Genomic DNA, 63,525 nt, shown 5'->3' on the forward strand with positions numbered 1-63,525 from the left:
ACTCATTGGAAAAGACTCTGATGCTGGGAGGGATTGGGGGCAGGAGGAGAAGGGGACGACCGAGGATGAGATGGCTGGATGGCATCACGGACTCGATGGACGTGAGTCTGAGTGAACTCCGGGAGATGGTGATGGACAGGGTGGCCTGGCGTGCTGAGATTTGTGGGGTCGCAACGAGTCGGACATGACTGAGCGACTGAACTGAACTAAACTGAATATTGGAATCAAATAATTTTTCTATATTAGCATTTATACAGTGGTTAATATGGGTTTCCATATTGACACTTATACAATTGCTAATACTTCACAGAACCTGCTGAGCCTGTTTTTCCGGTTATTCCACTTCCATGAACTTTTGTGTTCTAATGACACCGAATTTCTTGGCTTTCCCAAGTCATACATTTTAACACCACTGTGCCTTTGCTCAGGCTGATTGCTTTTCCATCCCTCCGAACATATACTGAATTTATCCAACAAGGTCCAATTCAAATAGCATCTTGTCACAAATCTTCCCTGATATTTCCCCTTTCTTCTACTTCCCCTCTTCCCCAATAAAGTAACTTGAGTCCTCTGCAATATTATCAGCATTAAACAAACAACACTTTCTTATAGCATTTGCTTTCATGGATTAATATGTATCGACATGTTCCTTTTCTAGACCACAAGCACAAAGGACTATTTTTTATTACCAGTGCCCAACCATTTCTGGCACATAGAAAGTGCCCATTATAACTCATGTTGTTTCATAAATTTTAAATCTTATTTCACATACATTATCTCATCTGGTCCTTTCAACAGTTTTTTGAGCTTGACAAAGTTGATTGTAGTCTATTCATTTGGTTGACCAATAAAAAGGATTAAAGATAGGGTCTTAAACGAAGTTAGGTAGAGATAAGTAATGGGCATAAATCCCAGTCTTCTGACTGCCACTCTCTTTATCAAATCCCACTGAAGGTTAAAGGGTATCCAACAAGCAGGACTATTCTGTGTGTCGATAAAAGAAAGGTAATCAATATAACCGAAGAGGAAAAAAAGACAAACAAATAGGCTTTGTGTAAAGCTCAGCTTGTCTTTCCCCATCCTTCAAAACCCACTCCAGATGAGCGCTATTTCATTTCCCCAGTTATAACTCTGGAGAGTAAGAAATGTTGGCTAAACCACTTGACCCGTGATCAAATTGCCGAAACTCCAGTAACTGAACGTTTTATTATTTTTTTCGTATCGTGACTGTCAAGAGATTTTGCTTCAATGTGCTCTTCAAATTTTCAGACAGCCTGTCTTGATGGATTCTTTCTACTTTGTCTTGTCTGGCTTCTAGATGCCAGAAAACGAGCCATCATTGTCCAAAGGGGAGAGGCCTGTATTAGAAGTCTAGCAAGAAAAAAAAAAAAAAAAGAAGTCTAGCAAGAGAAATGGCTGTACTGCAGGTCTGCATTCTGATTCTGGGCTTTTACCTTGACTCATCCCACTAACCTGGGGAATAAGGCCACACCCACCTCACGGGATGCCGTGAGACCCCAAAAGTCAGAGCGACTTTTAATTTAGAACTTAGAGCAACTCCAAACTTTAGTTCGGAGGCCATGACAAATGCTTTCATATTTTATCACTTGTGTTTTCCCAATATAATATGATCTAACTAATTTGGAAAACAATATGACCTTAGTAAAGCAGAGTTCATGTCTTTGCAACCCTGCCCCACCGCACCCTAGCTCCCACCCGCTTTTCTCTCGGGCCGAGGGAGGCTGAAGGGGCGCGCCCGCTCTGACGTGTAATCCTTGGGCGACTGACGTCACTGCCAGGCGCCGGGAGTCACGTCGGCCGGTCCTTCGGCGGGCTTTTCGGGGACAAAGATGGCTATGGCCAGCGATTTCTACCTGCGCTACTACGTAGGGCACAAGGGCAAATTTGGACACGAGTTTCTGGAGTTTGAGTTTCGGCCGGACGGTGAGCGGAAGAGAGGCGACTGCCGCAACTGGGAGTGATGATGAGCAGGGGAGAAGCGAGGCGGAGAGGCCGCGAAGGAGGCAGGGTGGGTGGGTGAGCTTGCTCGGGCTCGCGAGTGTACAGTTGGGTCCAGGAGCTTAAATATGTAGGAAGCTTGCATTGGTTTGAGGGAATAAAAGAGAATTAATCGGTGTCAATTATTTCAGAAAAGCCTATGCTACCTTTGATCCTAAACTTCAAGCTATAGTAATCAGAATTCTAGAATCAGTTCACCGGAAGGGACCTTAACGGCCTTCTAGTTAATTAACCTAATACTTGGACATTTTTTGACATCCCCACCATGCGGTGGACCCATGGACACTTAAAATCTTCCTTTAAATAGTAAATTTCAGACGGCCCATTCATCCTGAATTAATTTACTCGTTCAGGCACTGTATGGAAGGCAGAAAAGCAAAATGCTCTGAAGGTGGGAAGCCCAACGTGTAGAAAAACGAGTGTAACGATGTCTTTCGGGTGCTTAAATACAGTTGTTCGCTATTGGATGCATTAAGACTATAAAAAGGGGGCGTGGTTAGTTCTGCATGAAAGAGTCGGAAATCTTTTTTGAGAAGGCGACCATTGAGATGAGTATTGGAATGAGAGTACGTATTTTCTTGGTCTCTGGGAGAAAAGGCGTCAGACGCCTGAGCGCCCTAAGAGCGGGGAAGGGGGCCCGGGGTGAGGTGAAACTGCCAGTTGCCCAAGAAATATGCGGCAAATTCTACATTTTGACAACTAATTCTCTTTAGATAGTTGTACTGTATATTGAACTGTTACTGTAACAACAGTGGTCCAACTGCATAGACTGTTTTTTTGAATGCATATTATGTGCTGGGCAACACGTAAAAACAAAAATTGAGGGTACAGCAGTGCATAAGACGTTTTCATTCCCCTCAAGGAGTTATATCTTGGTGGATGACAGAAACATAAAACTAAGTGTAAAGCGGTATGCATATTAGGCGCTGTGTTCATGCTTTGGACAAAGTTCTGGGAGGGCATGAAAGAAAAATTAGGGGAGGTTCGCATACTAGGAAAAGGGAAGAATATCAGATACATCAGGTAGAAGCCAGGGTAACTACATTCTGCAATTATTTAGGAACCTTAATCCCTAATCTTCCTGGTTCCCCTCAGGTTGTTTCTAAATTTAGCTCAGGAGCCAAATTTACTTGAATTCTTTTTATCTTTTCTTTCTTTGGACTTCCCTGGTGGCTCAGATGGTAAAGCATCTGCCTACAATGTGGGAGACCTGGGTTCAATCTCTGGGTTTATACTGTCTTCAGGGTCTTGGCTTGTGAACAGCTTTTAGCTGGTCAATTTTAGCCAGTCACATGGATTAAACAGTCTTTTCTTAATCTTCAGTTCAGTTCAGTCACTCCAACTCTGGGCGACCCCATGGACTGCAGCAGATCAGGCTTCCCTGTCCATCACCAACTCCTGGAAGCTAAGTTCAAACTCATGTCCATCGAGACAGTGATGCCATCCAACCATCTCATCCTCTGTTGCTCCCTTCTCCTGCCTTCAGTCTTTCCCAGCATCAGAGTCTCTTCCAATGAATATTCAGGACTGATTTCCTTAAGGATGGACTGGTTGAATCTCCTTGCAGTCCAAGGGACTCTCAAGAGTCTTCTCCCAACACCATAATTCAAAAGCATAAATTCTTCCACACTCAACTTACTTTATAGTGCAACTCTCACATCCATACATGACTCCTGGAAAAACCATAGCTTTGACTAGAGGAATCTTTGTCAGCAAAGTAATGTCTCTGCTTTTTAATGTGCTCTCTAGGTTGGTCAGGACTTTTCTTCCAAGGAGTAAGTGTCTTTTAATTTCATGGCTGCAATCACCATCTGCAGTGATTTTGGAGCCCAGAAAAATAAGTCAGCCACTGTTTCCACTGTTTCCCCATCTATTTGCCATGAAGTGATGGGACCAGGTGCCATGATCTTAGTTTTTGAATGTTGAATTTTAAGCCAACTTTTTCACTCCTCTTTCATCAAAAGTCTCTTTAGTTCTTTGCTTTTCTGCCCTAAGGGTGCCATCACCTGAATATCTAAGGTTATTGATATTTCTTCTGGCAATCTTGATTCCAGTTTGTGCTTTATCCAGGCTGGCATTTCGAATGATGTACTCTACATAGAAGTTAAATAAGCAGGGTGACGATATACAGCCTTGACATACTCCTTTCCCAATTTGGAACCAGTCTGTTGTTCCATGTCTGGTTTTAACTATTGCTTCTTGACCTGCATACAGATTTCTCAGAAGGCAGGTAAGGTGGTCTGGTATTCCCATCTTTTAAGAATTTTCCACAGTTTATTGTGATCCACACCGTCAAAGGCTTTGGCGTAGTCAATAAAACTGAAGTATATGTTTACGTACTGTTGAAGCCTGGCTTAGAGAATTTTGAGCATTACTTTGCTAACATGTGAGATGATTGCACTTGTGCAGTAGTTTGAACATTCTTTGGCATTGCCTTTCCTCGGGATTGGAATGAAAGCTGACCTTTTCCAGTCCTGTGGTCACTGCTGAGTTTTCCCAATTTGCTGGCATATTGAGTGCAGCACTTTCACAGCATCATCTTTTAGGATTTGAAGTAGCTCAGCCGGAATTCCATCACCTCCACTAGCTTTGTTCATAGTGATGCTTCCTAAGGCCCACTTGACTTTGCACTCCAGGATATCTGGCTCTAGGTGAGTAATCACACCATTGTGGTTATCTGGGTCATGAAGAACTTTTTTATATAGTTCTTCTGTGTATTCTTGCCACCTCTTCTTAATATCTTCTGCTTCTGTTAGGTCCATACCATTTCTGTCCTCTATTGTGCCCATCTTTGCATGAAATGTTCCTTTAGTATCTCTAATTTTCTTGAAGAGAATTCTAGTCTTTCCCATTCTATTATTTTCCTCTATTTCTTTGCATTGATCACTGATGAAGGCTTTCTTATCTCTTCTTGCTATGGAAGAACTCTGCATTCAAATGGGTATATCTTTCCTTTTCTCCTCTGCCTTTAGCTTCTCTTCTTTTCACAGCTATTTGTAAGGCCTCCTCAGACAACCATTTTGCCTTTTTTGTATTTCTTTTTCTTGGGGATGGTCTTGATCACTGCCTTCTGTACAGTGTCACAAACCTCTGTCCATAGTTCATCAGGCACTCTGTCTATCAGATCTAATCCCTTGAATTTATTTCTTACTTCCACTGTATAATCATAAGGGATTTGATTTAGGTCATACCTGAATGGTCTAGTAGTTTTCCCTACTCTTTTCAATTTAACTCAGCTCCCAGTCTTGTTTTTGCTGACTATATAGAGCTTCTCTTCTTTGGCTACAAAGAATATAATCAGTCCAGTTTCAGTATTGACCATGTGTAGAGTCTTCTCTTGTGTTGTTGGAAGAGGGTGTTTGCTATGACCAGTGTGTTCTCTTGGCAAAACTCTGTTAGCCTTTGCCCTGCTTTGTTTTGCACTCCAAGGCCAAACTTGCCTGTTACTCCAGGTGTCTCTTGACTTCCTGCTTTTGCATTCTAGACCCCTATGATGAAAGGGATATCTTTTTTGGGTGTTAGTTCTAGAAGGTCTTGTAGGTCTTCATAGAATCATTCAACTTCACGTTCTTCAGCGTTAGTAGTTGGGCCATAGACTTGGATTGCTGTGATATTGAATGATTTGCCTGGAAACAAACAAATCATTTTGTCATTTTTGAGACTGCACCCAAGTACTGCATTTTGGCCTGTTTTCTTGGCTATGGGGCCTACTCCATTTCTTCTGAGCAATTCTTGCCTACAGTAGTACATACAATGGTCATCTGAATTAAATTCACCCATTCCAGTCCATTTTAGTTCACTGATTTCTAAAATGTCAGTGTTCACTCTTGCCATCTCCTGTTGACTACTTTGAATTTACCATGATTTGTGGACCTAACATTCCAGGTTCCTATGCAGTCTTGTTCTTTACAGCATTGAACTTCACTTCCATCACCAGTCACATCCACAACTGGGAGTTGTTTTCTCTTTGGCTCTGTCTCTTCATTCTTTCTGGAGTTATTTCTCCACTCTTCTCCAGTAGCATATTGGGCACCTACCGACATGGGGAGTTCATCTTTCGTGTGTCATATCTTTTTGCCTTTTCATACTGTTCATGGGGTTCTTGAGACAAGAATACTGAAGTGGTTTACCATTCCCTTCTCCAGTGGACCACGTTTTGTCAGAACTCTCCACCATGACCTATATGTTTTGGTGGGCCTACACAGCATGGTTCATAGTTCCGCTGAGTTAGACAAGGCTGTGGTCCATGTGAGCAGTTTGATTAGTTTACTGTGATTATGGTTTTCATTCTATCTGCCTTCTGATGGTTAAGGATAAGAGGCTTCTTAATCTTCGATTGACTATTTTCAGGGAAGTTTCATTTCAGAACAGCAGTTCTCATCTGCCACCACTGTTTCATAACCTTTCTGTCAGTAATAATGAGACCCAAAGACAGCAGTTCCTTAGAGATTCACCTTATTAAGATAACCTCTCATTTTAGAGGATCTGGATCATGTTACAGCTGTACCTAGGCAACTGACCAGCCATGAGGAGAAGCGTACATTCAATGTAAATCAGAAAACAAACTAGCCAGTTTTTATTTGGAAGCAGCATGTAGTTTGTATTGCTTCTTAATTACAGTTCTAAAATAGTAGCATTACCATAATACATTGAAGTGAAGGAAAATAAATGAGAACATTTTGGAGTCGTTAGAAAGGCGTGTATATTGGTACAAAGTAGATTTAAGTCTGAATCTTGTGTGACTCTGGGCAAGTTACTTAACTCTCTGTTTTTCTTAACTGTGTATAGGTGAGAGAATGAAACCTACTTTTTAGGGTTGTTTTACAGATTAGATTAAATGCTCTGGGTAATTCAGCACCAATAAGACATAAATAAGACAATCACAATAAAGTAAGGTAAACTTTAGAAGAAACGTTAGTTCTTTTTTGAGATTCCCTGTTTAAATCATGATGTTGCTTAAGAAAATGGGTTTTGAAAATGACTCTCTTATTATATGAAATTATATTGAAGGCATGGAGTATGAACAGTTGATTGGCTTCAACTTCAGCCAGCATAACAGCAAATGCATATCCAGCATTGATCTTATGCCAGGAGGGAGCAAATATTAATAAAAGTAGTAGTATAATATAGATTTTACCTTCAAAATTGCTTATGATGTCATTTCTTTATTTATTATTATCTTTAGCAGTTTTTGCTGTTATAGGTTGACTTTTTTTGTACTTCCTACAGGAAAACTTAGATATGCCAACAACAGCAATTATAAAAATGATGTCATGATCAGAAAGGAGGTACGTTCTTTTCAGATGTCTAATTTTTTGTGTTAAGCCTGTTTTCCTCATGTCTGTGTTTTTACTTACCTAAAGTACACGTAAGACTTCCTGGTGGCTCAGACGGTAAAGCGTCTGTCTACAATGCGGGAGACCCGGGTTCGATCCCTGGGTTGGGAAGATCCTTTGAAGAAGGAAATGGCAATCCACTCCAGTACTATTGCCTGGAAAATCCCATGGACAGAGGAGCCTGGTAGGCTACACTCCATGGGGTCGCAAAGAGTCGGGCACGACTGAGCGACTTCACATTCACATTCACATTCAAGGCTATAGAGAAGAGGCTGATTTATAGATTGAAAAAGGATTCTTTGTAGCATCTATAACAGCAAAAGAATCAATCTGAATATATTAAGTTGTAGTCCCACATTTGAGCATATAAGTTAATTCATTTTATAATTAATTAACTTGGTCTTTTTACTCTGCTCATTATTTAAAATTAATTGACAATAATGTTTTAAACACAGGATGCATTTTAAATGAAAGCCTCAAAAGTTAGGTGTAAGAAAGAATTCCCCGCACTGTGATGTGTATTTGCATTTGACACCGTTCACCTCATAAATTTTGTGTTAACCACTCAGAGATATTTGATACAAGATTTTAAGGAGGGAATAATGATACAAAGGGGGAAAAATATGTTTTAAAGGAAAGGGCAAGAGAGTGAAGAAAAAGCAATAAGAAGGATGAATGATTCTCTCCTTTTAGAATCAGAATTAAATTTTTCTTTAATATTCTATTTGAATACTCAGGGTTTGTAACTCCGTTTTATTATTTCTGTCTAAGTTGTGTCAAGACATAGACCCTGACATTTTTATTACTTGCTTTCAGGCTTATGTACACAAGAGTGTCATGGAAGAACTGAAGAGAATTATTGATGACAGTGAAATTACAAAAGAAGATGATGCTTTGTGGCCTCCCCCTGACAGGGTTGGCCGGCAGGTTTGTATTTAATAATTCTTTAAATGCATAAATTGTAAACATTATTAATAGAACTGCTGTGGTTCTCCTTATTTATCTAGAATAGATCCTCATTGAATCTTGGATTTTTTTCATCTAGTAGGCACCTGGTAAATGGTTTATAATTGTATTTCACTTTGCATCAATTTGTGAGCTACCTCCTAGTAATAAAGGAGTCAGTTTAGACATCTTTCTGAACAGTCTTCTCTGCAGCCACCGCAGCTAACCTTAGGGTGTTTTCACAGTGTTAGAATTGATTTCCATTATAGGTTAAGTACTTTTATAAGGACTAATGAGTTCTTGCCTGATGAACTGTAATCCACCAGGCTCCTCTGTCCATGGGATTTTCCAGGCAAGAATACTGGAGTGGGTTGCCATTTCCCTCCAGGGAATCTTCCTGACCCAGGGGTCAAAGCCAAAGCTGTGTCTCTTGCATCTCCTGCACTGGCAGGCAGATTCTTTACCACTGGCACCACTTGGGAAGCCCAATGATAATAAATAATAAAAATAGGTAGGAAAAAATGCAAATGTTTGATGAATTTGAGAATTAGGATTCTCACTATGTAAAATTCGCTTTCTCCAGATATATAACTTTGAAAATTCTTATTTGCTTCTTTACACTCCAGAGAGAGATTTGATTGGTTTCTTTGTTCAAACTGACCATTGCCTTTGCCTGTCATATTCCCTTCAGAAAAATTGATATTTCTCAAAGAGCTGCTGAAGAGCTCTGAAGGCCTGATTTCACTCTGTAGAAAGACAGTTTGATTTCTGAATTGGGTCTTTTCAACTGCTGGAAGAATGAGATATGACTGCAGGAGGAAGAAACACTTAATTTCGCTTTTGTGTGTTCCTGAGGATTATACTCTATAACAACTTCTTTGACTAGAAGAAAATGTGGAGAATAGATGCTGATGCTCTGTAGCAGTAACTTAACGCTTCTATTTAAAGAAACATTATTTAGGAAAGCAAAGGTAATAGTTAACAGTATTTATTGTATTCACTGTGAACACTTTTAAGAAGTAAATTTAAATCTCCATTTGTTTTAGACACACACACATATATATATAGGCATTAAAAATCAGAAACAATAGCAGCAAACCTTTTATTTATCTCTTAGACTCAAGGAGAGAGCAGTGTTTTCATCTACCCACTTGATCATGTGTTCATGTGTTTTGGATAATGGGGAGGATTACTTCTGCCCTTGAAGTTGTCTCTTGGATCTGTAGGTCAAAGATTTTGATTGCTTGAGAGTCTTAGTTAATTATCCATTCTGTGTATGTGCCATAAAGGGGCATAATTAGATCTTCTCTGATCAAATACGGATCTGGGAGTGTCTTTAATGGCATCTGTTAATTTAAACTGAAAACTTAATACAGACATAGCCTCTTAATTTTTTCTTTTAGATTTGCAGATAAAATGTGGAGAAAAATTTATACTTAATTTTGTACACAAGTCTTTAAGTTTTACAATCCAAGAGTTAAATATTAGTACCATCACATATTAGTGGTTGTAAATACAAACAGTTTTTTTTTTTTTTCGTCTTGCTTTCGAGTCTTGGGCTTTACATTTGTAAAATCAGGCAATAAAGCTGACCTGAGAAAGACAGGCTTTATTAGCCCAGTTTTGGGGATTACAAAGAACATGTTTTTAAAGTCCCTATCAGTAGGCCTGATACACAGTAGGTGCTAAATAGTGCTATTATTAGCATTATGCAGTTTATTTGTAGAGCCTGGTAGAAAGGATAAATGTATTTTTATTTATTATATTAAAATAGGCTTAAACGCATATGCTTAGTTTTTATTGACATCATAAGAAACATTTCTGTGTGACTCTGAAGTCTATCATTCATTTGATAGCATCTTCTTTATCAGATCTCTGGAAAGCAGTTCTTGATTCATCCTAATACTGGGGAACTCTGAGGAGTTGAGATTTTTACTTTACAGACATAGGTTATAGTTAACAATTTGTTTCTTTTTTATTTCTACCCCCTCCTCTATTATGGCTAGAAAACTTGCAGCTAAAATCAGGACCTCTTGGTTGTAAGAGGTGAATTTTTACACTAACTACATTTCTCTGTTTTATTTTTTCCAGGAGCTTGAAATTGTAATTGGAGATGAACACATTTCTTTTACCACATCAAAAATAGGTTCTCTTATTGATGTCAATCAGTCAAAGTGAGTATTAAAAGCATTAATAAAAGTTAAAGCATTTTGACTAAATTGACATGATTTATTAGAGAGGCTTATTTTAGAACCATAGCCAATTTGATGAGATTAATTGTATCCTGTAGCAATTTATTATGTATATGTAATCCTCATTTTTATATTAGTGAAGACTTGTTACCAAAGAAGTTAACAGTGTATTTTACTGATTGCCAATATTAGTCTGGATGCAGCCCCACAGAGTTTAAAAGAAATCCTTCTTGAATTTCTCAGCCTTATTAGTTCCATATTGCCTCCTTGGGTTTAATACTTGAAAGAAACGGAGAAAAGCCCGATATAGCTTAAGTGTGGCTGTAGCCACATGTGCCTTCCCAAGCTCTGTGTGTGACAGATACCTCTTACTATTATCCGAAAAAGCTCTCTGCCCCCTACTACTGCTTCCCACTCTTAGCCCTCAAAATGTTCTCCTAGTGTTATTTTCTTATCAGCGTAACTTATAATAACTTAACTTGTTTGCTTAACTGGTTTCAGTGTAAAAGAGAGAGAGGAATTTCAGAGAAAAGTTCAGAGAAAAGATAAAGATAGAAATTGTCCAGTACATCAGTTGTATTAATAGTTATCAGAAAATCCTTTCTCCTCAGTTCCTTTAATTTTTTTTGGTTTTTGGTCTCTGTTTTAAGAATTAACTTATATTATTATGTTGTTTCATTCTTGGAATAAAAAACTAACTTTTATCTTTTAAATTTTAGGGATCCTGAAGGCCTTCGAGTATTTTACTATTTGGTACAGGACCTGAAGTGTTTAGTGTTTAGTCTTATTGGATTACATTTCAAGATTAAACCAATCTAAACTATATGTGTTTTGAAACTGGGTTTATATTTAATTAAGGGGTGGGTGAGGGAGGATTTGTTCATTTATAATATTGAGGGTTTTATGAATGTGAAGCAAACTTTTTTGTATGCAAATTGAAAACAAGACAATATCTAAGCAGGCTTAACTGTTATCTTCACTTGAGTCCAAGTGGGTTAAGCAGTCACCGCACACATTAAACTCTGTAAATAAAAGCCACCTTTTGTTGAAATTTTGCTCCAATAAAACATCACAGCCTGGATGGAGAGTGCTTTTGGTCCTTCAGAAGGCCAGATCTCTGATTCATTTTAAAGATGAAAATTGTTCTAGAAGGTGTATCCTATGACAGAAGGTCTTTTATGTAGAAACATGTAGCCAGATTCCCATCTGCTTAAAAGCAGTTGTAGATCTCCCGTTGTTTCTGCCACACCTGACCAAATTTAAGTTTTTGGTGCTCATAAAAGTTGTTTATAGAAGCTTTTGGATTTTTTGTGTTTGTCACAAACTCCTTAGGGGTTATTCACATTTCAGTGTTTTTGTGTAAGCAGTGATTTCCTCAAGGTTACAAAGGTAAAGTCAGTATCCAAAGTTAGACACATCTTTTATTATGTGCCTATTCCCATATTTTGCAATCCACATATTTTGTATATCTGTGGGAAATAAATGAGTTCTCAGCTCTACAAATTGTTTAAGATTTGGACTTCCGTGTGTGTGTGCATTTGTGTGTGTCTGTATTTACATCCTAACTCCTAATGAACACAAGTCCCAGTCATATTTCCCAGTTCCCTTCAACCTCTTTCTGATAGACTTGATTACTTTGCCTGTTAGTAACTCATACCCTGGTATTCTGTTACTTTTCCATCTGTACCTTCACTCTGAAAGTATGCAGTCCTGGCAGTCATCATCCACTTTGCACAAAGATCAGTCAGGTCCCCTCTAGGGACCTTTGGGTGGAAGAACTGGGGTCTGACAGCTAGCCAGGGCTCTGGAGCAGCTAGAATAGAGCAACTCTGGTAAACTTCTGTGCAATAATAGAGATGCTCTCGATATGAGCAGTCCAGTAGGGTAGCCACTGGATACTGCACGTGGCTACTGAGTAGTTGAGATGTGGCTAACATGACTGAATTTAGAGTCATGTTAATTAATGTTTTCCAGTGTTTTATTATGAAAAATTTCAAACATAGAAAACTTAAAAGACCCATATATGCCAATTTAGGTTCTATAACATTTTCCCTTTACTGCAATAAGTCTAAGTCATGTCCCCTTGTTGGATTTTTCATTTACAGATGAAATAACAGGCATAATTGGTGCTATTTAATTTTTAATAGATTGAGATAGGCAAATAAGGCTGGTGGCTACCCTTTGGATAGTATAGCTCTGGAGCACGGCTTGGTAGCTTGTTTACTGTGGAGTGCATTAAAATGCATATCCTCTTCTGGTTTGCCATGGAAAGTCACCTGGTCTCCAAACCACCACTGTGAAAGACTGTGCTGTCATCCCCTTCAGGTTGCTTAGATGAAAACAAGCATTTCTATTCAAGGTGTAGACCCCGATGAATGTGCAGTATAAAACCATGTTACACTGTGTGTCGACCTCAAGGAGGAAAGGAGAAAACTGTGGGCCCAGAATTTTTGGTTGCTCCTCAAAACATTCTGTGGGTCCTGTTGAATAAGGTAATCCACTCAGGACTGAGCAAGACTGGGGAGAATTAGTCCTTGGATGAGAAAGTCTTTAACATGTTAACTCTGTCATCATTCATAACTTCCCCCAGGCTTCCCTGGTTTCTCAGTGGTAAAGAATCTGCCTGTCAATACAAGAGGTGTGGGTTTGACTCCTGGAGAAAGAAATGTCAACCCACTCCAGTATTCTTGCCTGGAAATTCCCATGGACAGAAGAGCCTGGCAGACTACTAGCCATAGGATTGCAAAGAATCGACACAACTGAGGCGACTTGCCACACATGCAGCATTATATGACAATGAGATTAAAAGTCCAAAAAAGAAATTAATAAAAATAAACGAATGACTTGAGGGTGAGCCTATAGTCCAAACCGTGTAATAGAGTAGCAAGAACACTGAAGAATTAAAGTTCTTTATTATGACACTGCTTCATGGAACTATTTTCCCTTTCAATTTGTGAATAGACTTTATCCCTTAGTGGCACAGAATCTGAATAGTTATCCAAAATCCGTTTTTTTTTTTTGGCCATGATTTTTTCATGCTTACTCAATTTCGTGAGGTGTTCCTCTCATTTTGTTAGCAGTTGGAGGAAGGAAAATATCTGTTCAGCTCATGGCTGGAGCCTAGCTGGGACAATAGAAGATTTTAACTCAGAATAGCTTTTACTGTAAGGATAAGATGGACTAATAAAGTAGCTAGTTAGGGAAACAGGAAACTTCAAGATGTTTTGAGTTTTTACTGTAAGAGCCAGGAAATGTCATATGGCTCAGTGGCATAAAGTTTAGGCATTAGGACAAATAACCATGGAAGGGGGAACATGGCCAGGTGAAGTTACTCCTCGCATCAGAGTGATGCAGAACATTTTTCCCTGGGAGCTGGTGGTTATTCCTGAAACCTTCACTTCAGGCTGGGACAGGAAGAAGAGCCTGCTGCTGTGAAAAGATAAGCCATTGAGGTTGGAAGGTGTGACAAGCAGCTGTGTGCTAAGCCTCTAGCTGACGAAATTAATATCGTCAGGAACGGATGGGTAAAATGTGTGGTTTCCTAAATAACACCTTTAAGCAGACAGGAAGTAAATAAATAAACGCTTTATGTATTCATGCTCTGTATGTGTTATGTGTGTTTTGCACAAAAATGAAATCGGAAGACAGTATACAAGAACATTCAAAATGTTCTTTAATTTTTTTTTTTTTATTGTTCTTTTTTCTTAAGGAGTGGGTGTAATGAAGTTTAGTGCATCCATCTTGGGCTTCTTTGATCGAAGGACAATGCTAAGAGTTTCAGTGAGTCCCACCTGAAGTTACTGCTGTTATTTTGTGATGCTGGTTCTCTTCTTCTTTAGGAAGAAGTTTGCCGTTCTCAGAAATCAGAGCTTAGTAATAAAAATAAACTGGGGCTTAGAGGGAACAGCTACACAATTTGTCTTTCTAGTTATTGACCTCATTCTGTCTCTCTACAAAACTATGAAAAATCTAGGTTTTGTAGTCAGTTCCATTTTTCTTTAACCACCTTGTTCATCATTGGCACATGTAGGCATCATATACTGCGTGCTACAGTTACAATAACAAATGGAACCAATGTGGTACTCAAGGTATGGAGTTTATATAGAGGAAATGTAAGTATGGGTATGTAAGTAAAAAGTTCTACCCTCGTCTAGTCTCCATGAGAACTGTCCCCCCTCTTACCAGCTCTAAGCATGTAAAACAAAACAAAACAAAAAAGCTCAACATCACCAATATCTCCATGCGGTGGTAAGATAGAACATAAGTCACAGTGCTTTTTTTCTGGAGGGCAGTGGAATGCTGCCATGTTTCCCAGCTCCTCCACTGTGTTAATATGTACTTGCCCCCCGATCCACATACTTTCTTCTAAGCATCTGCATTCCAAACTTGACATGTTGAAAAACAGAACCTGGCTCAGTGCGTCAGCATTTCTGGATTGCAGTCCTGGCTCTTTCACTATTTATAGACTCCTTGAACAGAGGAAAAAAAGAACATTCACTTATTTTTGAAGCCTAAGAAATCCTACCTATAGAGCTAATCTAACTGAATTTTTCCAGGTCTATGAAGTAAGTGACATTCATGTTGAACCTGTGAGGAAACAGGTTCAAATTTTTACAGCTAGAAAGGATTTGAATCTTGGACTTCAAATGATAACATTTAATATTTAATGTTCATTAGCATTAGATCTGGTTAGCACTTTATATACCCTACAGTCTTGGGAGGCAAATATCACTACTTTTGATGAGTCTGAGGTTTGAAGAAGTGAAGTGACTTGCCTCGGGTCACCCGTGGAAGAGAGGGGCTGATATTTCAAGCCCGATCTACTCAATTCCAGTGGCAAGAGATTTGTTGAAAATCCAGGCCCTTGTGAATTCAAAGTCCATCTGTGATTTTAAACATGGGTCAAGAATTAGCATGGCAAATAGTTGGGGAAACAGTGGGAACAGTGACGGACTTTATTTTCTTGGGCTCCGAAATCACTGAGGATGGTGACTGCAGCCATTAAATTAAAAGATGCTTACTCCTTGGAAGAAAAATTATGACCAACCTAGACAACGTATTAAAAAGCAGAGACATTACTTTGCCAACAAAGGTCCATCTAGTCAAAGCTATGGTTTTTCCAGTAGTCATGTATGGATGTGAGAGTTGGACTATAAAGAAAGCTGAGTCAAAGAATTGATGCTTTTGAACTGTGATGTTGGAGAAGGCTCTTGAGAGTCCCTTGGACTGCAAGGAGATCCAACTAGTCCATCCTAAAGGAAATCAGTCCTGAATATTCATTGGAAGGACTGATGTTGAAGCTGAAACTCCAATACTTTGGCCATCTGATGCAAAGAACTGACTCATTTGAAAAGACCCTGATGCTGGGAAATATTGAAGATGGGAGGAGAAGGGGATGACAGAGGATTAGATGGTTGGATGGCATCACCAACTCAATGGACATGAGTTTGAGTTAACTCCAGGAGTTGGTGATGGACAGGGGGCCTGGCGTGCCACAGTCCATGGGGTCGCAAAGCTACTGAATTGAACTAAACTGCCACGTTTTGGGAAAAGGCAATGGCACCCCACTCTAGTACTCTTGCCTGGAAAATCCCATGGTCGGAGGAGCCTGGTGGGCTGCAGTCCATGGGGTTGCCAAGAGTTGGACACGACTGAGCGACTTCACTTTCACTTTTCACTTTCATGCATTGGAGAAGGAAATGGCAACCCACTCCAGTGTTCTTGCCTGGAGAATCCCAGGGACGGGGGAGCCTGGTGGGCTGCCATCTCTGGGGTCACACAGAGTCGGACACGACTGAAGTGACTTAGCAGCAGCAGCAGCAGCAGCAGCAGCAGCCACATTTTGACAACATTACTATTTCGCCCAGCCTGCTGCCTATGTCCTCTCATCAGACTTCATTCGTTCATTCATTTCTGGCATTGAGATCGAGGGCTCGGAATCTTTCTGTTTTGAGATTGACAGCCAATGCGGGGTGAGGGTAAAGAGAGAAGAAAATGCCTAGCAGTAAATATTCCTGTAGTGTCCAGACTCTACCCATGAAATTTTGCTTGTGTGATCGGATTAAATTAGTTTCTGGGAGGTAATTCTGTTGACCACTTGCCCACGATGATAAATGGCAGACTCAGTGGTGATTCCAAGATTAAGGGAGGACCAGACAACAGGCAGCATAACCTAGGGGGTGGTAGCGGTCAGAACATTCAGTTGACTGTGTTTATCAAGTAGTCTGGGGAAGACCTGGGAGGAGAAGAATGAGGATGCCTTCTAAAGAAAGGGTGATGGTTTGGTTGTGGCTAAAATCGAAGGGTAAGCAAGGAATGTGGCTAGAGCTTGGTGAAGTAGGGCTGGGTTTGTCTCTGCATAATCAATTTCACCTTATGTTTTCCATGTCACTCCTCTTTCCCCACATTCCCTATTCACCATTATCAACTGATTTGGAGAGCAATGTAAATTGATTTCATAGAACTGTACACCTGAAGACTGACAGCATCTGCATCAGATGAAAGTGAACTTCACTGAGAGATTTGGGAGTATTCTGGGAAGATCTGACTCATAGAAACAGACTTACAGAAATTGATTTCTTTTTGCTGAAAGATCATATGCCTTCATGAAGTAAGATTCATAGATGAAACTCAAATAGGAGAAGAGTTCATCAGTATCTTTTAAGAATATCAAAGGTTATCATTTTTATACAATTAGTGTTGTATAAACAGAAATAACTTTTCTGTGGGGCATTTGGTAATATGTATCAAAGCTCTTTAATTAACATACCCCTTGACCCCATATTTTGTTTAAAATGTTTTCCTAAGAAAATATTCAAAAGTACAGGCCAGACATTTTTTATATTCACAAAAAGTTGAAAACAACATAAATGTCTAGCAATACAGGATTTCCTGAATAAATTAGGGTATAATCTATATGGATAATAGCTATACAATTGTTTTTAAGATCACACTTCAGATGAATATTTTTAAGTGAGGAGACAGAGTGGAAAACAAGGGATCAAAAGTACTGTGTGTGGAATGACACCAACTCTGATAGCAAACAAAACACTCAGGTAAAAAACTAGAAGCGTATACACCAGAATTTTATAGTGGAATTATGTTTTAAAATACTTTCTAAAATACGTTTATCTGCAATAAACATAAATGGAAAAAGAAATCTTTTATTGTTTTCTTAAAAAATTATTTATTTTAATTGGAGGATAATTACTTTGCAATACTGTGCTGTACGGCCTCTGCCATACATCGACATGAATCAGACATAGGCCTACTTGTGATGCCTCTCCCCTGAATTCCTCTCCGAATCCCTCCCTAACCCATCCCCCCAGGCTGTCACAGAGCACCAGCTTTGGGTTCCCTGAGTTATACATCAAACTCCCACTGGCTATCTACTTTACATGTAGTAGTGTATATGTTTCAATGCTGAAATCTTTTATTTTCAAATAGCAATCTGTAAGAGAAAGTTCCTAAGAGACAAGTTATTTATTTAGTCATAATATTTCTTGGGTACATGTATCTATATTTATGCATATACATTTTAATCAGTTGCTTTTGCTAGTAGTTTCTAAGGATGCAAGTTTTTGCTAAAAGATTTACTTTTTGTTTCCGCCAAAGCTATGTTCGTTTGTTTTTTCTGTCCTTCAATGTAGATTTTGAATGTTATTTTACATAGCACCGAAGTGGTTGGTTAGTTGAAATGGAAGAAGATATATTCAAGACCATTTTCCTTTCTCATCAACATCAGCATTTGTCATACAATTTCCTTTCATCACTTTGGTCAAGAGGAGGGGCAGAAAATTTTGAGTTAGAGCATGATTCAAAGACAATTCGTGTCTGCCTCCATCTTACAGCCTCTCATGCACCCGAGGGATCAGGGATTGTAAAGGCCAACTTTTCTCACCCTGTTCTGGTCAGTTTTTTCCATCTGCATCACTGAATGGCACAGACACAGGTAACGTTCGCTTTTTATTGTCTCAGATCTTTGTAGCTGAGTATCTATTAGTCCTACTTATTTAAAAAAAAGATTCTAGAGAAAAAAGACTCTCAGAATATGATAGTTTATTATAAATGAGTTGGCATGAATATAGGAGGGATAGGAAAGCATGTTTTAAAAAACTTGATTGGGTTAGAACTGCATTCACTCTATGGAGATGAAAACTGTAGTTCAGCATTTATGGAAAATTATTTTCTTCTTAAAAAATTGGTTATGATTTTTTGCTTTGTGTTATCAAAATAAAGAGGGATTTGGGGGGTCAATAACTTTTTCTTTAGGTCTAATGATTCTAATATTGTCTTATCAATCTTGAAGTGTTCTGTAGTAGAAATAAACCTTTTTCCTTAGGAAAGTGGGAAAATGTGAGTAATCAAGTTTAGATACTAAAGAAAAGAATTAAAGAATATAGTTACATGTGCTATTTTTTCTCCATTTTTACTGTTTATTAGCATCTTTTCACACTGATTAATATAAAAACAAAGTACATCATAAATATCTACAGTTTAAAATTTCTTTTTATATTGATATCAATTGATAGAGTCGTTTATGGGTATTAACTAAAGACTGCCTGTTAACAAATTTTATTTTCACGTAGGCTTCTCTGGCAGGTAGAAGATTATTTCTTTAAGTTTAATATGCACAGAATCTTTTGGGATTGAAAATACAAGTGTCTGGGGTCTAATGTAAGAGATTTTTATTCGGCACTTCTCCCACGAGGCACTGGAATCTGAAATGTTAACCAATGTGCAGTGTTAACCCTCAATAATTTTCTTTTGCAGATGGTATACGGGATATACTTTGGTAGAGTCATGTTATAGTTGAAAAGAACAACACAGTATATTTATCTACTCAGGTCAAGAAATAATTATCACAAACTGATATTCCAAACCTTCTAAGAAACTTTTACTATCAATAACGTAGATCTGAATACATAATATATATGTATATGTATTACATACACTTTTTAAGCCAAGATATTTATGTTTTTCAAAATCTCAAAAAATATAATTTTTGTTTTTTGAATTAATAGTTTTAAAAGTATCTCAGTAATTTGTGATGGCATCACTTTGCCTAACACTTGTATATGTGTGTTGAACATTTTGAGCTAAATGGAATAGGACCCAGCCTATTTAATCTATCAGTAAATTAAAAACAAAAATCTTCCCATATTTTCTGATAATATGGCTATAGTTACTAGGAGTATAAATGACTTTAGCAAAAATATTGAAAGTTTCTCATTTCTTCTATAAATCAGCCTCAGTCTACATACTTTAGGCCCTTGAAGGAATTACTGAGCACACATCCACATGCACGCACACATGCATAATCTTCTTAATCCCAGTATATTTTTACAAATGGACATTTTAATTTTTCTTTGGAATGAAATCATTCAGTTGAAAGTTTTAATGCAAAACACATATTTGGTTACTCTAGAGATGAGTGATCAAGAAGTGACTTATTCCACCCTGAGATTTCTTCAATCACCTTCAGAGTCACAAAACAGATTAAGACCTGATGGTACTCAAAGACCTGACAAGACTGAGGAAAAAGGTACACGTTTGAAACATCTGGATTCACCTGACTCTTGTGTGCTTGCTAAGTCACTTCAGTCCTGTCCAACTCTCTGTGACCCCATGGACTGTAGCCCACCAGGCTCCTCTGTCCATGGCATTTCCCAGGGAAGAATACCAGAGTGGGTTGCCATTTTCTCCTCCAGGGGATCTTCCCGAACCAGGGATTGAACCTGTATCTCCTGTGGCTCCTGCACTTCCGGCTGATTCTTTACCACTGGGCCACCAGGGGAAGCCCTCTTATGGACTGTCAGACTTCTGACGTTAGAAATAAAAAGTTCTATCCATATTCTAGGTGTTCAGTTGATAATAAGAAACCATAATGGTCTTTAATGATCTTTTAAAAAAATTGTGAGAATGTAGAAATTAATGCATTCTTTTAAACTTGAGAAGGTAATAGAGTGTTTTTATTCAAATTTGGTTAAGAGAAATTCACAAGGACTCTTTTTTAGTTCCCCAACTAATCGAATCTGCACCCCCTGCATTGGAACTACAGAGTCCTAACCACTGGATGGCCAGGGAAGTCCATTGTGAGGGCTTCCAGAGTAAGAGACAGACTAGAGTCTCAAGAAAACATTGTGGTTCCTAGAGAATTGTCTTACAGAATGTGAAGACATGAGAAATATGCATTAGAAGCAGTGTTTTTATTCAGACAAAAGGTATTTTTGGTGTCTTAAATATTTACCAAACCTTAATGGCAATGAAGAAACGAAAATGTTCAAATCCAAAGGGCATTCTAGTTTTCCATTCTCTCTCTGTACCTTCAAACAGTGTCACGAACTCTAAACTGAAAATGACTTTTACTGATTTAATATAGTGTCCACCAGAGATACAAATTTTGGATACATATATACATATATATATATATGTATATGTATATATATAGAGAGAGGATCTTGAAAGTAGGAGAATAAATAGAGCATTGCTAGAGAAAAAAGAGTTTGAAGATAAATGGAGAAAAATTGATTTCTAAGAAGTTCTTTAAGAGATGGGGCCCAGTAACATTTGCAGCTTCAGAATACTCACTCTTGGCTTCCAATTTCTCATGAATATTGCCTACTTTTTCCTTCTTCTTCATGATTAGTTGTGATCACATAGATATGCCTGTCATTGTGGATCCCCACAAATGAGTATTGTGTTTATTGCCCCCTGTACTTTTGTGGACAGAGGAGCCTCAAAGGCTACAGTCCATAGCGTTACAAAGAGTCAGATATGATTGAACACCCCCCCACACACACACCTGTCTGCTTTTCTAAGGGATACACACACACACACACACACACACACATAAACCTGTCTGTGCTTCTGTGCTTTTCTAACGGAGGCATTTTAAAAATCCTCCAATACTCTTCTTGTGTTGTAGAATTTCTGCAATGGGTGCATGTAAGTAAAAAAAACAAACAAACCAAAAAAAAAACACCTGAGACTTTAAAACTATAATTACTAGATGGCAAATTAAAAACAGTTTGTATCATGGATTCCTGTAAAACATTTTAAAAAATGTTATGTATCTATTTTTGCCTGTGCTGGGTCTTGGGTTGCTGCTTTTGGACTTTCTCTAGTTGCAGTGAGCGGGGGCTACTCTTTGTTGCTATGCACTGGCTTTTCATTGTGGAAGCTTCTTTTGCTGAAGAGCGCAGGGGCTTCCCAGTTGGCACAGTGGTAAAGAATCCTCCTGCCAATGCAGGAGACTGGGGTTTGATCCCTGAGTTGGGAAAATCCCCTGGACCAGGAAATGGTCTCCAGAACTCTTGCCTGAGAAATCCCATGGACGGAAGAGCCTGGTGGGCTACAGTCCATGGGGTCGCAAAGAGGCAGACTACTGACACGAACACACACACACACACACACACACACACACACACACACACGCACACATACACACAGAGGTTCTAGGGCACGAGGGCTTCAGTAGTTGTAGCACACAGGCTCCATAGTTGTGGTGCATGGGCTTAGCTGCCCAGCAGCATGTGGAATCTTCCTGGACCAGGGATTGAACTGGTATCGACTGCATTGCAAGACAGATTCTAAACCACTGGATCACCAGGGTAGTTCCTGAAAATTTTTAGAGAAGATTGTTTCTATGTTTCAAATGGGGTCCAGGTTAAGATGAGTAGTGGGCTGGGCTTTGTCCCCAATGATCACTTTCTTCCTTCTTTATTTAAAGAGTCTTCAGTGCCCTGGCATGGCATTGCAGTGACTCTTGGGATCCTCTGTTTACTTCTCTTGATGACAGTCACCGTGCTGGGTATAAAGAGTAAGTAACTGAAATACACCCAAGTCTGAGTAATAGAGATAACCACTCATTGTGTAGGTACCAACCATGCTCTATCAATTGTTCCATGGTGATAATCAGAGAATGTTCTAGGGAGTTCTTTCTTAGTGATTTTTTCCCCAGATATAATCACAGTGTGATTTTCATTTTGTTTATCTATTCCTGTATCTCTGAAGCTGTAATGAGCTGTCTCGTTCTATATAAGGCATGTTAACATTCTTTCTGATATAGGACTTAGCACAGAAGAACCCCTTTTCCATAGGGGATACCATCTCAGACCCCCAGTGGTGCCTGAAATCACAGATAGCACTGAACCCTGTACATGTTATGGTGTTTTTCTGTTCATACACACCTACGATAAAGTTTAATTTATAATTTAAGCACAGTAAGAGAATATGTGAGTTGTGAGCATCACTACTCTTGTGATTTCAGACCATTATTAAGTGAAATAAGGGTTGAATGCAAGCACTGCATACCCCGACAGCCATCTGATGAAGGCTACCAAGTGACTGAGGAGAGTGGGATACACTCGACAAAGGAATGATTCCCCTTCCTGGGGAACACAAGAGGGATGGCTCGAGTTTCCTTCACACTATGAACTGCATGCAATTTAAAACCTATGAATTACTTATTTCTAGAATTTTCCATTTAATATTTTCAGGTTGTGGTTGACGGGGTAACTCAAACTGCAGAAAGCAAAACCAAGGTTAAGGGGAAAATATCGCAAAGAGTTAGACACGACTGAGCGACTGAACTGAACTGAACTGAACTGATTGTAATATTCTGCCTTCTAAATTAACATCGCTTTGAATCTCAGATACAAATTCTTTAAGAAACAACTGTTTGAAAATGAATTACAACTTTCTCTTAATTTTAAAAAAATCTATAATAAGGAAATGATTTAGTAAAATGAGTGAGTCTATGCATGGATGTTAGATGATCTTGAATGTAGCCTTTAGCTTTCATTTGAGTTCCTTGACATCTTTAGGGAAAAGTACTAATATCTTACACTCAGATAAAACTATGTATTTGTGTCTTCCTCTCTTTTTTCTTGTGGATATTCCGTCTATTCCAATGATATTGGTATAATTTCTTCATGTTATTTACTGTAGATTTTCATACTCAGAAGATGTATTGCTAAGTGTTGGTCAGTTTTTCCTTTGGTGCCTATTTGTAGACGACATGCTAATTTACAAAGAAATTGAACTGAATGCTTAGATGGTACCATCATAATTTTATTTAGAAATCATGATTTATTTATTCTACACTTAGGTGGCCCATAATGAGAAATCTGGTGTTTCAGTTTATATGGTCACGTTGTAGAGGTCTTACTTTCTAAATGTAAAATTAATAATTAAAGGAGTGAAATAGGCTGGTTGTCAAAGTGAGATTTCTTTTCTCCTGTCCTAATTTCAATAGTGAAACTTTATGAGTACTTTAAAAATTATATCTATGTTGTTAATTTTAGTTTTCCAGTATATTCAAGAAAAACATCAACAGGAGGAAACTCTACGGAACCTCAGTCAGAAGTATGATGTTATGCAAAACGACAACTACTTAAAGAAGCAGCTGTTGACAAAGAAGACTTCAGAATGTGATAGACTAAATGAAACTCTTCAGCAAATAGAAGGATTGGACTTAGTCTTTACAGAGAAGAAGGGGTGCTATCACGAAAATAAGTCTTCAGAGTCTTTGCCAAATACAGGTATGGAGGAAATTTTGAATTGAAGATTGCACAATTTTCCATTACTTATTCCTCCTCCAAAAGTTTTGAGGCTTAATGCAGGCTTATGTTATGCGTTAGGGACCCAGGTCTGCTAGACAACTTTTAATTTGTGCCTCTTAGATGTAGCATGGTTATTTGAGTTTGCTTATCTCAAATACAGGATTGAGACGCCAGGAATCATGTTTGGATGAATAGTCTTATACTTCCCAAACTCAATTGCAGTTCTTGCCTTCTTATGCTCCCAGAAGATAAAATAGTGTTATATCAGGGCCCCTGAAAATTTGGATTGCTTTGGACCTGCAGGCGAAGTAGACGCTTTAGTTTTGTTGCTGACATGAAATATGGAGACTATCAGTAAAAATACATTAAAAAAATACGTTTAGGCTAAAATAAATGCTAATCATTTTATTTGTATGCTGTTGTAAAGATAACTGTGTGTTTTTGCTTCCATTCTGCATTAACTTCAGATATTTGATCTATTTTATGATCAATATGTACTCCCTCCAGGGGGCTTCCCTGGCAGCTCAGCGGTAAAGAACCTGCCTGCAATGCAGGTGACGCAGGAGACGTGGGTTCAATCCCTGGGCAGGCAAGATTCCCTGGAGGAGGGCATGACAACCCACTCCAGTATTCTTGCCTAGAGAATCCCATGGACTGAGCATCTTGGCAGGCTACAGTCCATAGGATCACAAAGAGTCAGACAAGATCGAAGTGACTGAGCATGCACATGCGTATTCCTTCTAATGCATCTACAAGACTTGCCAGAGTGTTGATGTTTGTGTAACACTGTGTGATGATACTATTCAAAACATCTAAGAAATAAGAATATTAAATCTCATACAATAATAAACTCTGTTATGCATAATGATGGAATGAATTGGCCTGACTAATCAACTTCTAAATATTTTGCTTAGTGTTTATTATACAAAGAGATTTTGCATAATTGATATCATTTAGGTATGGTAGTTAGTAGAAATGTACTGTTTCTATCACTGAAGAATTAATAATGTTTCATTTTTTTGTTTCTTTTGTTTTATTTTTTTACTACCTATAACAAATATAGATTTCATGCTGTAGAAAGGTTCACATCTTGTTTTTTTCCCCTTTTGTGGCCATTTTTCCATAGCCTTTTTTTTTTTTTTAAATTATTTACTTTTGGCTGTGCTGGGTTTTTGTTGCTGCACAGGCTTTTCACTAGTTGTGACGAGTCGGGGCTACTCTCTAGTTGCAGTATGTAGACTTCTCATTTTGGTGCCTTCTCTTGGTGTGGAATGTGCTCTAAGGCACACTGGCTTCGGCACAGGGCACAGGGGCTCAATAGTTTCGGCTCCCAGGCTCTAGAGTGCAGGCTTGATGGTCACGGCACATGGACTTAGTTGCTCCATGGAATGTGGCATCTTCCCAGATTAGGGCTTGAACCTGGATCTCCTGCATTGCCAGGCAAATTCTTTACCACTGAGCCACCAGGGAAGCCTCTTCCATAGTTTTAAACACTCCTCACAAACGTGTCTTTTAATGTTGTATATTATTGCGTTGCATTTGTAACAATTAAATGTTTTCTTTATTAGACTGTTAGACAGTTTTGTCTTCTATAAATAATCATAAATGTACTTTGAGGGATGAATAATATTTTGATTTGGTATATTTTAAGCAATGAGGATAAGAAAAATTTCCAAAGAATAATTTTAATTTTATTTAGAAGGCATTTCAGAATTTCTAAACATTTATAAAGTTAATTTTATTATTATAAAAACAGCTTTTCTGAGGTATTATTAATATGCAAAAAGCTGCATATAACTACTATATGCAACTTGATGAGTTGGGACATATGTATATATGTGTAAAACCATCCACAATTAGGGTAATAGGCATATCTATCACCTTCAAAAGTTTTCTTATGTCCCTTTCTGCTCTGTGGTAAGAACACTTAGCATGAGGTCTGCCCTTTTAACAAGTTTTTAAGTGTTTGGCTCATTATTAGCTACAGGCACCATGTTGTACAGCAGATCTCTAGAATTTATGCACCTTGAGTAACTGAAACTGTATACCCATGAAACAACAGCCCTTTCCCCTCCCCCAGCTACCCCTTTTCTACTTTCTGTTTGACTACTTTTTACATCTCATACAAGTGGAATCATTCAATATTTGCCTTTTGTCATTGGCTTATTTCACTTAGCATAATTATCCTCAAGTTTCATCCATGCAATTACCAATGGCAAGGTTTCATTCTTAAGGCTGAGTAATATTCCTTTTATTTTTTACATATATGAACTCTATATTTAGTTTTGGCAATAGACAAAAAAGTAAACATGACATTGTTAGTTGTATGTTCCTTGATACAGGGCAATAAAAACAATGTTGATTCTGTAAAAGCAGTAGCCTTTGGTTAATCAAGAATGTGCTTCTCAATTGTTCTCTATCTCTGTTTTCATAACCTCAGAAGCCCAGTGCTGGGAAATTAATATTTCCTTTAGACTAGATCACATTTTCTTCATCCATCAATGGACATTTGGGTTTTTTCCATTTCTCGACTATTGTGAATAGTGCTGCAAAGACTATGGCAATGCAGAGTTCTTTTGGCATTCCAGACTTCTGATGAAATTCACATTATCATTGTTGATATCTGTTAAGATATTTCATGATAAATATCTTCCTCTGCTTAACAAAATACCAGATGAAAAGACGTTTAATGCTTCACCTTATGTATTATAGGCAAACTCAAGGAACTCTCCTGGTGGTGTTGGGGAGTAAAATGTTACTACTTTACTGTTGAAGCTAATAACTGGATGGGATGTAACCAGACTTGCGAAAGTCACGATTCATCTCTTTTGAAGATAGATGATGCAAAAGAACTGGTATCATGGATTGTTATATGTACTTTTATCCTCCAGGCCTCTGTCTCTCACCTTTGGGCCCAAGATACTGAGAAAATGGGGGAGTTTAGAAAGAGGAACCTTCAGTTATTCCTTGGGTCATGACTGTCGAGTGAACAAAAATTGTAAAGTTAAAAGTCTCAAAAAAATAAAACAAACAGATTTTCCTAGTGAAATATCTTTGGTCTTTCCTTCTATTAAACTAATTACTTTAAAGTAAGAACCGAAGAACATGAAGACTGTAGCACAGAGAGCCTCCTTGAGGATAGGAGTGGCAGTTGCTTCTTGGAGGTTGAAACTGATGGGCTAACTGTGGCATTCATCACAATCCCTAGTAAATATTCCCCTCTTGGTGAATGCTATTCTCAAATACCTTCTTGTTTTCCGTAAAAAAGATAAAAAATTAATGAACAGAAGAACTTACCTGCTAATAAGAATATGATCTTGGTATTTTATAAGCATTCAATACATATTATCTATCAAGATAAGCATGATTATTTCCAAAATGGAAACCCCCTTTAAGATGCAATTTGGGTCTTTGCAATCATCTTCTTTACTTAGGACTCTGAAAAAAAAGCATGCCTTTCCTTTGATGAAGTACTTAACCCTTTGGTAAATGGCAGCCTGGAGCCAACAGTTATTTTTTTCCTATAAGGTGATAACTGAGAACCCAAAGGCAGTGTAGTTTAGAAGTTACTGTTAGGAATCCAGGAGCCAGACTGCCTGGTAATGAATTCAGTTCTGCTGCTTACTAGCTGGGTGACCCTAGGCAAGTTACTTAACCGCTCTGGGCCTGTTTTCCCACCTGCAAAATGTAGATAATAATGAGAAACATAACAGTGGTAGTAGTTTTACAAATTAGCTTTATGGCAATTTTCATTGCATCTGTAAGCAACATTCTGGAGGAGGTAATGGCAACCCACTCCAGTATTCTTGCCAGGATAATCCCATGGACAGAGGAGTCTGGCAGGCTCCAGTCTGGAGTCTCAAGAGTCGGACACAACTGAGTAACTGAGCATGCACGCGTGTAGGTAGCATTTACTTGATCAATATTTGTATATATTATATCAATATGTATATCTCTCAAAAAGAATTGTGAAAAGAGAAAATACAGTGACAATAATATTGCATTTATCTTTTAAATTTATTGCAAATAAAAACTATCCACACACACAAAATGTGTTTTTACAGAGAAACGGTTGCAACTATCAGTCTGAAATCTCTACTTATTATCTAGAAAAACAAAACAAAATTTCTATGCAAATCTAGCAGATATTTTAAATCATAACAGGAAAAGAATTATGATGTTGTCATAAAATAATTTTTTATGTTTGTTGCACTAAAATAATTAAAATTATATTTAGAAATATATTCAGTCATTTAACCAGACATTATGTACTATGTCACTTTGATATTTTACATTTGGGGGCATAGTGAATATTTCCAAATATGGCCCTGTTTCTGGTCCACCCCTTCCAACTACTGAATTACAGCAAGTTTTTTTTTTTTTTTAATGAAGTTGAAGGCTCTAATGCACATATCCCCACAAACATTTGTTATGTTAATAATTTGTTTAGAAGATTTCTTCTTTCACTTGGAATATGTAACATTATTTTTCTTAACCCTTAAGTTTTCTCTGGAGCATGACTTCGAATGGTTTCATAAAATGTCATGAATTATTTAACAACTCTTCTATTGTTAGATATTTAGATTGAAACTTTTCCACATTTTAAATAACCTATTAGATTGGCAGCCATTTGTAAAGAAATAAACTATTAGATGAAATTTAATTTGGAAAATGAAAATACAGGGGTTGAAGGAAGAGAGAGTCTTTTAGAAAGGAAGGGTGAAGGATCATGTAGAAATTAGCAGACCACTGGTAGTAGAAACAGCTGGATCTTTTACCTGACCTTATTTTCATTCATTTAACAGATGGTGATGTAGCCCCGTGATATGTTTTGTTTCCTTTGTAGAAACTCCTTCAACCCAAGACTTGTCAAAATTCCTACTGGATTGGATTATCATTTAGGAAAATGGAAAACAGGTGGAAATGGATAGACAATGGCATACCTTCTAGACTGTAAGTTTCCGGGATGCATTTAAACTCTAATATTGATGTTGGGTAGGAATGACTGTTTCTAAAAAGAATCTTCATGGAGCTCAACTCATTTTCAGGTAGAAGTCATTAGTAAGAAGAAGGAGAATGATTTAAAAAGTGTTTCAGGAAGTATGGTTAGAAAGGAAGAGAAGCATCATACAGAGTTATTAATATAAAACTACGATGATAAACAGATGTTCAGAAGCATGTGTTATGAGGACCCCAGACTAAGACAGAATCATTAGGTAAGGTGATTGAACCATTCTGAGTTAGCCATAGTGACCACTTCCACAACCACAAATAAGTATTTTGAGTCTCCTCAAAATTCTGTTGAAACTCCTTTGTATTAGTGGTGGTGGCAATGGTTTAGTCACTAAGTCCTGTCTGACTTTTGTGGCCCCATGGACTGTAGCCCACCTAGCTCCTCTGTCCGTGGGATTTCCCAAGCAAGAATACTGGAGTGGGTTGCCATTCCTTTCTCCAGGGGATCTTCCCAACCCAGGAATTGAACCCGTGTCTCCTGCATCTCCTGCTTTGCATGCAGATTCTTTACCATTGAGCCATCGGGAAGCCTTTGTATTAGTAGTTTATATTAATGGTAAATAAACATAAATGTGAATATAAACATAGACACATGCATGCGTCTACACATATACACACCCACATCCTCTTTATACTCCTTCTATTAAGTGCAGTACTTTGTGAACTCTTGCATTTACATTTAGTTATAATCTGCTATTTAATGATTTAAAAAAAACTGAATATTTACATTTTTTATTTCTAAGAGTTCTCTTATATCTTCAAATCTGCTTGCTAGTTACTCATGATTTCAAACTGTCTTGAATTTATTGATTTCTTGAAAGATATTTATCATCCTCAATTTATATTTGGTATCTGATCATTTTAATATTTGAAGTTTTATGGGTCCAACCTATCACGTCTTTTGTTCATGATGTCATTTTCTTTGTAGTGGTTAGCGATTTTTTTTTTTTTAAGCCTCGGGAAATTATTTGAGGATTGAGATGAAGGTGGCTTCCTCAAGGGAAAAATTTGCCTTTGTTGGCTGTCTTGGGGGCATCGTGAATCTGAGCAGTTTTTAATTCTAAATTTAGGCTCTGCAAGCAGTGTGATTCTGGGCTGCAAACCTACAAGAGATGTCATTCAGGAAACAACCTTAGTGTAATCATATTCTGTGAGTACAGTTTCAGGTGAACACTTTCAGGGCCAAAATAAGATGCTCGCATTACATAATTAATCAAATCCATGTTAAACACATAGCGCTATGCAAGGGGAAAGAAATGGGGTAGCCTATCACACTTGGGTGGAATGGGATAGGTTGTCATAGTTAGGAGAAGGGGCAAGTGTGTGAAAAGATGGCCTGGATCCTAAGTTACACACTCATCATCTGATCTAGCTCTGTGGTATCACACTTCCCTGATAACGGTGGAAGAACCAAACTTGAGATTTTGAGTAAGGGGGTCAACAGACAGAAGGTTCTTGTGGCCAGTGCATACCTTTTTTCTACTGGGTTGATACAGGGGCAAGCATGCCTGGTTAGAGCTGCAGCTTTGCAATTAACCTGAGGGGCAACTATGGATTCTACTGGAGTTCCTCAGGCAGGGGGCCAGAATGAGTGCCACCCATGGGTGACAAACTTAAGACTGAATGGAGAGTGTCTATGTTCATCATGTATATTTTATGCATGATAGTTTCTGTCTGCTTGATTCTTCCCTCCTTTCCTATGTTCAGCACTCATGGGTTCTACTTACTCTTTGTCTTTGTGCTCAGTTGCTCAGTTGTGTCCAACCCTTGGACTGTAGCCCACCAGATTCCTCTGTCTATGGAATTTTCCAGGTCAGAGTACTGGAGTGGGTTGCCCTTTCTTTCTCCAAGGGATCTTCCAAACCCAGTGATTGAACCTGCATTTTCATTAGCAGGTAGATTCTTTACTGCTAAGCGAAGCCCTCTGTTTACTATATCTAACAAATCGCATAGGTTACTAACTTACTTAACACATCTGGTATTTTCTGCTTGTGCTTCACAGCTATTTAGTTTCATTTATCTTCCTTAGTTGTTTCTCTTTTTACCTATAGCATGTTTAAGTATTCCTAGGTAATGTAGCAAATGCAAATTGCATGAGGTGTGGTTTGTGATTTTGGATGGTTAGGTGGGATTATTCCTTTTCTCTTCTGCTTAAATTCAAGGTTCAAGACAGTCCTAAGGTAGTTTATATTGGAAATATAACACTTTTGTCTCAACCCTTTTGGTAGCTTGTTTTCTATGCATTGAGTTGGCCAAAAAGTTGATTCGGGGTATCCTGTAAGATGTTGTGAACTTTTTTGACCAACCCAATAGAATTTTCATCTTGGGCTGAATTCATTCTTTAGTCTGCTACATCTAGGGGAAAGACTGGTTTCAGTACTTCACTTACCGTTCTGGGTTTCCATCTCTGCTTAACCCTCATAGCCTGAGCATGAAGCTGCCTCTTGCCAGTCCATGAACTTACTCAAGAGGTTTTAAAAAAATTTTTTCAGCATTTTAAACTGTTTTCAACAGGAAGATATTTCTCCCCTAATCTACCACTTTGCTGAAATACAGATCTTGTTTCAGATATTTTTCCAGTGAAATTTTAATGTTTTAGTTAGTAACTATTAGCTCTGGGGGTAACAGCCCCATAGCTAACTGCGAGAGAGGGAAAGAAAAGATATAAAACATCCATTCAACAACTTCATCTCTGCCTATATTCCGATTCTACTTTTTCTTCTTAAATTATATTCACAGGCAACCTTGTTACCTGTATCATAGAAATTTAGTTCCTCTACTTTTAAATATCTCATTTTAATTGAAATAATTAACACAAGAAAGCAGGTTACTATGTCATGATCCCAACTAGCAATATTGCTCTCTGATCAAAAATTCCCACTGTGAAACATGTGAGGTTATAGGTGTGATCAAGAAGATGTTATTCCATTTAATAGGATAAGAGCAATAGAAAATCTTTTAGTTTATTTATTTATTTGGCTGAGCTCTTAGTCTCAAATATACAGGATCTTTCATTGTTGCATGTGAACTCTTAGTGGTGGCTTGTTGGCATGTGGGATCTAGTTTCCTGACCAAGGATCAAACCCAAGCCCCTTACATTGGGAGTATGGAGTCTTAGTCACTGGACCATTATGGAAGTCCTGAAAATCTTTAATGATGAACTTATCATTAATATTTCCATAGGCCAGATATTTAGAAAATAGATTTTAAAATATGCTTTATGTTGTTGTAAGCTGCAGAATTAAACAGTTGACCATGTATGTTTTCTGTCCTACAGTAATTTGACAATAATGCATCATCGTTTTGGGAAAAGTGAATGTGCATTTTTAACCTCAACAAGAATAGAAACTATTGATTGCTATAGAACCTATAATTGTATCTGCGAGAAGAGAATTGATTGCTTCAATAAACACTAAGAAGAAAAGGTGAGACGGAATTTTGTAAATTTTTTTGTTGTTGGTTTTCTATAGTAATTTGTGGCTAACTATAAATTAATGTTTTTGACTGCAGGACTTAGTTCACTGTAGAAACAGAGATGAGATGGAAGAGGAAGAGAAAGCGCTCTTTTGGACTGTGATCGAAGACATCAGATGCCATGTGTCTTCTTGGGGAAGAGGGAATCATTTTCTCCTTGGAGAGCAGTTACCCCTCTCTTTTAATGGCCTTGAGGAATTGCTCTCTCTTTTCCTGAAACACCCCTAGAATCAATTAGACAACTTTGATAAATAGCTTGAGTTTTTTCCTTATCAATAGGATAAATCATTTCAACAGACTCTGGCTTTGAGAGATCATAATTAATAACTAAAAAGTACTTATCCTCCCTCCCACCCCATCTAGATACTTACCTCTCATTAAAAATAATTTTGCTATAATTTAAAACTTACTGAATAGTTGAAACAGTAGTACAAGGAACTATCATGTAACCTTTACCCATGGTTACCATTTGCTTAAATTTTACTGTATATGCATTTTTATAGTTTCTTTCTCTCTGCCTCTTTCCTTGCTGATTCATTTGATAATAAATTTAGAAGATTATGCCCGTTTCTCTAAATATTTCACAAGAACAAGGATTTTGTCCTCTATAACCATAGAACAATTGTCAAAATCAGGAAATTTAGCACTGGTACAGTACTATGAAGGAAGTCTCGTGTGCTGCAGTCCATGGGGCAGCAAAGAGTTGGACATGACTGAGCGATTGAACAACCAATAGCAGGCTTCCAGTTGATACACTGTCTTCTTCATCAGCTCTAGACGTGGCCCTTCATAATTCAAAACACAGCGTTACAATGATGAATTCCACCATCACTTTTTATACAAAATGGTAGTGGAAAAGGAAGAAGAAAAAAGACATATTTTCTTATCATATAACTATAAAAATACAGCTATAAAGAGAGCTGTAAAACATAGCTACCAATACCCTTGTCTCTGTAATAGGTTGTGAAGCCATAGTTGAATTTATCACTTTCTATTCCTACCACTCATTTTTCTCATGAAGCTAATGCCTCAACTAGTTGTGCAGCTGATTGGTGTAGTGATGGTGGCTAGAAGAGCTCTGGTACTGAAAGGTTGTTGCTGGACCATGAAAGACGCTGGGATTCTTGGCCTCTGGAGGAGAATTCAATCCGTGGCTAGAGACGAGGCTTGATCACTCAGAGCTTTTGCGTAATAAAGTTTTACTAAAGTATAAAGGAGATAGAGAAAGCTTCTGACATTGACATCAGAAGGGGGCAGAAAGAGTGCCCCCCTGCTAGTCTTTAGCTGGGTGTTATATAGCTACTAGCAGTCTGCTAATTAAAGAAAGGAAATGTCTTAAAACTTAGAGAATGGCACCAGGCCCCTCACCCACAACATGCATTTTTGAGATAACATTGACACCAGGTGAGCCATCCGGGGCCATAAAACAATTGACATGAATCTTGAAGAAAGGCAGATTTCAATACAAATATACAGTTTCATTAACATAGATTAGGAGAACAATGTATTGAAGGAGGAAACAAAACAGGCTCTATCTTGAAATCAGGACTCCATCTTGGGCGGACTGTGGACTTTGAGCTATATGCCCAGTATTTATGGAAATGATATACCAACAGGAAAACCAGGCCCCCGGAAGGAAGAGCCCCAGCACTCTCAGTTGCCTAAAAGAATACCCTAATTATCTGTGTAACCGAATAGAATCATATATTCTATTATGCTTATTGGGGTATGACCATGGGGCTATTGATAATTGTCCACTGTTAACTACCTAGGCTTAAGGCATATGAATCATGGATTAATTTTGATTGTACCTTTCTTCCTTTCCTTTGTTCATACTAGTTTCAGGGAATTTGGGGAAGTGGGTTTGGGCATGTACACTTAGGGTATATAAGGTTTTCACAAAAACTGGTCGGGGTCCTTGGTTAAGAGGAGACTCTGCCTTGGGCCAGCCGGTGTCGTGAACTGCACGCCACTTAGTTTGTTACCCTGAACACGTGGCTACAACAGTATAACATACTGGTTTGTCAAGTAGATTCTGAGGGTTCTGAGCCTTTAGGTGGAACTGACTTGAAGACAGAGTCTAGGGTAAATACACAGCATATTAACATAGCTTGAGACAAACATTTCCATAAGAAAAATGCATTGGTTAGCTCAAGGTTTGAGAAAAATTAAGCTCAAGTGGAACCAGGTGTCATTATGGCAACACAGCATTCTTTTTAAATTTCTATAGAGAAGAGGAAGGAGAAGGCAATGGCAACCCACTCCAGTATTCTTGCCTGGGAAATCCCATGGACGGAGGAGCCTGGTAGGCTACTGTCCATGGGGTCGTGAAGAGTCAGACATGACTGAGCGACTTCACTTTCACTTTTCACTTTCAGGCACTGGAGAAGGAAATGGCAACCCACTCCAGTGTTCTTGCCTGGAGAATCCCAGGGACGGGAGCCTGGTGGGCTGCTGTCTATGGGATCACACAGAGTCGGACACGACTAAAGCGACTTAGCAGCAGCAGCAGCAGCAGAGTAGGGGGAAAAATGTAACACTAGTTTGTTTCTTCCTGCCAGTTAAGGGAGAGATAAAAAATGTCTGACACTTGCAGCCTATTTTCACCGTTTGGAGACCCCTGGCCTTCCCGCCTATTACCCTCTCCGTAACACAGTTCTTTATGTCTCAGCACAGAGAGGAATTCAGAGAGAGGAAAAGTGGTAGATAAGAATTGATTTATTAGCATAGGACTCTTGTCAGGTTTACAAGTGGGTGGGTGAGAAATGCCATTCCTGGAGAACTTAGTGGGGTATGGTTTAATAATAAAAGGAAAAGGGGCATGGGGAGATAAACTTTCTTGTCTTTCTTGAGCAGTCGTTATGCTTCCATCATTGGCTCCTCCTGCAGGTTGGGCAAGGGAGTTTTCTTGTCCTTACATTGTCAAGCTAGGTTCATAAATTATTGTTGTTCATGTGTGCACAGAGCATGTCCTAGGGATCATTAACTTTCTGAGCTCACAGGGCAGGATGTGGGTCTCATACCACCATTGTTTTATTGTTTGGGGGCATGCCATGTGCTTTTGTTGCGTGGCTTTGTTGCTAAGCAAACTTGCTTGGTTTAGTGGTTAAGCAAACACGATTTCGCTTACAAAAAAGATCTTCATGATCCAGATAACCACGATGATGTGTTCACTCACCTAGAGCCAGACTTCCTGGAATATGAAGTTAAGTGGGCCTTAGGAAGCATCACTACGAACAAAGCTGGTGGAGGTGATGGAATTCCAGTTGAGCTCTTTCAAATCCTAAAAGATGATGCTGTGAAAGTGCTGCACTCAATATGCCAGCAAATCTGGAAAACTCAGCAGTGGCCATAGGACTGGAAAAGGTCAGTTTTCATTCCAATCCCAGAGAAAGGCAATGCCAAAGAATGCTCAAACTACCACACAATGGCACTAATCTCACTTGCTAGCAAAGTAATGCTTAGAATTCTCCAAGCCAGGCTTCAACAGTATGTGAACCAAGAACTTGCTGATGTTCAAGCTGGGTTTAGAAAAGGCAGAGGAACCAGAGATCAAATTGCCAACATCTGTCGGATCGTTGAAAAAGCAAAAGAGTTCCAGAAAAACATCTACTTCTGCTTTATTGGCTATGCCAAAGCCTTTGACTGTGTGGATCACAACAAACTGGAAAATTCTTCAAGAGATGGGAATACCAGACCACCTGACCTTCCTCCTGAGCAATCTGTATGTAGGTCGAGAAGCAACAGTTGGAACTGGACATGAAACAACAAACTGGTTCCAAATCAGGAAAGGAGTACATCAAGGCTGTATATTATGACCCTGATTATTTAACTTAAATGCAGAGGACATCATGCTGGGAAAGAGTGAAGGCGGGAGGAAAAGGGGACGACAGAGGATGAGATGATTAGATAGCATCACTGACTCAATGGACATGAGTTTGAGTAAATTCCGGGAGTTGGTGATGGACATGGAGGCCTGATGTGCGGCAGTCCATGGTGTCACAAGGACTCGGACATGACTGAGTGACTGAATTTAACTGAACTGAAATGCAATTTGCCCAGTCTGGTGACTCAGCAGTAAAGAATTTACCTTCCAATGCAGGAGACAGAGTTCAGTCCCTGGGTCAGGAAGATGCCCTGGAAAATAAAATGCAACCCATTCCAGTATTACTGCCTAGGAAATCTCATGGACAGAGGAGCCTCAAGGGCTAACAGTTCATGGGGTCGCAAAAGAATTGGACACAACGTAGTGACTAAACAATAACAAAAGCCTGCTTTCTTGAATAATCATTAACTTACAGAGGTCTCACCTATTTTTTCTACTTATAGTCCCCGAGTGGCATTAACGATTTGATCACTTACTTTGTCCCTTTATTCTGTCCCTATCAGTTGGGATCCCTTATCTAGTGTCACGACCCCTCCCAACTGTTCCTGTCCTACTGTACAGCCAGGCTTTATTTAATTAGACTATCTTTGTTATGTCTTCCGTTACCTCAGGATCTCTGGGCTATTGTATTTATATAACTACCCATGACTGCAAGAAGATCAAACAAGTCAATCTTAAGGGAGATCAACCCTGAATATTCACTGGAAGGACTGATGCTGAAGCTGAAGCTCCAATATTTTGGTCAACTGATGTGAAGAGCCAACTCATTTGAAAAGCCCCTGATGCTGGGAATGATTGAGGGCAGAAGGAGAAGAGGGCATCAGAGGATTAGATGGCTGGACAGCGTTACCAATGCAATGAACACGAACTTGGGCATACTCCAGGAGATGGTGAGGGCCTGGGAGGCCTGACATGCTGCAGTCCATGGGGTCACAAAGAATCGGACATGACTGGGCGACTGAACAACAGTAGCAACTACCCAGGAAGGAATCCTGCCAAACTAGGCATAGAAGGGAGCTAGGACTCGAATGCCCTGAAGGACATCCCCTTATTACAAGCGTTCAGGCTCTGCATAATTTCTCCATCTTGTGCTTCCTGACCTATTACAGAAATGAGGAACCTCTTATTAGATGGAATCATGACATTGTTACATAAAATTTAAATTTGAATGTAAGGATGGCAATGAACAGCAAGGTAAGAACACACACCTTTGGGCCTATTTGTGTTCAGACCTGTCCTTTGCTCTTCCCTCCTCAGCTTCTTATTGTGGGGAAACGAACACCTCCAAGCAGCATTTCCCAGTATCTTTAACCAGACAAACCCTGAGACAAACTTAAGTGCTATCAGTGCTGATGCTGAAGGTCCAATACTTTGGCTACCTAATGCAAAGAGCTGACTCATTGGAAAAGATCCCCCAATGCTGGGAAAGATGGAGGGCAGGAGGAGAAGGGAGTGATCAGATGGGATGGTTGGATGGCATCACTGACTCATTGGACATGAGTTTGAGTCTCTGGGAGATAGTGAAGGACAGGAAAGTCTGGTGTACTGTAGTCTATGGGGTCACAAAGAGTCTGACAGGAGTTAGCCACTGAAAAACAACAACAGTCAATGCTGCTGTACAGCATAGGGCTCAGCTTGGTGCTCTGTGATGACCTAGATGGGTGGGGTGCGGCCGTGGGAGGGAGGCTCAGGAGGGAGGGGACATATGTATACACATAGCTAATTCACTTTGTTGTACAGCAGAAACGAACACAACATTATAAAGCAAGTATATCACCCCCCCCCCCCCGAAAATGTTTTATAGGGCAATGAAACTGAGGGAAAGAGGAAGTGAGGTGAAAGAGGATGGGAAATAAATACCAAGTGATACATAACTGAGCTGGCCACTGCTTCTCAAATGGAGAAAACAAGGTCATGTGACCTTGGGGAACTCGGCTCTAAAGAAATACTGGAAGTGTAACCCTTGTCTAGTGGGGAGTAGAAGCTTCTGGATATGGCTAAACTCTGAGTGTCCTGATTGAGTTCTAAGTAGTTTCTTAGCATCTTTGTCACCTTCTTGATCAGCAAGTAGGTCAGTAAGTGAAAGTTGCTCAGTCGTGTCCGACTCTTTGCGATCCCATGGACTATGGACTACACAGTCCATGGAATTCTCCAGGCCAGAAAACCAGAGTGGGTAGAGTTTCCCTCCTCTGGGGATCTTCCCAACCCAGCGATTGAACCCAGGTCTCCCACATTGCAGGTGGATTCTTTACCAGCTGAGCTACAAGGGAAGCCCAGTACCTTGAATAAAATTTCCTCTGTTTTAAAACAGAGAGATTTGTTTTCCTTGCTGGGCTTTGATTGGTAAAATATATTTTTTTACTTTCTTATTATAACCATCCTGTGAGATAATAACACCTTGGAAGTGTTGCAGGTTTGCTCCAACAACTGTAATCAAATCAGTATTGCAATAAAGTGAATGTTGCCATAAAGTAAGTCACACAGTTTTTGTTTTTTTGTTTGTTTCCCAGTGTATATAAAAGTTATATTTACATTATCCTGTAATCTATTAAGGGAGCAATAGTATTATGTCTTAAAAACACACACACACACACAATGTGCATAGCAGAAAAAATTAATTTAAAAAAGTTTAAAAACTAAAACCAATGTGCATATCTTATTTAGAAAATGCTCCATTGCTAAAATATGCTAGCCATCACATGAGCCTCCAATGAGCTGTAATCTATTTGCCGTTGGAGAGTCTTGCCTTGATATTTGATTATGGCTGATCAGGGTGGTGGTTGCTGAAGTTTGGGGGTGACTGTGACAATTTCTTAAACTAAGACTTGTGTTACATATGTGTACTCAGTCATGTCCAACTCTTTGGGATGCCACGGACTGTAGCCTGCCAGGCTTCTCTGTCCATGGAATTTTCCAGGCAAGAATACTGGAGTAGGTTGCCATTTCCTCCTCCAGGGGATCTTCTTAAATCAGGGATCAAATTCTCATCTCTTTCATGTCCTGCATTGCAGGCAGATGACCGCTGAGTCATCAGGGAAGCAGAAGTGAAGTTTGCCACATCAATTGACTCTTCCTTTCAGGAACAATTTCTCTGTAGCATGCCATATTTTCAGAAAACATTTTACCCACAGTAGAACTTTTTTTCAAAATTGGAGTCAATCCTGCTGCTGGAGTCAAATACTGCTGCTGTTTTATCAACTAAGTTTATGTAATATTCTAAATCCTCTATTGTCATTTCAATCATTTTCACCGAATCTTCACCAGGATTAGATTCTATTTCAGGAAACCACTTTCTTTGCTCATCTTTAAGAAGCAATTCCTCATCCTTTAAAACTTTATCACGAGAGATTGCAATGATTCAACCATATTGTCAGGCTCCACTTCTCTTGCTATTTCCACCACATCTGCCATTACTTCCTCCACTAAAATCTTGGACCTCTCAAAGTCATCCATGAGGGCTGAGACCACTTCTTCCAAATACCCATTTATGTTGATACTTTGACCTCTTCTCATGAATCACAAATATTCTTAATGGCATTTAGGATGGTGAAGATTTTCCCCTCTCTCCTTTCTTCCCTTCCTTCCTTCCTTTCATTATCTACTCATATATGGTATGATTTTCCCCCCTCCACTTTTCAATCAAAATTCTTTACTTCACAGGTACTATTTTTTGGCTTGCTTGCTCTAGGCGATGAGAGAGGCCAGTTCAGTTCAACACAGTCACTCAGTCGTGTCCAACTCTTCGTGAACCCATGGATTGGAGGACACAAGTCTTCCCTGTCCATCACCAACTCCCAGAGATTACTCAAGATCATGTTCATTGAGTCGGTGATGCCATCCAACCCATCCCATCCTCTGTCGTCCCCTTCTCCTCCCGCCTTCAATCTTTCCCAGCATCAAGGTCTTTTCCAATGAGTCTGTTCTTCACATCAGGTGGCCAAAGTATTGGAGCTTCAGCTTCAGCATCATTCCTTTCAATGACTATTCAGGATTGATTTCCTTTAGGATGGACTTTTAGGATCTCCTTGCAGTCCAAGGGACTCTCAAGAGTCTTCTCCAACACCACTGTTCAAAAGCATCAATTCTTCAGTGCTCAGCTTTCTTCACAGCCCAACTCTCACATCCATACATGACTACTGACAAAACCATAGCTTTGACTAGATGAACCTTTGTTGGCAAAGTAATGCTTCTGCTTTTTAATATGCTGTCTAGGTTAGTCATAGCTTTTCTTCCAAGGAACAAGTGTCTTTTAATTTCATGGCTGCAGTCACCATCTGCAGTGATTTTGGAGCCCCCCAAAATAAAGTCTCCCATTGTTTCCACTGATTCCCCATCTATTTCCCATGAAGTGATGGGACCAGATGCCATGATCTTAGTTTTCTGAATGTTGAGTTTTAAGCCAACTTTTTCACTCTCCTCTTTCACTTTTATTAAGGGGCTCTTTAGTTCTTCTTCACTTTCTGCCATGAGGATGGTGTCATCTGCATATCTGAGGTTATTGATATTTCTCCCAGCAATCTTGATTCCAGCCTGTGCTTCATCCAGCCTGGCATTTAGCATGATGTCCTCTGCATTTAAGTTAAATAAGCAGGGTGACAATATATAGCCTTGACGTACTCCTTTCCTAATTTGGAACCAGTCTGTTGTTCCATGTCCAGTTTCAACTGTTGCTTCTTGACCTACATACAGGTTGCTCAGGAGAAAGGTCACGTGGTCTGGTATTCCCATCTCTCTAAGAATTTTCCACAGTTTGTTGTGATCCACACAGTCAAAGGCTTTGGCATAGCCGATAAAGCAGAAGTAGATGTTTCTCTGGCACTCTCTTGCTTTTTCCATGATACAATGGATGTTGGCAATTTGATCTCTGGTTCCTCTGCCTTTTCTAAATCCAGCTGGAACACCTGCAAGTTCTTGGTTCACATACTGTTAAAGCCTGGCTTGGAGAATTTTGAGCATTACTTTGCTAGCATGTGAGATTAGTGCCATTGTGCGGTAGTTTGAGTATTCTTTGGCATTGCCTTCTTCTGGGATTGGAATGAAAACTGACCTTTTCCAGTCCTATGGCCACTGCTGAGTTTTTCAGATTTGCTGGCATATTGAGTGCAACACTTTCACAGCATCATCTTTTAGGATTTGAAAGAGCTCAACTGGAATTCCGTCACCTCCACCAGCTTTGTTCGTAGTGATGCTTCCTAAGGCCTACTTGACACGTTCCAGGAAGTCTGGTTGTAAGTAAGCGATCACATCATGGAGAGGTAAAGTGAAAGTGAAAGTGAAATTGCAGTCGCTCAGTCGTGTCTGACTCTTTGCAACCCCATGGACTGTAGCCTACCAGGCTCCTCTGTCCATGGGATTTCCCAGGCAATAGTACTGGAGTGGATTGCCATTTCCTTCTCCAGGGGATCTTCCCAACCCAGGGATTGAACCCGGGTTTCCCACACTGTAGACAGATGCTTTACAGTCTGAGCCACCATGGAGAGGCAAGGGTACTTTAAATAAAGTGGACATATGTAAGAGTTCTGACAAGAACAGAAACTTTCAGAATGTCTCAAATGTCAAGATTTCCTATTCTACTGCTGAGAATATTTTCAGTTGTTTTGGACATCAGATCTTTTCTTCCCATTCAGCCTTTAGAAGGGAAAGTGAACCCCTCCCAACTCTATTTCTGAACAAACTGTGGAACTTACAGGTAAGATCAAAGCTACTGTGTGTCATCAGCTACTGTTTCTGGAGAGATTTTTAACATCCTTAATCCTATCTGATGGGGCTTGGTATATGAAAGTCTGAGATGGTAAAGAATCTGCCTGCAATGCAGGAGACATGTGTTTGATCCCTGAGTCAGGAAGATCCCCTGGAGAAGGGAATGGCTACCCACTCTGGGCCATTCTGGCCTGGAGAATCCCATGGACAGAGGAGCCTGGTGGGCTGCAGTCCATGAGGTTGCAGAGTCGAACACGACTGAGCAACTTTCACAGAGCAAACTCAGAGTAATGAGACGTTAGGAAAGGAGAGCAAATCCCCTGAAGTATAGCATTTTCAAGTAGAACTATATTGAATTAAAAGAAGGACATTGAATGAAAGAATTTTTATTCTGGTAATGAAATAATGCTGAACCCTCCAAATTTCCTTGTTAAGAAATCGAATAAAGTGAATTGTAAAGACTAAGAAAAGGTATAGAAAAGGTATGTTTACCTTTCATTTTTTTTAAGAATAATTTTTTTTGTGAATGTTTTCTATCATCATTTTAGTTAGCTTTTACTCTTAGTTATAAACTATAATAATCTAGATAGGCAATATTTTGTTTTCTAGTAGTATACAAATTAATGACTATGTGAAATCTTTTTTCCTTATAAGTTGAAAGTTTTTTGAAGATAAACACTTTGTATTTAAGTTTAGAAACAAAGTCATTCAAGGAGATCAAATTATTGTGTCATAAACACCTTTACAAATAATTAATTGCTCTTTCTTTTCAGTTTTCTAAGTTTATAATTGCCTCCTGCCTTAGAGTATTCATTTGTTCCTTTATCCATCTGTTCACCAATGCTTAGTTAACACTTACTGTGTGCAAGGCGCACATTATACATGGTGCTGAAAATTTAAAGGTAATTAAGTCACAGACCCTTTGCCTTGAAACTCAGAGTTCAGGGGACAGAAATAGCTATAAATAATTAAAATGTAATGTGAAAACAGAAGTAACTGGATCATAATTAAGGATATCTGAGAATTCACAGGAAGGATGGAGTTAACTCTGTTCAGGCACAAGAAACTTTTCAAAGAAATGCATTCAGTCAAATTTGGAGGAAGACTATGTATTTTGCCAGGTGGAGGAGAGGAGCATGGTAATGCATTCAAAGCGATTATAGCCCAGATACATTATTTCCACAGACTCTTAGTGCTGCTGGAAGATAGGATATTGGGCATTGCTGGAGAAGCTGTGAATAGGGGCTATCAGCGTTAGATTTAGCCAGAGTTGGCAAACTAAGAGCAGTCTGTTTTTTATTTTTTTAACTGTGCTGGATCTTCACAGCTGTCAGCGGGCTTTTCTCTGCTTGCCATGCACAGGCTTCTAAGTGCCCTGGCTTCTCTTGCTGCAGAGCACAGGCTCTAGGACACACAGGCTTCATAGCTAAGGCACGGGGCCTAGTTGTCCTGCAGCACATGTAATCCTTCTGGAACAGGGATGGAATCCTTCTGGAACTGTGTCTCCTGCACTGGCAGGCAAATTTATAACCACCAGACCACCAGGGAAGTCCCTAAGAGCAGTTTTTAAAGAATCAATAAGAGAATCAATATTATACAGAGATTAAAAAATACCCTAAGATTTCTGTTCAGTCCGAAACTGTTTTTCTCTTCTTTTTTTGATTGCCAGTCCTTTCCGGGACTCATCCCTCTTTTCTTTTCAATATAAAGTTGTCACAATCTAGGGAATCCCTTAGTATCATTAACCCAGACATATCCTTCAGGTGAAATCTTTCTAATTCAAACTTTTGTTTTTCCTATAGGCAAAAATTATTCAGAGTTCTCTGCTTTTAAGTTTATATTTTAAAAAGGCTTTTATTGAATTTGTTACAATATTGTTTCTGTTTTTTTGTTTTGGTTTTTTGGCTGAAACGCACATGGGATCTTAGCTTCCTGACCAGGGGTCAAACTTGCACCCTCTGCTTTGGAAGGTAAAGTCTTAACCACTGGATTTCCAGGGAAGTCCCTTAAGCTATTTTTTTATACTGATAATTGCAGTAGGTAAACTAGCAGAGACAAGTAATATAGTAAAAGATCTTCTAAATTCATTCTATACTGTGATATGTATAGCTCTTAGCTCTTTTTCTGAAAATTAAAATGCCTTTTTGGATTCACTGTTGTTCTGTAGTCACTAAGTCATGTTTGACTCTTTTGCAACCCCACGGACTGTCACCCGCCAGGCTCCTCTGTCCATGGGTTTTCCCAGGTGAGAATACTGGAGCGGTTTACCATTTCCTTCTCCAGGAATCATCTTGACCCAGTGATTGAACTTGTGTCTCTTGCATGCAGGTGGATTCTTTACCACTGAACCACCTTGACATTACCTTTACATTAATTTGAGGGTATAAATAGTTAGACCTCAAAAATGTGTTGATGTCCATTAAATCTTGTGTTAGCCCTAGCCGAGGGGGCCAAAGACTATTGACCAATCCATGAGCCCTTCTGAATCACTGTTTCTCTTTTTCTTCGCATGTTACTTTCTCAGCTCCCCTTGTAGCTAGAATGGCTATGTAGCCCACCTTTGGCTACTAAGACTTAAGACAAAGTCTAGCTTTCTGGAATGGCTTGCATTACCTCTACTCTTTTTTGCCTTGAATACTGAATAAGTTACCTGGAGCTGTGACAACTCTAATGTAGCCATGAGGTTGTCAACCTGCCCAAGAGCAGTTTCAAAAGCTTTAGAGAGCCAGTGGCGTTGATGATGCTGTTGACCTGTCTTGATCTCTGGATATTTTATCGTATACATCCAGATACATGTCTAAGAGCCACCTACTCGTGGCTCTTATCGTCAGTTTCAATGGGTACCTCATTGCACAGAAGAAGGAACTCACACTGAATTAAAAATATAAGCAGGTTGTTTGACAAGTGAGAATGGACTTAGGAAAAACCAGATGGAGAAATCAGAATAGTTCTGGATTTATTATCACTATATCTATAAAATGTGTTCTTATAATCTAGCATTACAGGATACAGAGGATGTGCTTTGCTACAAAACTAGATAGCTTAATATGAAAACAAACCAAGACAAAACAAAACAGGTAACCCTTGTGATTTGTGGTTTAAAAATAAAAGGATCTCAGGCAGCCAAACCTGCAACTTCTCAGCCTTTCTTCTGGCAGCTCTGCTTTTATGTTTTATGACCTATTGCTTTAATCTGTTTCTGAACACTGTAGGAAAGTCTCTTCAAAATATGTATATATACTTTGGTCTGAACACTTTATACTTTTGCCCCCCCCCACCCCAATTCTCCATTTATCATGGGAACAGCAGCCTCCCTCAAGCCTACAAAAGACCACCAATGGTGTGAAATTCCAACACACAGTTTACTTATTTTAGGCATTCAAAGGAATTCTCATGAAAGAGGAAGAAGATCCCCTCAAATATAAATTTTATAAAGAACAATTTCTCGTATGCTGTATGAGAAGTGTGAATTGCAATAATTTTTTTCTTAAACGTATGAGAAAGTTCTCTTTCAACCACATCTCATCTCTACGTTTCTCTACCCTTCAGACATGATGGAGAAGGATGTTTATACTGACGTGAAATCTCTTGGCAAAAGGAAGAGAATGCAATCCAGAACTGCTGACACAAAATATGAGGGTGGTAAGCATCTATATTTACAGAATCATACATCACAGGTTTGAACATGATCTTATACATTTAAAAATCCACTAACTTTGTAAATGTTTCTCTATAACTTACCTGCCAAGTGTTTAAACTGTGTTTGAATACCTGCTTGGAAATGAAACTCATTTTTTTTCCCCCAGGGTAGTAGTCAATCACAAATTGTAACTGCTCCTAGAATATTTTTGCTTTATTCTGAATAAGAATATTTCTTCTTGACTCTGGCATGCGCAAACACTACTTAGAAGCGTTTTCATGGAAAAAAAAAAGTGATTATCATAAAAGCTTGATGACTTCTTATGTTGAGTCCAGGATTTCAATGCAACAGGGCATTATTTCTTCCTGTGGGTCCATGAATTAATTACAGTGCAGAAAGCATGGCAAGATCATCTTGTTTTATTAGTAATAGATATAGAGTCAAGGTATATTTGCTGTTTAAGAGTTTTTTGTCTTTAAAGATGATAAATGCTAATGCTAGGGAATTAGCAATGTATATAGGCATTATACTGTAATGATTGGGTCTTTATCACCATTTTTTAATTTTATTTTTAAAAAATCAACTAATTTTTGGCCGCACTGGGTCTTTGTTGCTGCACAAAGGCTTTCTCTAGTTGCAGCAAGTGGAGGCTACTTGCTAGTTGCCTTGTGAGGACTTCTCATTGTGGTGGCTTCTGATGTTGCAGGGTGTGGCTCTAGGTTTGCAGGCTTCATTTGCTGCTGTACACAGACTTCATTCAGTAGTTGGGGCTCTCCATGGGCTTAGTTGCCCCACGGCATGTGGGATCTTAGTTCCTGGACCAGTAATGTCCACTGCACTTGTAGGCCAATTCTGGACTGCCAGGGAAGTCTCCTTATCATCACTTTTTAGTGGTTCTCTTCTGACTGTCCTTCTCAATAATCCAAGTGACTACTGTGTGCTGGGCTGTTTTCCACAGGTGGCCATACCAGTGGAAGGACTGAAAGAAAATGTCTTGGTCCTTATGACTTCAAAGAGCTTCTTCAAACTCCTTATTTAAAAATCTGTAATTTTAAATTATTTTGCTCTTGTAGTTATAGCAGTTGCAAAAACATAAAAAAAAGAAAAACATATCTTGTAATTTGTCATGAGTAACATTAGGAAAGAGGGCTTAAGACTTAGGACAAACGTGAATTCTATCACTCTACTGTAATGCTTTGCTAAGTCGCTTCAGTCATGTCCAACTCTGTGCAACCCCATAGACGGCAGCCCACTAAGCTCTTCTGTCCCTGGGATTCTCCAGGCAAGAATACTGGAGTGGGTTGCCATTTCCTTCTCCAATGCATGAAAGTGAAAAGTGAAAGTGAAGTCACTCAGCCGTGCCCGACTCTTAGTGACCCCATGGACTGCAGCCTACCAGGCTCCTCTGTCCATGGGATTTTCCAGACAAGAGTACTGGAGTGGGTTGCCATTGCCTTCTCCACTGTATTGCTTTATTAAATGTTAAATTTCTACACTTTAGCCATTTATTCATAGATGTTGTAGGAAGTCATTATGGGTTGACATATATTTACATATATAAAAATTAAGGGAGATTTCCCTGGCAGTCCAGTGGTTAAGACTGTGCACTGCCAATACAGGGGACATAAGTTTGATCCCTGCTGGGGGAACTAAGATCCCACATGGTCAAAAAATTTTTCTCCAAAGAAGACATACGGATGGCTAACAAACACATGAAAAGATGCTCAACATCACTCATTATTAGAGAAATGCAAATCAAAACCACAATGAGGTACCACTTCACACCAGTCAGAATGGCTGCGATCCAAAAATCTGCAAGCAATACATGCTGGAGAGGGTGTGGAGAAAAGGGAACCCTCCTACACTGTTGGTGGGAATGCAAACTAGTACAGCCACTATGGAGAACAGTCTGGAGATTCCTTAAAAAATTGCAAATAGAACTACCTTATAACCCAGCAATCCCACTGCTGGGCATACACACCGAGGAAACCAGAATTGAAAGAGACACATGTACCCCAATGTTCATTGCAGCACTGTTTATAATAGCTAGGACATGGAAACAACCTAGATGTCCATCAGCAGATGAATGGATAAGAAAGCTGTGGTACATATACACAATGGAGTATTACTCAGCCGTTAAAAAGAATTCATTTGAATCCGTTCTGATGAGATGGATGAAACTGGAGCCGATTATACAGAGTGAAGTAAGCCAGAAAGAAAAACACCAATACAGTATACTAACACATATATATGGAATTTAGGAAGATGGCAATGACGACCCTGTATGCAAGACAGGGAAAGAGACACAGATGTGTATAATGGACTTTTGGACTCAGAGGGAGAGGGAGAGGGTGGGATGATTTGGGAGAATGACATTCTAACATGTATACTGTCATGTAAGAATTGAATCGCCAGTCTATGTCTGATGCAGGATACAGCATGCTTGGAGCTGGTGCATGGGGATGACCCAGAGAGATGTTATGGGGAGGGAGGTGGGAGGGGGGTTCATGTTTGGGAACGCATGTAAGAATTAAAGATTTTAAAATTAAAAAAAAAAAAGGACTAAAAAAAAAATTTTTCTTTTGAAAAAGTGAAAAGACAACCTACAGAATGGGAGGAAATGTTTGCAAGTCATTTATCTGAAGTGACGTGGATTCATAATAAATAATGAACTCTTACACTTTAACAATAAAAAGATCATTTACCCAATTAAAAAAAAAAATTAAGGGCAGACATGCCCATTAAGCAACTTGAGGCAGAGACAGAAGCACATGCAGGCAAATATGCATGCAAACCTTCCATGAAGGTCTTTTTCTTTTCCTTTTTTAAAGAATGGATATTTATTTATTTATTGGCAGCATTACAGCCTGTGGAATCTTAGTTCCCCAAACAGGGACTGAACCTGTGCCCTCTGTAGTGGAAGTCCAGAGTCCCAACCACTGGACTGCCAGAACCGTCCCGTCTGGGAAGATTTTCTTAAACTTAATCTTTTTTTTTTTAATGTCTTTATTGGGCAGCATGCCCCATTATGCTGCAGTTTTCTCCAATAATTTTATGCTTCTGTAATCTTGCTTTGACCTAGATACATAATATTAGTTTTGTTTGAACATTGTTGCAATAAGACCTTTAACTTATACGTTGATTGCTTTCATCAGGTTTATCGTTCCAGTCCCCTTACTTTCATTTAATCATAGCTGCTTACTGCAAGTCGGCCACATTCTGGGTGCTGTGCTGTGTGCCAGTGATACCAAGGAGATACTGTGTTTTTGTTGCTGTTTATCACAAAGCCTTCTCCCTCTAGACTAAAATACATCCTCAGGAATGGAAATTATGATCAAATACCTATTACAGAGCATTTGAAACCTCAGAGGAGGTCAGTGTGGGAGGAGACTACAAGTAGTGGGGAAAATGACAGGAAATGAAAATGAGGAAGTGATCAGATAATGAGGTAAGTTTGAATGTTCATCCTAAGTTCAAAAGGAAGTATTAGAAGCTTTAATGGAGAAGAGAAAGAACCCGAGCTCTTTGAGATTTAGCTGATTTCATGGCTTGAAGAGGGAAAAATTAAGTTTGGAGAAGGGATATATCTAATTGTTATCTGTGAATAAGGAGGCATTTAAGACAAAGTTCATCAATATTCTGGAAAAGGCAAAAGTACAATGATGGTAAAGAGATTAGGGATGTGGAGTGGCGAGATGAATAAACAGAACACAGGAGATTTTTAGGGCACTGAAAACACGCTCTAGGATATTATGATGGATATATGTCATTTTACATTTGTCCGAACCCATAGAATGTATTAATATAACACCAAAGTGAACTCTTAGGTAAACTATGGACTGAGTCAAGGCAGGTTAATTGATTATAACAAGTGACAGCAAGTGTACCACTCTGGTAGGAGATGTTGATAATAGGGGAGGCTATCTATGCGTGTGTCAGGGTAGGGATTCCTTGAGAAATCTCTGTAACTCCACCTTCAAGATTGCTGTGATCCACAGCCAGGCAACAAGAAGGCGGGACGAACTGAGAGAGGAGGACTGGCATACCTACACTATCATGTGTAAAACCGATGACTAGTGGGAACCTGCTGTATAACGCAGGGAGCTCAACTTGGTGCTGTGACGACCTAGAGGTGGGGGGAGGAGGAGGGAGGGTTAAGAGGGAGGGGATATATGTATGCTTACGGCTGATTCACCTTGTATAGCACAAACCAATACAACATTGTAAAGCAATTATCCTCCAATTAAAAAAAAATTTTAAATTAAGAAAAGTTAGCATAAGAAGATTGCTGTGATCCAAGAAGTCTAAAAGAATAAAGTCTTTAAAAAATTCTTTTAACGATAATGTAAAAAAAAAAAAATAAAGATAACGTACATAGAGGTCAGCTTGAAGGAACTATTAGGGGCAGTTTGTGCAAACTATTTGGGGTACTTTGAGCATTAATGATAGTAATATTATAATAGACAAATATATAAATCAATAAAATTGTTTTACAAGGTCATGTGTTCATAATGATAATTACAAGAAAAGTTTGTCGGCATAGATAGTTGTAATCTGAAATAAGAACTCTAACAGATTATATTTCAGAAATGTATTTCAAAAAGTTAGTAATTTCATTAAATGTGTTAATATAGCTAAATGATTTTGAATATATTTATATTTATATATGTTTGTGAAGTATAGAGAGGTATTTGTTTTAACTGTGTAAGTAAAGATGGGAAAATATTGGAAATTATGTCAGCCCAGAAAAAGCAGAATCCAAACGAGGATGATCATACACAATAAGAAAGCAGAAAGAGGAAAAGAGAGTTTAATTTTGTGCTTTAAAATGATGATTTAACCACACGTTTTAAAAAGGGACTAACTTCAAGAGTTTGATTCCTCTTTTCCCAGGGCTTAGACTTTCTAAATGGCCCCCAAATTTAAATGTTACAAGGATGCATACACAATTTTTAACAGTGCTAACAGTTAATGGCACTATATAAAAAGGATAGCATAATGCATAATTAAATGTTAGCTAAAATGAGACTTAAAATGTACCCTTTGTAATGGAAATATTAGGTTAAGAAATACAAAATCTATATGAAAGGTGAGAATTCCAAATGTTCCATTTTTTTAATAAATTAAGTTTAAAACAAGAGCCAACTTAATGGCCTGCAGCTTGAATTCAGTCATGATGTGAAAGCAAACAATCTAAAAATCAGTTGTTTGACAAAGTATTTTGCTTTTTTGGTCCATGGAGATTACTGAAAACTAGAAAAGTATTCAAGGATCTAATAATGTAACTATTGAATAGTTTAAGTACAGTTATAACCTTAGAGAAGTATAAAAATTATAGGAATAACACACGAAATGAAGTTTAAAAGCTACTGCTTTATTTTAAAATAGATTTAAATACAAGAATAGCAATAGGTTTTGTAATAATTTTACTTATATTTGTTTCTTGAGGTGTTCAAAAGAGTTAGACACTTTAACTGAAATTTAAAAATTTTATAGGACTCAATTTGAGTACTTAAGTAGAAATTAATGTTGAAATGTTTCAGTAGGTTTCAAATTGTCTTTATTAGTGAATAAATAAGCTGGGTGAGTCACAGATAAGCTGGGTGACTGACTCAGTTTCTTAGGAAGCTGCCTTCAAGGTGTGGGTCAGGGGTGGGTCTCAGATCAAGGCTTGACTAGGGAGCTCCCACCTCCAAGCTCACTCACATGGGTGTTGGCTGGTCTCAGGTTGGCTGTTGACTGGAGACCCAAATTCTTTGCCATGTAGGTCTTTTCATAGGGCTATTTGCATCACAGGGGCTTCCCTCATAGCTTAGTTGGTAAAGAGTCTTCCTGCAATGCAGGAGACCTGGGTTTGATTCTTGGTTTGGAAAGATCCCTTGGAGAAGGAAATGGCAACCCACTCCATTCTTGCCTGGAGAATTCCATGGACAGAGGAGCCTGGCAGGCTACAGTCCATGGGATTTCAAGAGTCGGACACCACTGAGCGACTAAACCACCACCACCATTCACATCACAGCAGTTTGCTTCCTACGCGGGTGGGGGAGAGACTGGAGAAAGAGAGAGAGATGGAAATGCGTTGGCTCTCTTGGGAAGAGGATTCCAAAATGGTATGGATATTAAGGGGTGGGGAATTGTGATTGGGGGCCACTGTAGAGGTTGCCTGTACTATGAGATATGCATTTGTGCATTTTATAAAATCAGGACGATTCAAATGACAAATATTAGTACATTTTATTTTCCATTTGCAAAAGCCTTTGGTCACGTTTGCAGGGATCAGTTTGCTTTTGTGTATCCCTGTTAAACTATGACCTTGAGGTCATGGCTTGTGACTCCTGTCTTCAGCAGACGATAGACTAGTCACCTTGCGAAGTTCTCCAGAAATTCAGGTCGAACAAAATGCATTAATAAATATCATTTGAAAGATTGTAAGCTTTATTTTATATGGTTGCTGAGGATAATTAGAAATCCAAATAGCAAGAGCATTTTTTGAAAACCTGTAAGACCGTTAATAGTCACCATAACTTTGCCGTTTCCAAAGGGGCTCCTCCACTTCTGCTTTTGTAATTTTGTATTATGGCCACCAGATGGCATCGTCGTACAAATCAAGTTCTGAAATTAAGCTGCTTCAATTTGAAAATGTCTTACTCATAAGAATAAAGAAATACATTCTCATAAGCTGCTACTCGAAATGTTAGTAGACTAGCATTGCAAATATATTTGGCAAAATATATCTGTATTAAAAATGCTAACACTTTTTGAACTAATGATTCCACTTTAGAGATCTGTCTTCAAAAAATAATACATATGAACAAGATACTACACAATTTGATTTTTTAAATCTCGGTATTATTTGACTTGCCAAATACTAGGAAAATCTAGTATTCAACAATAGGAGAAAGGTTAAATATATATATTACCCTACAATTGAAAAATACAAAAATTTAAAAATTATATTTATGATTATTCGAAATGTAAGAAATGCTCCTGATATAATGTTAGTTGAAAAATCATAAAATAATGTGTAACTCTTCCTATGCACAAAATATACACATAAAATATGGAAAGGAAACATATTAGCATAATTTTATAATGAGATTTTAAGTTTTTTTCTTCATATTTTCCTTGTTGTTCCAATTTTCAGTAATGAGTAGCTGGAAATAGCATCGTATTTTTTAATAAGCAGAAATCAAGTGTAAGAACAAAGAAGGGAATAAAATTTTTTGTGCTAATCATAATTAAAAATTCTGTCCTCTAATATGTTAAACCATAAAAATATTCATTTATCTAATGATTATCTAGTGTTTTTTATATGTCAGACATCACACTGGGTGATGGTTATACAAAAGAAAATAAGACACAGTTTTTACGGTCAACTTGGAGAGAGAGACGTATAAACAGATACTATATAAAGTACTGTGACAGGTGCAATGAATAAGACTATTAATGGTCTGATACATTTTCTTTCTTTCATTCGTTAATCTCAACTCTCCCAGGTTTTTTTCCCCTACATTTCACGGGGCTTGCAGGATCCTAGTTCCCAGACCAGAGATGGATTGAATCTGGACCCTCTCAGTGAAAGTGCAGAGTCCTAAACCCTGGACCAGGACATTCCCTCCGTTCTCCATTTTGGTCTCCAACATTTGATTTGTGACAGTGATTTACTGAACTATACACATATTTTTCATTAAGAATTTCCAAGAACAGCCATGACACACAAGGAAGTAATATTTACATTATCTATCCAGTGGTTATGAGTACCATTCTGTTGGCAAAGATATTATCTACCTGTGAGAAATGGATTGTTGCTGCTGTGATCAAGGTGGAGGATGATATAGAACAGCTGCTATGAAAAACTTGCTTGTCTGAGGTTACCAGCATTTCGATTGTGAGGCTGAGATGAGTTTTAGTAACAGATTTTCAAAAGGTTTTCCCTCTTCTCCGGTTTAGCACAACAGAGTGTATGTGTGAAGAAGGAAAACACGTAGGCAGCTCTTTTTGGAGAGGCATTACCCTTTTGAATAAAACCCTGTATTTTGGGTTGCTTTTCTTCTCTTTAGAGGGATGTGACTGAATGAGTGTGGCCTAGCACTGGGGTGAGAAATTCTGAGCCCCGAAGGCCGCTAAAGTATGCTGGACTGTGGGCCTGAGGGTGTGTTAGGGAGATTGGGGTGGTGGGAGGGGGTAGGGGTGAGGGTGGGAGGGGGATCTTTTTCCCCAAGAATAACAGGAGGTCTGATCCATGGCCCTTCACTTGCTAAACATTTAAGATGCAGTACTGATAAGAGAGATATTGGACAATTGTTTTGAAGGCAGAATAGTGAATGGAAATGCTCTCAACAAAGCACAACTTTCCTTATGTCCAATGGAAAAAAATGCACAACATGTTGTGAGTTGAGTTTTATTTGGGCCAAATGAGCACTGCAGCCCAGGAGACAGCATGTCAGATAGTTCTGAGAAACTGCTCCAAAGAAGAGGGGAGTAAGATCAGCATATATACATATAGATATTAGCGAAGGTTTGTGTAGTTAAGCACACATTTTGGCAGAGGGTTGCTACTAGTCACAAGAAGGTTGCTGCTAGTCAAGAGGAGCAATCTCTCCTTTAATGATTTTAGTGCTTCTCTAGATATCAGAAGATGTAAAAAATTGGGCTCATAAACTCTTCTCCTAAAAATATCTAACTATGTGAAGGCCTGTTCTGCCAGTTTTTCTCAGAGCACAGAGGGCTCATTCCTGATCTCCACCTTGGACTCCTTTCAGAGTCTGTTCAAGGTCAGGACCGCAGGGGCCAGTGACTTCATCCTTGTGAGAACCGGATGGTGAACTACAATTTTTAGCTGGCACTAATTCAGGCTGCAAACGGTGCTGGAGCTTGGTGGTTCTCTCCTCACCCCACATCGTTCTCTAGAAACGCCCCGCCTGCCTACTTTTAGACCCCTGAGCTAGCCACTTCCTCTCTCTTCACTCATTTCCCGATAGTGTGAGCTCATACTGGTCATCTGGAGGCCAAAATCTAGTCTGCCCAATTTGTTCCTGTCTCTCACAATTAAATTTTGTGCATGATAGCTCTTGAATGCAAAAAGCAAAATGATTTTGTGGAAAGTCCAGTATTTTTGTTTTGGTTTTTGGAATTTCATGAAACATTTTCTGTTATTAACAGAAAAGTAGGATGAGAATGTGCACACGATAATTCTCATTACATTAATGTACACTTTATTCTTTATCTGTAAAGGCAAAAGTGAAGTGAAAGTGTAGGTCACTTAGTCATGACTGATTCTTTGTGACCCCATGGACGGTAGCCCACCAGGTTCCTCTGTCCGTGGGATTTCTCAGACAGGAATACTGAAGTGGTTTGCCATTTTCTTCTCTAGGGGATCTTCCCAACTCAGGGATGGAACCTGGGTCCTCTGCATTGCAGGCAGATTCTTTTACCATCTGAGCCACAAGGGAGCTCTTTAAAAGTAAATATAAATATTCTACATAAAGTCACATATATGCATTTGTGTGTGCTTTTGTGAGTCACTTAATGCTCCTACATCTAAGTGTCTTCATCAATAAAATGATGAAAACAATCTATTATCAAGTTTGTTGAGGAACAGATGAAGTGGCTTAAGTGGAACAGCAACAACAACAAAAATACCCCCAAACTCCCCCAAACTATGCTTGACACATGGATTTTCTAAATGCTAGTTTGCTTCACTTAGTAAACAATAGACGATAGATGACAGCAAAAAGAATTGGCTCACCCTTATTCATCTCTGAGCAAAGAAGAAAAACTACTCTAAAAACACAACAGGGGCTTCCCAGGTGGCTCAGTGTTAAAGAATTCACCTGCCAATGCAGGAGATGCAGGAGACACAGGTTGGATCCCTGGGCTGGGAAGATCCCCTGGAGAAGGAAATGGCTACCCACTGCAGTATTCTTGCCTGGAGAATTCCGTGGAGAGAGGGGCCTAGTGGTCTACAGTCCATAGGGTCACAAAGAGTCGGACAGGACTGAGCACGTACACACGAAACAACAACTTCTGGGATCAAACACTCCATTTGCAATCATCAGACACTTTAATAAAATATCAGATCCTCATGTGTACGTTTCTTACTGTTACTGTACTGGAATCCATTCTCAAGAGGCCAAATTTAAAGTGAGCCAGGGATTTAAAGGTAGATCTCAAATCAGTAATATTTAAAAGTTTTACCTTTTGTTTCATTGTTTCTAGACCTTGCAGGAAAGTGAGGAAAGAGAGGAAGTTCTTGTCAGGGTCACCCTGCCTTGCACAGTGAAATTGTACATCACCCTGAGCCTTGCAATGGCGTGAGCTCCTTGAGTTTGAGACTTCCTGTGTGGTTTTAGCTCAGATAGTGAGGTACCTCTAGCTATTTTTCTTCCTCTGCTGAGCTAGATATGTTGACAACCTCTCAGGAAGTCTCAGTCTATTTTTATATTTCATTTTCGTAGAGCATTTTGCTATGTCTTTTAGAATGTACTTTTAATTGTCCTCATGATGGTGGAGGGTCAGATTGAGACAGACAAACAGCAGGTGATCTAAAACTCACTTATGTGTTATTTAATTATCATTTGAATTTTACTATTGTTTCAAATACACTTTGATAAAGCAATGTCCAACGATGACATTCCCTGAGCTAATTTATAACCAAAGAAAGTGGGCTAAGAAGGGTGAGGTGCTGGTAGGAAATTAGGTGAGCATGAAAAATTGCAAATGTAAACTCACTAAGAGGAGAAGTCACCAGGGTGTATAACTGAACAGTGAGTTCAGGGCTTCATCTTTATTTAGGCTGAATTGAATCTCTCTAGCATCATGCTTGATCTTGGTGTATTGCTATCAAGTGAGCAACAATGCTCTATTAGTCTGGACCTGGAGTTTACCTTTTTCAGGTATCAAAACTTGAGATGAAGGCAAAAACATAGAGTTGCAATTCAGCCTTGTTGTTATTCTTTAAAAACATAATGGGAAGTGGCATAAATGATTCAACATATTCCCTCCCATTTTGTATCTAGGTTAAGAAAGATTTTTATCTTTAGGTACATCCTTACTTTTGAACTATGATTAAGCTCTGGGTTATTCAACCTTTTGGTTTCTCATTTTTTTTTGTTTCTCCTACATATGGGCTTAAAGGGAAGGACTGTTAATAGCTGTGACTCATTTGCTTCCAATGTTAGTATCAGTGGATTTCAAACTTTAGCTTGCATCAGAATGATCCAGAGAATTTGTGAAAATACAGAATGTTGAGCTCCATCTCAAGAGTTTCTGATTCAGTGATTCTGGGGTGTGGCTACGAAATATGCATTTTTAACAGTTCTTAGGTGATACAATGCTTCTGGTCCCAGGGATCGTGCTTAAGGACCTCTGCTCTTGTTTATTTTTAATTATTTCACAGTGGAAGTATTAATTATGATTTTGTTGTTGCGTAGTTGCTAAGTCCTATCCTACTCATTTGCAACCCATTAATTATGTTAACCAATGCCCTCTGAGTGCATCAGTCTGAGAATTCCTTTCTTGGAATTGCATTCTTAGACAAGAGAAATTGCTCTATATTTCTTCATTCAAGGTTCCAACTAGCATTTCCATTTCAAAGCTATGTCTTCTGATTGTTATTTCCCTGATAGAGTCTGCTCTCAGAATGAAAGTTTCTGTATCTTTTCTCTTATTAAGGTTCATTCTTTTATTCTGTTGTAGAATTTTCCTTCTTCTCCTGTTCACATGGGAATTATTGTTAGAACTATTGTTAGTTGCTCAGTTGTGTCTGGCTCTTCGCGACCCATGGACTGCAGCTGGCGAGGCTCCTTTGCCCATGGAATTCTCCAGACAAGAATATTGGAGTGAGTAGCCATTCTCTTCTCCAGGGGATCTTCCCAACCCAGGGATTGAACCCAGATTTTCTGCATTAGCAGGCAGATTCTTTCCTCTCTGAGCCACCAGGGAATTTGTAAACAAGAAGTTCAGTTCACTTCCATTTTGGTCAGGTGTCAGAATTATCCTTTCGTGATTCCAACCCCTTGCAAGGTATTCAAGTTTCCCACCTTCTCTTGAGGAGAGCTTAAAAGTGTTCAGAACTGTAAGTTGCCCAAAGAAATTAGATACGTGGTAGGAAATGGATGCTCTCGGACAATTGGGTCATTTCTTCCTTTCTGTCTCATTATGTTGAAAGGGTATCTTATTAGTTCCATTCCCATTTCATTTTGTGCTCTGCTTTCCCGCTTTTCCCTTCCACAGCGCTTAGGGAAAAATACCAGCCTCAACAAGTACCTCCACTTTAGCCTCCTAGGGGACTTTGCAAAGTAGTGTCAGCTTTGTTCCAGGCTGGGCAAGAAAGAGTGCTTTTCAGGGTGGGTGAAAGGGAGGGAAAACTTGGAGGACTAGAAAACAACCCAAGTAATAGCCCTATAGCTCTGTTTCTATATTTATATGTTCCCTCATATATATATCTGGAGAAGGAAATGGCAACCCACTCCAGTATATTCATGCCTGGAGAATCCCATGGACAGAGGAGCCTGGTGGGCTATAGTCCATGGGGTCGCAAAGAGTCAGACACGACTGAGAGACTTCACTTCATATATATATTAATTTGTTCATATATTCTTTTTTTATGCAACAGACATGAATTGAGTTCTTAGTGCCTTTAATTAACACTGTTCACCAACATTTTGGAAATGGAGACCTGATTGAAATAAAAGAGGCATTTGTTTGGGGTTTGTTAGAACTGCAGTCTGGGAGACACAGATTCAAGAGGTACTTGATTTGTGTTCTGATGGACTACCAAATGCACAAAGCCTATAAAAGCAAAACTCCAAGGCCGCAGTTAGTTACATAAGCTGTTTGTCAAGGATTATAATTTGAGCTGGCAAAGAGAAAGGGTGCTTGTTAAGCAAGGAATGGTTGGGGCCTGAAATGGCGGCGTAGTTACCAGGGGGGACCTTGAGACTTTAATGCTTCAGCTGGTGGATGTTGTTCTAAATATGCCTGATAGTGGCCTTGGGTTTGATGCAGTTTGGAGAAAATACAAGTTTTCAGAAGTGCAGAGTCTTGTCTGAAACCACATCGTCAGTGGCTGATGAGTCTATTTTTTATGCCTGAACTGTGATTACTCCATTATGATTTCCATTGATTGTCAGTACTAACCACCATTTTAAAAGAGATTAGTTCCCCTCGCTTGTACTATTTTCTATTTAAGTTAGAAAGGTGTGTATTTAACCATATATTAAATGTGTATTGCAAATTAAATATTTAAACATATACTATTTTAATATATGTGCCAAGCATGTTTAACATATGTATGTTATGTTAGTGGCTCAGTCATGTCCAACTCTTGTGACCCCATGAACTATAGCCCACCAGGCTTCTCTTTCCATGGAAGTCTCCAGGCAAGAATACTGGAATGGGTTGCCAGTCCCTTCTCCAGGGCATCTTCCCCACCTGGGGATTGAACCCAGGTTTCCTGTATTGGAGGCAGATTCTTAACTGTTGAGCCACCAGGGAAGCCCTATGTATGTCATAGGTTTTTCTTTTACTTTCTAATCAAAGACGATAGAGAATTGATGATCCACGGTACAAATGCAGTTTTATTTGTAATCATCAAGAATTAAAATACATTTTTTGTTTTGCTTTAAAATTCTACATTTTATTGAACATATTTCTGGAGTTTCTTAACAACATTCAGCAGTTATTGTATGTACTCTTCTCCAGGGTCTACTTGATCACAAATATAACACTTGAATTTTTTAAAAAAGTTTGTTCAACATTCTTAAATGCATGACAGTATATAGTTAAAACATCTGTATTATAATTAAAATTATTAGAAATCAATACAGTGCATAAAATTATAAAAAAGAAAAAATTCACTATCCATAATCACCTAAAGATTCTTTTAAACTCCCTTCTAGCTGTTACTTATTTTCTTGTTTAATTAAACTGAAAATTTAAAAAAATATATAGATTCTTTACAAAAAACTTAACATTTCAGATAAATACAAAGAATAAAGCTTTAAAAATACAAAATATTAGAAATAATCATTATGAATACACAGCTATAAACGTATGACTGTAGGTACATTCCTGATTGTCAATAGATAAAGAAAATTAATATTGAGTTCTGTAATCATAATTTCCAGATTTGTGTGGTATCAATTGTTCATTTATGTCAATTTAAGATCACCATCAATTATTTCTCATTAATTTTCTATGCATGATGTCCTTAATTTGGTTCAAATTTTTGTTAAAGGAGCCACAGTGACTCAGCAAAGTTGCCACTAACTTTTATATTGTTTTATAAATATCTATATATAAAGGATATACGTAAAGCCTACAATTCACTTACTAGAATGCCATCATTGAAAAGCCATCCAAAATTATGCAATTATTTTCACAAAGTGCTTTTTCATCTTAGCAGAGCAATCCAATAATGCTAATTCAGAAATACGTTTTTAAAGAAACTGAGCCAGTTGACTTAAGAAAGTCATCTTATATACTCTTCTGCTTAGAACATAGAAGGCCACATCAAAAAGTCATTCTCACTCTGACAAGGAAAATCTAGGTCATCTACAAAATTTTAACTTTATTTGAGCATGTCAGAGTGACAAAGTCACAAAGTAAACAGTGCAAAGAGGGACAAGCTCCCCTTCCCCCCACAACTCCCTCCACGCCGCCCCCCCCCCCCCCCACCCCGAGGTAAGATAGAACTCATAAAGAGCTTTATCTGTGGCAGGGGAGAAACAGTGGCTGCCATAAAAGGGGATAAGATTAAAATAGCAGATATTTTTAAAAACCCTTAGTTTTCTTTCTTTTTTTTTTTTTTTTTTTTTAATTTGGCTGCACAGGGTCTTTGTTGTGGCATGCAAACTCTAGGTCAAGTCATGTGGAATCTAGTTCTCTGACCGGGGATTGAACCCAGGCTCCCTGAATAGAGAGCATGGAGTCTTAGCCACTGGGCCACCAGGGAAGTCCCTTTAACAAACTCTATGTCTAGTCAAGGCTATGGTTTTTCCTGTGGTCATGTATGGATGTGAGAGTTGGACTGGGAAGAAAGCTGAGTGCTGAAGAATTGATGCTTTTGAATTGTGGTGTTGGAGAAGACTCTTGAGAGTCCCTTGGACTGCAAGGAGATCCAACCAGTCTATTCTGAAGGAGATCAGCCCTGGGTGTTCTTTGGAAGGAATGATGCTAAAGTTGAAATTCCGGTACTTTGGCCACCTCATGCGAAGAGTTGACTCATTGGAAAAGACTCTGATGCTGGGAGGGATTGGGGACAGGAGGTAAAGGGGATGACAGAGAATGAGATGGCTGGCTGGCATCACCGACTTGATGGACGTGAGTTTGAGTGAACTCTGGGAGATGGTGATGGACAGGGAGGCCTGGCATGCTGTGATTCATGGGGTCACAAAGAGTCGGACACGACTGAGCGACTGAACTGAACTGTAAAGGATGAATGTGGACTGTCCTGACAGTTTAGAATCCCAAGAGCCCTAAACATAACGGGAGTCCACTCTCTTTCACCGGGTCTTTTCAACAGACCTCCAGTGGGAGATCATGAGACAGACTGGGGCAGAGTAGGAGATGTAGGCTAGCTCCTTAGTGATTGAAAGGCATGAAACATCACCATTTCCCAGATCTTTTTCTCACATGAAGCAAAAACTCTGAGACACTGAGGGAGGGCCAGGAAACTCTCCAACTCCCAGGAATGGCTATTGGGGAAAGAATAGAAGCGTTAACTTTCCTCCATTTTAGAAGAGGTAAGATAAGCCTCCCTGTTTCCCTCCTGGTCTCAGAAAATAAAGTGATGCTGCTGCTGCTGCTGCTAAGTCGCTTCAGTCGTGTCCAACTCTGTGCGACCCCATAGACGGCAGCCCACCAGGAGATGGCTAAAAGCAAAGTCTCTTTGTAGCTGATCAAAGGAAGGCCTTTGACTGTGTGGATCACAATAAACTGTGGAAAATTCTGAAAGAGATGGGAATACCAGACCACCTGACCTGCCTCCTGAGAAATCTGTATGCAGGTCAGGAAGCAACAGTTAGAACTGGACATGGAACAACAGACTGGTTCCAAATAGGAAAAGGAGTACATCAAGGCTGTATATTGTCACCCTGCTTATTTAACTTATATGTAGAGTACATCATGAGAAACGCTGGGCTGGAAGAAGCACAAGCTGGAATCAAGATTGCTGGGAGAAGAAATATCAATGACCTCAGAGATGCAGATGACACCACCCTTATGGCAGAAAGTGAAGAAAAACTAAAGAGCCTCTTGATGAAAGTGAAAGAGAAGACTGAAAAAGTTGGCTTAAAGCTCAACATACAGAAAACTAAGATCGTGGCATCCAGTCCCACCACTTCATGGGAAATAGATAGGGAAACAGTGGAAACAGTGGCTGACTTTATTTTTCTGGGCTCCAAAATCAGTGCAGATGGTGATTGCAGCCAAGAAATTAAAAGACACTTAATCCTTGGAAGGAAAGTTATGACCAACCTAGACGGCATATTCAAAAGCAGACATTACTTTGCCAACAAAGGTCCATCCAGTCAAGGCTATGATTTTTCCAGTGGTCATGTATGGATGTGAGAGTTGGACTATAAAGAAAGCTGAGAACCAAAGAATTGATGCTTTTGAACTGTGGTGTTGGAGAAGACTCTTGAGAGTCCCTTGGACTGCGAGGAGATCCAACCAGTCCATCCTAAAGGAGATCAGTCCTGGGTGTTCATTGGAAGGACTGATGTTGAACTGAAATTCCAATACTTTGGCCACCTGATGCGAAGAGTTGAGTCTTTGGAAAAGACCCTGATGCTAGGAAAGACTGAGGGCAGGAGGAGAAAGGGAGGACAGAGGATGAGATGACTGGATGGCATCACCAACTCAGTGGACATGGGTTTGGGTGGACTCCGGGAGTTTGTGATGGACAGGGAGGCCTGGCATGCTGCGGTTCATAGGGTCACATAGAGTCAGACACAACTGAGCGACTGAACTGAACTGAACTGAAAAGAAAGGAAACCATAATTGCTCCCACCACAAACCTTGCATGGTCACAAACAGTAGATTCTACTGCTCAAGGCGGAGCAGGCAACCCTTTCATCACTGGTCCTAGACAAAAACTTGATGCTGCCAAGGAAAGACTAGAATAAAATTATCTTTAATCCTGGGAGAAAGGCAAGGAACTCTCTGGGACCAAGGATTCCACATACTGTATATAAAACCGGGTTCTGCCACCCCTACAGAAGAGAGGGAAACTCTTTCCTGACTAAGACCCGTACAGATACAAGAAAGAGCTTGGCTACTGAGGAGGAGAAGTAGGAAAGCTGAGGAAGCCACACTCCCAAGGCTAAGGCAGATGGTACCTGTCTGAGACTGAGACTAGATCAAGAGAACTTCGAATTTCCACTGTCTCCCACACTGTCATACTTGATGTTACAAGCTATCGAAGCTTACCACTGGGGGAGGGCAAGAGTTTGGGGAGAGACTCCCTTCAGATCTGCTGAGACTGTAGGCTTGAATCAAAATACTCAGAACACATGTACACCTATGGCTGATTCATGTCAATGTATGGCAAAACCCAGTATAATATTGTAATTAGCCTCCAATTAAAATAAATAAATTTTTAAAAAAACTTAAAAAAAAACACTCAGAAAAAACCTTCAGTCACCAAGACCCCACAGTAAGCATTAGGTTGCAGTACCATATTGCTGAAAATTTGAAGTCTGCATGTAACAAAGATGACCTCAGAAACAATGAACTATAAACCAGCCCAAGG

General features: G+C 39.0%; 2 protein-coding genes across 3 annotated transcripts; both read left to right on the plus strand.

Annotated features, from left to right (window-relative positions):
* Positions 1,780-12,003, plus strand: MAGOHB (mago homolog B, exon junction complex core component). Of its 2 annotated transcripts, none has more exons than XM_005680835.2 (5): positions 1,780-1,944; positions 7,249-7,307; positions 8,172-8,282; positions 10,392-10,474; positions 11,212-12,003. In XM_005680835.2, the coding sequence occupies exons 1-5, from the start codon at positions 1,851-1,853 to the stop codon at positions 11,309-11,311; spliced, it is 447 nt and encodes a 148-aa protein (XP_005680892.1). In that variant the 5' UTR covers positions 1,780-1,850; the 3' UTR covers positions 11,312-12,003. The 2 variants fall into 2 exon arrangements, with proteins under 2 accessions (XP_005680892.1, XP_013819663.1); XM_013964209.2 differs by having other exon boundaries at positions 1,928-2,029.
* LOC102182017 (killer cell lectin-like receptor 2) lies at positions 18,301-33,121 on the plus strand. Its single transcript, XM_005680836.3, has 8 exons — positions 18,301-18,443; positions 19,920-20,036; positions 22,224-22,313; positions 23,800-24,036; positions 26,770-26,912; positions 28,904-29,010; positions 32,348-32,495; positions 32,581-33,121. Exons 2-7 carry the CDS (start codon positions 19,922-19,924, stop codon positions 32,484-32,486), a joined length of 831 nt encoding a protein of 276 aa, XP_005680893.2. The 5' UTR covers positions 18,301-18,443; positions 19,920-19,921; the 3' UTR covers positions 32,487-32,495; positions 32,581-33,121.

This window comes from Capra hircus, chromosome 5 (assembly GCF_001704415.2).
Source record: "Capra hircus breed San Clemente chromosome 5, ASM170441v1, whole genome shotgun sequence".
NCBI classification, from domain to species: Eukaryota; Metazoa; Chordata; class Mammalia; order Artiodactyla; family Bovidae; genus Capra; species Capra hircus.

Excerpts from the sequence above, each read along its gene's own strand:
- MAGOHB (XM_005680835.2), top strand. The coding sequence starts at position 1,851 with ATGGCTATGGCCAGCGATTTCTACCTGCGCTACTACGTAGGGCACAAG. Across the intron at positions 7,308-8,171 it reads ATGTCATGATCAGAAAGGAG|GCTTATGTACACAAGAGTGT; the intron begins GTACGTTCTTTT and ends ACTTGCTTTCAG. Across the intron at positions 8,283-10,391 it reads CTGACAGGGTTGGCCGGCAG|GAGCTTGAAATTGTAATTGG; the intron begins GTTTGTATTTAA and ends TATTTTTTCCAG.
- LOC102182017 (XM_005680836.3), top strand. The coding sequence starts at position 19,922 with ATGAGTGATCAAGAAGTGACTTATTCCACCCTGAGATTTCTTCAATCA. Across the intron at positions 22,314-23,799 it reads CACCGTGCTGGGTATAAAGA|TTTTCCAGTATATTCAAGAA; the intron begins GTAAGTAACTGA and ends TGTTAATTTTAG. Across the intron at positions 26,913-28,903 it reads TAGATGATGCAAAAGAACTG|AAACTCCTTCAACCCAAGAC; the intron begins GTATCATGGATT and ends TTTCCTTTGTAG.